At 33.2% G+C, this 72,089-nt stretch overlaps 3 protein-coding genes and 1 long non-coding RNA gene across 6 annotated transcripts in view; 2 read left to right on the top strand and 2 right to left on the bottom strand.

Annotated features, from left to right (window-relative positions):
• LOC114418835 (very-long-chain aldehyde decarbonylase CER1-like) overlaps positions 1-17,974 on the top strand; it is an 18,938-nt gene extending 964 nt beyond the window's left edge. Inside the window, exons 3-10 of one of the 2 annotated variants that reach the window (XM_028384357.1) lie at positions 102-334; positions 1,165-1,384; positions 12,264-12,639; positions 12,724-12,831; positions 14,964-15,164; positions 16,714-16,812; positions 17,249-17,422; positions 17,607-17,974. In XM_028384357.1, the coding sequence (XP_028240158.1) occupies positions 102-334; positions 1,165-1,384; positions 12,264-12,639; positions 12,724-12,831; positions 14,964-15,164; positions 16,714-16,812; positions 17,249-17,422; positions 17,607-17,786 (1,591 nt within the window). In that variant the 3' untranslated portion in view covers positions 17,787-17,974. The remainder of the gene's footprint in view (positions 1-101; positions 335-1,164; positions 1,385-12,263; positions 12,640-12,723; positions 12,832-14,963; positions 15,165-16,713; positions 16,813-17,248; positions 17,423-17,606) is intronic. The other variant, XM_028384358.1, reaches the window with a different exon arrangement.
• A 31,065-nt stretch (positions 17,975-49,039) lies between these two features.
• On the bottom strand, positions 49,040-51,683 carry LOC114420394. Its single transcript, XM_028386301.1, has 3 exons — positions 51,591-51,683; positions 51,131-51,508; positions 49,040-49,138 (listed from the first exon to the last, which is right to left on the bottom strand). The coding sequence occupies exons 1-3, from the start codon at positions 51,681-51,683 to the stop codon at positions 49,040-49,042; spliced, it is 570 nt and encodes a 189-aa protein (XP_028242102.1).
• Positions 51,684-52,649: 966 nt separating this feature from the next.
• Positions 52,650-67,283, bottom strand: LOC114418833. The gene is made up of 14 exons (XM_028384354.1): positions 67,184-67,283; positions 66,730-67,055; positions 65,928-66,005; positions 64,534-64,691; positions 62,359-62,422; positions 60,312-60,379; positions 56,234-56,492; positions 55,914-56,048; positions 55,677-55,783; positions 55,552-55,602; positions 55,359-55,442; positions 54,330-54,493; positions 53,639-53,788; positions 52,650-53,119 (listed from the first exon to the last, which is right to left on the bottom strand). The coding sequence occupies exons 2-13, from the start codon at positions 67,040-67,042 to the stop codon at positions 53,641-53,643; spliced, it is 1,629 nt and encodes a 542-aa protein (XP_028240155.1). The 5' UTR covers positions 67,043-67,055; positions 67,184-67,283; the 3' UTR covers positions 52,650-53,119; positions 53,639-53,640.
• A 3,747-nt stretch (positions 67,284-71,030) lies between these two features.
• The window catches only part of LOC114418832, a 2,069-nt gene continuing 1,010 nt past the window's right edge, over positions 71,031-72,089 (top strand). The window contains exon 1 of one of the 2 annotated variants that reach the window (XR_003668115.1): positions 71,031-72,089. This exon is cut by the window's right edge and continues 509 nt beyond it. This is a non-coding gene — a long non-coding RNA (uncharacterized LOC114418832). The other variant, XR_003668116.1, reaches the window with a different exon arrangement.

Below are 72,089 nucleotides of genomic sequence, written 5' to 3'. Positions count from 1 at the left end.
ATTTAAAGTCGAAACCTTCTATATATACGTAATGAAGCTATTATTTCTCTTAATTTTTAATTTCTCTCGATCTTCATTATTATTAAATGAAACTTTTGCAGGGATGACCAGATCTTGTTCAATGGGATCATATTTTATATAGGTTATATGTTAGTTCCAGAGAGTTCTCACATGCCCTTGTGGAGAACAGATGGTGTACTTATCACTGCTCTTTTACATGCTGGACCAGTGGAGTTTCTTTATTACTGGTTACATAGGGCACTTCATCACCACTTCCTCTACTCCCGCTATCATTCTCATCACCATTCTTCCATTGTCACAGAACCCATTACTTGTAGGTTTTCCACTGTCACAAAACTTACTTTTTGTCACGGGGAGAAACGAAATGTTGATTGTGCTTGATAAAAAATAAAGACTAAAAGTACGTTTTTTTTCTTAATTATTTTTTCTATCAAAATTAATGGTATATAACACTAATACTTGTGCAATAAGTGCTGGCAACCATAAAGCAGGTTGATATAATCCAAAAAAAAAAAACATAACATCAAGTCATGACCTATACCGTTAAGTCCTTAACATAGCAATAACAACAGAAACAGGTGTTGCAACAAGTAGAAATAATATAAACTTTTAGATCAGCTGGAATACAATAGAAACCAGCAGAATTATTTTTTTAACACAATGGTTATTAATTAAGTGAATTTTATCTATTTATCATTACGTAATTTCAGCCTACTTTTTGTTTAGTAGAACTTTACTACAAAACTTAATATATTAACGACAAAAGTTATTTTTTCATTATTAATTTTAGGATCATAAAAAAATTTGTGACGATTCTTTAAAAATTGTAGATATAAATTGGTCCATAGTTAATTTCAAAATTTCTTGTAGTGTTTACATAACATTTATTTAATACATATCTTTAAAAACATGATATTAATGGGCGAGTTATTGTCTTTGTCCTAACACATTGTCATGGGAAGCTTTAATTTTGTAACATGGACAATATAAATTTAAAAAATAATTATGTACTATTCAGCAAGGCAAGTGACTTTAATTACTAAAAAATAAATTGATTCTCGAGACAAAATTATACCACACCTCAAAACATTAAAAAAAATCAAATACATATGTACTAATTAATTGAGTTCTTCAATTTGGCAGCTGTGATCCATCCTTTTGCTGAGCACATAGCCTACTTTGTGTTATTTGCCATTCCATTATACACAACTGTGGTTGCCAGAACAGCTTCTATAGCATCATATGCTGGTTATCTCGCATACATTGACTTCATGAACAATTTGGGTCACTGCAATTTCGAGTGCATCCCAAAGGCCATTTTCACAGCATTTCCCTTCCTAAAATATCTCATGTATACACCATCGTAAGTTTCTACCTCTTAACCCTCTCCGTCATATTTTAATTGTGTTAATAAAAATATATATAGTATAAATATTCTTATTTATTTATGACAAAAAAAAAGTATATTTCCTTAATTCTATGCATCTCAATTTGCTTTCATATACATATTCCTAGAACTGCTAAGTAGACTCTCTCATATCATATGACATTTTACATATTCAAAGTTAATTAACTAGCAGTAAAGTCATTTATCAGTTATGAAAAAAAAAGTGAAAAAAATATACTTAATTTGCACCTATTATTATCAGTATAATATATATAATTTCCTCAATTTGTGTGTCTCATCATTGGGTGCTAGGTGACAAAAATTAATAAAATATCTTGGATTATTAAAAAAAGTTAATCATAACTAGTGTTCTAATGACATTGATTAAAAAACTTAAAATACTGGAAGAAAAAAATTACATTGTTGATGTTTCTTTTATATTTTCTTATGAATTATATAATAAATATTTTTCTTTAAATTTTTTAACCAGTATTTTAATCGTACTGGTTAACAAAACTTTTATAAAAGAATAGTATAAATTAATATAATCACTTGCAAAATTTATTAGTATATGAAACGTAGCTTTCATTACGTTTGATATAGATCTAGTAGGGGAGTTAGAGGACTTGTGTAGTGATCGTTATATACTGTACACAGTACACATTTACTCATTCAAAACCCGACAGCTCAATAAAAGGTGAGAAATGCAGGTGTGTGTTGCTTTCAAGTGTGATACATGGAATTGATTTCCGTCGATTTTAAAAAAAATAAAATCCATGAAACAATTAAATGAACTTTTTTTATTTAATTTAAAAACTTAGGTGTTCAAAAGTCAGTTAAATATTTAAAATTAATAAATATTGTTCAAACTAATTTGGAAGTTTTTTTTTTTTTTTTTACTGCATCCATTTGAAAGTTGAAACAGTATTATAAGGTCATAATTATTTGGTTACCAGTATAGAGAAGATAGGACAAGATAAGTTATTATTTCCTATTTCTCTCTATTATATGGCAAACTGATAAGATATGCTAAGCTCACTCTGTTAGTTCATTTCATTCAACAAATTATCATATAAAGGCGGAGCAAGGAGGATAGGAGAGAGAGAAACAAAAAATATCATTGACCTTCATCTAATACTTAGAATTAACATATTCTTCATTTTTTTAATTGTTGAATTCTTAGAAAAGAAAAACTATTTTTATTTATGTGTCATTTATAAAGTTTAAAATTACATAAATTATTCTTTTACCGATTATATCATTATTTTTCGCCTAATCTTTAATTGATTTATAAATACATTTATTGTGGAGTTGAAATGAAATAAAAAAAATCTCGATTATTTTATTAAAATCAAGAAAATTTATTCCATTTCTTAATTTTTATACCAACCTTAAAAAGACATAAAAAGATACCGAGGGAGTGTAAGTTACAAATTCTATACACCAATCAGTAAATGATTTTTTTTAATCTTTTTTATAAGATTCTTAAAAACCAACATTATCCTATTTTCGAGTCGTTCATAAAAGTATTAATTGGAGCTGTAGGTATCGTATAGTGAGTCAAGTTATAGTACTAACAATCCACAACAGGTGGCTTCAATGCATAGGTAACGCAGTAATGAATTAATTAAAATATATAATGCAATTCAATCATAGGTTGTACAAACCTAAGCATGTGAACAAACGATCGACATTAATTGGTTGAAATTAGCGACACTAATTTAATGCGATCGTTGTACAAAGCTAAACATATGTACTAGTACATGGACAAAACATTTCCAAACATTGACATCTGCATAACTAATGACCAAGGTGCTCATCAAACATTTATTTTCCCTATGAAAACAATAAACATTTCGCTACTATGACACGTTTGCTTCCCTATAACTGTATGATATGTTCCACGTATATCATTAGTTGGATAGATGTCAGAGTTTGGAAATGGTTAGTTCGTAGGTTTAGCTTTGTACAACGATTGCATTAAATTAGTTCTGTTAATTTCGATTAATTAATATCGTCTCTGTTCATATGCTTAACTTTGTAGCAAAGTCCAACGATTGAGTTGAATAACATCCCATGAATTAATTCCATTAATGTGTTTCCAATATATTGAAGCCACACCTGCGATTGATCCTGTTAGACTGAGACAACCCATTACGCCAAGTCATAGTTTCAGTCTTTCAGATAACAATATTTTAATATAGAACTTATGTACATTCAAAAAATAATAATGATTAATTATGCCTATATTTTAATTGTCCCTGTTTGTTGGCCTTTCTAATTAATTAGAAAATAATATCTCATGTTCATCTATTTATCGTAAAAATCTGGAAACATTTTTTTGTCACTAAATCGCATTAATTGAACACGAATAACAACTTGCCCCAAGACATTTTTTTTATAACTAATGTTAGTTATTAAGTGACAGTTTTTTTTTTTGGTTAGTAGGAAAAATTGAATTCACATCAAATTTGGAAGTGTCAATGGATCAATTTGGGTTGGATATGGTCAAACTCATTATTTAACCTAATCAAATTTACACATGTTGATTTGTGTTGATTTGCAAATGATTTGTATTAGGTTAGGTCAATGAGTCAAAAGATTTTAGTTGTCTGTTCTTTTCTAAAATGTAATATTTTTTATAAGTTAAAATTTGTATTAAATGAATCAGATACAATTGTTTTTTAATTATTAAATTTTTTATTAAAAAGAAAATTTTATGATATTACTACACCTCATTCTAGTGACTTGTCTATCTATATATCCATGAGAGATAGGAAATTAGGCATATCATATTTGAGATAAGAAATCTTAATAAGCATAATAAAAATATGTTTTAAACACATTTTTCTATCAAAATCAATGGAATATTACTAAGCCTACTCTTTGTAAATAGATTCGAAATATTTTTAAAAACTCATTTGAAGTGACTTCTATCACTAAAATTCTTGTTGCTTTGATCCTTAGAGTTAAGAATACATTAATGCTTATTCAACTTAGGTCAGTAAGTATATGTAATCAATAATAAATAATATATGATTTTCTTTAATTTAAAAATATATATTATATATCACATATATTAATGATATAATAATTTAATACAAATTAATGTGATAACAAGTCAGTGGATTCAGATATTGAAGCCTGTGACCCAATCAAAAACTCAATGAGTTTGATTGATTTGATCCGGATCTGACCTAAACAAAAAAATTATCCAACCCAAATTGTTTGAATTAGTTTAGGTCAATTCGAATTCACGAATAACATGCACTCGCTTACACCCTTAATTAAGTCAATTTTATAACTCATTTCATCCAAAAAAAAAAAGTGTCACATTTAAAAAACATTATCAAAAAATAAGTATCATATTAGTATTTCAATATAATATTAATTGTTTTTTTCAATAATACTCCTAATAATTTTTTTTAGTTTTTTGATATAATATTAAAATTATTCTCTTGCATCTATTTAATAAAATTAGTTTTGTATAAATATTATTTATTTATTTATTTATTAATTTTTCTTGGTATTTTTGAAATAACTTAAAACTGATACTTATTCACAAAAGAAGGAAGCATACGTTGTCAACATGTCATCCACTACTTAAAAGATCATTATTCTTATCACCATTAATTATTAGCTTACATGATATTGGTTGTTAAACATGATACATATTAGATCAGGGGTTAAATAAAGTAAAAAAAAAAATCATGATATGAGTAAAAAAAAAAATCATGATAGGAGTTGAACTCATGACTTTTATTTAAAGGCTAATAAACCTCTAAAAAATCATTTTGTTAAATTAACCCTATAAATACTATTTTACATGTATCATTAAAAATTAATTATTAATTTTTAGTGAATTACAAAAATTGGTAAATTAAAATAAAATATTTAACTAGAATTTAATATTTAATTTCACATGTATTTATTTTTATTATAAAATCTTATTTTAATATAAATTAACAAATTATTATATATATATATATATATATATATATATATATATATATATAAATTTGTTCTTATTAATTAAAATTTTAAAAATATGACATAAAATAATATATAGATTATTTTAAAAAAATAATTTTATGTAGTTTATAAAAATTTAAAATAATATTTAAATAATCTAAAAAAATAAAAAACTATTACTTTTTATAATTAAAATAAATTTTTTTATAATTTATATATAAATAAAATTTACATAACTTTTCTAAATTACATAAATAATTTAACTAATTTTCTTAATTTATATAATTGGTATTATAAATACTTATTTACTATATAGATTTTGATAGTTAAAACAAAAAATATTAACATATAAGTTTCCTTTTAAAAATTAAATATTAAAATTTTGTTAATTTTATAATTAGAACAAAAATAATTGACATATTGAAATAAATTTACGTAATTTGTGTAATTTACATATTAATTGATGTAATTATATTAATTTATATAATTAAAAGAAAAATAATTTGTATACTAAAATCAATTTAAAAAATGATTTATATGTTAATTTATAAAATTTAATTATAAATTGTTAAAATAAAAATAAAAATATATAAACTATTCAAAATGAATTTAAATAAAATTAAAAATATTTATATATTAAATATTTTTAATAATTAAAAAAATTAATAACTATTAACTAATGATACATAAAATATAATATTTATAAAATTAACTAAATATAGGAAGTGTCTTAATGGTTCATTACTTTATCTTTAAATAGAAGGTCATAAATTTACCTCCTACCATTTTTTTCACTTTATTTAATTCCTTGTGACATAAGTTCCATGTTAACAACCTACATAAATATCATGTCATTATTAATATGCTACATCAAAGTTAATATTTAACTTTAGATCTTCAAATAATCAAAATTGTTTATTCTTAAGAATAAGGAGATTAAATGTCATAATTAAGAAATAGAAGAACTAAAATTATAAATTTAAAATTATAAGAAGATCAAAATTATACTTGAACATTTTCTTTTTTAAATGATATTTTTATGTTTTTTAGAAAATAAAACTTGATTAATAGCGATTTACTATTTTTTATTTAATTCTTTTTTCAAGTTATAGTTTTTTTTCCCGCTCGCTACAATAAATGTTCCACACGTATCATTAGTTGGGTAGATGTCAATATTTTTTTGAGAAGGGTAGGTTCGTATGCTTGGCTTTGTACTACGATAACATTAAAACTTAGTCTTTGCGGTACGATTTAATTGTAAAGACAATCATCATACGAATCGGAGATCTCGATTGTCGTAGTTGTAGATAACGTTGCTTATTTTTTTATTTGTGCAGTTGTTGAACTTAGTTTTTAAATTCTGGTGGAAATTGTTGACGATATATATATATATATATATATATATATATATATATATATATATATATATATATATATATATATATATGTATATTTTAATATCAGAGATTTTCTACTCACAAAAAAAGAGAGAATTTCTCAATAAATGGATGAAAATGAAATACAATATATACTTCTTTTTTATTTACCAATATAAAACTAAAAGCAGTAACTTGAACATCAAAACTAAGGCATAAATACTAGATTCAAATAAGATTATGAATAAATTAATAGTGAGGTGGATATTATAAGTTATATGTGATAGATATTCGAACTTCATATATCTGTATCTGATGTTCAATACTACACTACAGAATACTAGTATGTGATTTACTGACAGGTGATACCTTAAAAAAAAAAAAAAACACTTAAAAATGATACTAATAATATACGGGAGACAACAGGACCCCATCAAATAGATACATATGTAATGGAATTTCTATGTATTAAAACCTGAAAATATAAGTTAGGTAGAGACCTTTAATGCAATATGATAGGATAATTAACAATATGTTGATTGATATAAGGTAAGGATAAGTTAATAATTTGTTAGGAACTAAAGCATCTTTCTCTCTCATCGTGAGAAGTTTCTCTCTGAGGAGTCATGCTTTTAGGGTTTTCAAAAGGGGGCTTGTAGAGGCATTGACAAGAGGAGGTTAGTTGAACAAAACGATAGTGGCAGAGATGGCATAACAGAGGAAAAGACATGGTGCTAACCTGACCAGAATAGAAGCTAACAGTGAGGATGGCATAATAGAGGATAGTCACAAGGTGGATTCGGAGGTGTATTTTTTATTAGTAAGCCTTGGCAATTACCAGGGCCTGCTAGGGATTATGAACATTATCAGCTGGAACTATCGGGGCTTGGGCCACCTAAGAGTAGTTCCAATCCTTCATGATCTCATCCAAACGCATCAATCGGATGTTTTGTTTCTCTCAGAAACCTTGGTGCTTGCTAATAAAATAGATGAGGTGAGATTGAAATTGGGTTTCCATGCAATTTTTGTAGTTGATAGGATTGGAAGAAGTTGTTGGGTGGCTTTGGTGTGGAGGCATCCTTTTTCTTGGAATGTGCTGAATTATTCATCAAACTTTATTAATATGGAAGTGGTGTAGGAGGGTAAGCCGGTGTGGAGGTTCACGAGGTTGTATGGATTCCAGGAATTGTAGGAAGGAGTCGTGGAATATGCTTAGGAACTTGGCTCGAGACAATTCTCTCTCATGGTGCACTATGGGAGACTATAATTATCTGTTGTCGCAAAAAGATAAGTGGGGTTGGCAGGCACAACCTGCTTGGATGCTGCAGAGGTTCCGGGAGGCTATCCAAAACAGTGGTCTTATTCATCTCCCTCTTGAGGGATGTCAATACACATGGATCCATAAGAGACACAATGAACACTATAGAAGAGAGACTAAATAGGGGTTTAGCTAACCAAATTTGGCTTGACATATTTCCACAATTCAGGTTAAGTCATATTGTTTCTAACAAGTTGGACCACTCACCCATCTTGCTTTGCTTGGAGGGACAAGCTAAAAGAGTCTCCACCAAAGTGTTCCGTTTTGAGAATAGCTTGTTGGGAGAGCAGGATTTGGATGTTGTGGTGACAAATTGGTGGGACAAGGAAGGGCCCTCAAATATGCTAGGCAAAATTAACTCGAGCATGGAGGATTTGAAAGTTAGGAGCAGAAGGTTACGACTGAAATTCAGGAAAGATATTGATATGTACAGAAAGGAGATGGATCAATTAAGAGGAAGAAGAGATAGTCAGGCGGTTGGGCGTATGGATGAGTTGCGTGAAAAGATGGCGGTGCTCTTAGCTGAGGAGGATTCCTTTTAGAGACAACATGCTAAGTTTCACTGGCTTCAAGGAGGTGATACTAATTCTAAGTTCTTCCACACATTTGCCTCAGCTAGGAAAAAGTAGAATAGGATTTGTAAGCTGATTAGTGAAAATAGTGAGAAAAAGGTGGATCAGAAGGGGATGTGTGCTATTGCGAAATCCTACTTCACTAATCTATTCAAAAAGTTTGGTTCGGAGGTTGAGGCTATCTTGGCGCATGTGCAGACCAAAATTTCTAATGGAGATAATGTGGGTATGGTGGCCCCATTTGATAAAGAGGAATTCATATTAACCCTTTTCCAAATACACGGATACGGTTCCCGGTACAGATGGGATGAGCCCCGCCTTCTACAAGAGATTTTGGGAGACTTGTGGGGATGATATATCTTAGGCTAGTGTGGCTTGGTTTGAAACCGATGTGCTGCCTCCTTAACTGAATGCAACTAACACTGTGCTTACTCTTAAAAAGGAGAACCCTTCGGCAATGAAGGATTTGCGGCCTATATCCCTTTGGAACGTCTTGTATAAAATATTATCAAAGGTGTTGGCTAACCAATTGAAACCTTTGCTTCCTAAATGTGTTTCTTTGGAGCAACTGGTGTTTGTGGAGCATAGGTCCATCCTGGACAATGCTTTGGAGGTTGTGGAACCATTCATCACAAGAAGTGCACGTATAAGGTCAAGAAACGGGAAGTTGCACTTATAGTAGATATGAGCATAGCTTATGACTGTGTAGAGTGGGACTACGTACTTACAAGATATTATGCTCAAGATGGGATTTTGTCAAAAAATGGGTGGAGTGGCTAAGTATGTGCTTGAGTTATGTCTATTTTTCAGAGCTTGTGAATGGTGAAGGATCTAGTCCAATTGTTCCTCAAAGGGGTCTCAGCCAAAGTGACCCTCTGTCAAGGTGAGCCTCTGTTGTGAAAGGTTGTCTACTTTTATTAAGCGTGCTAAAGCTAGAGGTGACTTGCATGGGATTCAAGTTTGCATAGGGTCTCCCACTCTTTCTCATATATTATTTGTCGATAATTGCTTCTTATTCTTTAGAGTAGAGGAGAAGGAGAGTAGATGTATTAAGGAAATCCTTAACACCTATGAGGAGGCTTCGGGTCAGTTCGTCAATATAGCAAGTCAGAAGTTTATTTTAGCAGGAATACAATTGTGGTCAATAGAGAAGAGGTGATCTCAGTTCTAGGTGTGGTAGAGTGTTTGGGATGGGAAAATACCTAGGTTTGCCCTCTATGATAAGTAGGAAGAAGAAGGCAGTCTTCAATTTTCTGAAGGACCGTATCTAGCAGAAATATCAAAACTGGACAGGTAAGCATTTATCTAAAGTGGGACATGATCGAAATGCTTGTGAAGCCAGTTGCTCAATCCATCCCAGCTTATTGTATGAGCATTTTTTTCATCCCAATGTCCCTGGGGAGGAGATGGAAAAAATTATCAACTCTTTTTGGTAGGGCTCGAATAAGGAATGGGCAGGGAATAAACTAGATGAGTTGGGACAAGCTAACTCTGAGGAAGGAGTTTAGAGGGATATGCTTCCTTCATTTCCATGGCTTTAATTTAGCCATGCTATGTAGGGGTGGAAGTTGACCACTGACCCAGATTAGTTTCAAAAGTCTTCAAAGCTAGATATTACCCACATGAGGGGGTTTTTGTAGGTCAATCCCGGGCATAATCCAAGTTATTCTTGGCGTAGCATCCATGCAATGCAACCCAGGTAGTGGTTAAAGGAGCATCAATATTTGGAAAGATCCTTGGTTGAAAGATGTCGATAATTCTTGTCTATAGTCTTCCACCTTTATGGTATGCATGACTTATGTGTTACTGGTTTGATCCACCACGATAGAGGAGGATGGAACTTTGATCTTGTTAATACTTACATGCAAGATAGAGATATATAGTAAATTATGAAAATTCCTATTTGCAAAGATATAGAAGATGATAGGATGATTTGGAAGTTGAGTAGGGATAAAGTGTTCTTTTGTTAAGTCCGCCTACTTCAATATTATGGAGCACTTGACAAATGTGGCCCAGTACTATATCCCTAGTAATTGGAAGGCTATTTGGAGGCTTAAGGTCGGTTCCAAATTGCTACAATATTGGACAACCATTTTCATTGGCTGAAGCTTGCACCGAGGGTGTTTAAATGCAACATTGACGCTGCAGTTTTCTCTTATCAGAAAAGGTATATGGTGTAAGGATGTGTGCCCGTGATGATAGAGGTCAGTTTGTCATTGCCAAAACTTTTTGGGCTCATGGGGATATCCATGCGGTTAAGGCTGAAGCTATTAGTTTACTGGATGCTATTCAGTGGTTGAGGGCTATAGGCTTTAATGCAGTCTCCATTGAGATGGATTGCAAGCCAGTAGTTGATAGTGTGATCAGTAACCCGGTCCCTCAAACTGAGTTAGGGGATATTCTTTTGGCTTGTAAGCAAAGACTTTTGGTTTTTTTTTTTTTTTTTCAAACTTTGGGTTAAGTTTTATTTCGAGACAAGCTAATCACGTTGTTCATTCTTTAAGAAGGGTATCTTATTTGTTTGCTAGTCATCACACTTTTGATTATATTCCACCCTGTATTGTGGTTTTATTACCGCTGAAATGAAATGAGGTTATTTCAATAAAAAAAAAAGAGGTAAGGACAAGTTCAAAACTAAGTCAATGTGACTCTTTACACATTGGTGATGTGTTTGAATGATAAAAAAATGAAGAGGAGAAAAAAATGTAAATTATATTTTTTTATGTGGATGATGAGAAAATATAAATAAAAAATAATATTTTATTTTATTTATTTTCTCTTCAATTTAAATTTTAATGTTTTCTATTTCTTCTTTTTCTTTATTTGCAATCAAACAAAATGTTCAAAATTAATGGGATTCATCACTTGTAAAAGCTTTTTTTTATATAAGAACTAATTTTAACCATTAAAAGTAATAGATAGGTAATTTGCGGGATTTATTTTAAAGAATTTTTTAAAAAATACGGGATAAGTATGTAGAACTCATTTTTAAACTCTTAGATAATTGTATCATTCGAGTAAAAAAATTCTAAAATCATAAAATTGATGTGATATAGTAGAATATATATATATATAAAAGTCTTAACTTAATGTATTGAATTTGAAAGTTATATATAGAGTGATACAGTATTTAATTTAAGGAAAGCATAACTTTTTATACTAATAGTATCTTCCTTAAAAATACATTTCTTCATTAATAACATGTTTATTTTATACATATTCCAATATACAAGAAAATATAAATTTTCGGTTACATATATTTTCAAATACTTAAAATTTTTCTTAATTAATTGGTGATTCAATTCTAAGTCAATTATCTACGTTAGAATAGTTTAATTCTTACATACTATTAATGAAAAATATTTTTTGTACTATTAGGCAATTAGATTTTATTTTAGATATTTTTAAAATTAATTATGTAATAAGTCAATATTTTTTTAGTTATATGATAATCCATGATTTGAATTATAAAGTATTTTGTTTATATTGTCGATATATTTCATTTAAATTCATGTTAGAAACAAAATAATGCATTTTTTATTTATTGAAACTCATGTTAACAAATGAAAAAATAAAAATAAAACAAGAGTGAATTAATTAAATTTGGTTTGTAACAGGTTCCATTCACTGCATCATACCCAGTTTCGGACAAATTACTCACTCTTCATGCCTATTTATGATTACATTTATGGTACCATGGACAAGACTACAGACACAACATATGAGATAGCATTAAAGAGAGAAGAAAGTTCACCCGATGTCGTACATCTAACACACCTTACAACCCCAGAGTCCATCTATCATCTAAGGTTGGGATTTGCTTCCTTAGCCTCTAGACCTCAATCTTCTACTTGGTACCTCTCCTTGATGTGGCCTTTAACACTTTGGTCTATTCTCGTGACTTGGTTTTATGGTCAAACATTTGTTATGGAGAGGAATGCTTTCAAAATGCTCAATTTACAATCATGGGTTATACCAAGATTCCATGTACAAGTAAGTTTTGGGTAACAATATTTTCCATTTCCAAGAAGGAAAAATATTTCCTATAAATAATATTTTTTTTTTACACTTTTACAGTACCTTTTCAAATGGCAAAGTGAGACATTGAACAAACTTATAGAAGAAGCAATACTTCAGGCTGAGTTAAGCAAAGTAAAGGTTTTAAGTCTAGGACTTTCAAATCAGGCAAGCCCCTTCATTTTTTTTAAAATAATTTTTATTTTATTTTTTTCACTAGTTGGATAAAAGTTTCCATTATATAGATAGTACTTGAAAACTTTTTTGTTTATCCAAAATTATTTTATATCGTCATGTAAATCAAAATGCTCAAACATATGTTTTTGTGTGTACACATGTTATTTAATAACTCACTCAATTCTATTAACAGTTAAATAATTGGTTAATTCAGTTTCTTTAGTTTGAACTTTATTATTCTATTAGGCTAATTTTGTTTGTTTGACATCCATGTATGTAAACCATATATATGTTCATTTAAAAATGATAACTCCATTTTGATCTATTCATATAATATGGCATATATCAATACATAATTCTTTCATTCCTTAACTCTTTTTTCTCAATCACCTTTTTCATGGTTGCTCCCACACCATTACCCCTAATTAAATTTAGGTCTTCCAATTGTCACTAGCTATCTACATTGAAATGAGGATTTATCTTTGGTTCTTGTATCCCCAATTCTTGATGTGCCAAGCTATCACAATTGGTCCCGCTTTAACGTCCATGCCATTGCACAGGAAGGACAGATTTAAGTTTTCTAAATAGAGTTATCAGATGGGTCAATTCTAATATTGTTAAGGGGTCTAACTTAGTTAATTAGTTGAATAAGAGTGTGACTTATTATAAATCTCCTGATGCTACCTTCAATTACTATGAACAAAAAAAATAAAAAAATGAGTCAGTCTTAATCCATTTAGTCCTGACACATGTAGGCTAGGGAAAAATGACCAATAAGGCCAAGTGAGCTAGGGTCAACCTTGAGTTAATTCACTTTTAAAATTTAAGACTTAGAAAGCTAAGACAAATGTTTCCTAACTCTTTGAAGATGTCTTAATTAGTTAAAGTTGAGTGAAAGATGCCTCAATCAAGGCCAAACAAAATATGTTTCAATCGAGATCAAGTGGAAGAGGCCCTAACTTAGGCCTAACTAGCCGAGACAAAAGTGAAGAGACTTTGGTTGAGGCTAAGTTGATAATAATCTAGCTGCGATCAAGCTTAAGATGTCCTTGTCAAGGTCAAGCTAAATATGCTCTAGATAAGGCTTAGGTGAATTTACTTTGGTTGGGATTGAGTCAAAAATATTGTGGCAAAGTCCAAGTTAAAAATATTTTGGTTAAGGTTAAGTTAAAGATATTCTAATTGAGGTCAACTTAAAAATATTATTTGTGTATAATTAAAAAAAAAACATTTTTGAAATGGTTATAATTTGTGCGTTGGCACCTTCCTTAAGTCATGGCTCCTTACTAAGTGAGACTGTGTGGGTTGGGGGCTTTTTTGCCTCCTCTTTGGTTGGGATAAAAAGCACTAAAAATTATTACAGTTGGTCAAGTGGCATGACCCCTAGCACTTGGGCTAAAATGACAACTTTAGTTCACAATCCAAAAACTAGCTTCTAGAGATCCTATATTTCCTTCTTGGAAAAGTTGTAATACACATTTTTTTTCCCTATTGGCAATTACCAACTATAAAAATTTGCTAACTATATTCTTTTTATCAATAATTTGCTAACTATATGAACATATAGAGTAAGGAGTAATGAATTAATTGAGAGCCAAAGTATAAAACTATCTCCTCCACCTCTATAACTAATACAAATTATTATAAGTCCACTCCCTTATTTTAGTCACACAAACATTCTTATTAAGTGTGACTTGATATAGACATGCTAGGAAAGAATTTGTCAGGCTCTTTGTCAATCAAATATCACGCAAAAAATAAACCTATTCCCCATTTAAATTATGACCTTTCGTGACCCACAGTCAGAGAACCGAACTCAATTAACATTCTGTATCGAGCATAGATCCCTCCATCACACTGACTTAGACAACATTGTCAACCTCTACAAGCAATTAAGCATTCAACATATATTACCACACTTATAGATTTAAAGAGATCACACAACATTGCAATCTACAAAGAAATTACTACCTCCATGAATTTAGATATAATCTATTTATTTAATTAGCATTTATCCATATAAACTGTATATTTATTTTAAAATAATATGTTCAATTTTGCTTTGTTCATAATGGTATGCTTAAATCAATGATTTAATGATAGCACGCGTTCAATGGTTGCAGGGAGATTCATTCAATAAATATGGTGAACTTTACATCAAAAGATATCCCGAGCTTAAGATAAAAATTGTGGATGGCAGTAGCTTAGTCGTAGCTATTGTTGTTAACAGTATTCCTAAAGAAGCAAGCCAAGTGCTTCTTTGTGGCAAACCTAATAAGGTTTCATATGCCATTGCGAGTGCTTTATGTGAAAGGGGTACTAAGGTATGTTTAATTTTATTTGCTGAATTTGTTGAAACAACAGGTACCTTATAATTAAGCATTATTTTCTTCACTAAAAATATTTTTTATTTCTTTAGTTCTTTATTGTATTATAAATAATTAGAGCTAGCTCGTCAATGAAGTGTTCATTTGTTATCATCCCAAACTTATTTGTTAATGCCAGCACCCCATAAAACAATCTTTTTATTCATTTATTAAATTATAGATTTTCAATTGACTTGTTGGAAGTTTTCGATTGTGTGAAAATCATTTAGAACAATCAAAATTAATTTTTTTTATATTTAACTCCAAAAACATCAATAGCTTGTAACACAAATATTGAAATTGCTACCATAAAATGTATAGTCACATTCAACAAGTTGAATTCTACTTGTGTAAGTAGAATTTGGGTACACTAGCATTTATGTTTATTCGAATGGCAAGAGATTTTTTTTCTGTCATCATGACTTTAGTATCATAACATTGGTGTGAAATATTTATTGATTTTATTAATAATTAATTTCTTTCAAAAAATTTGACTAACTACTTTTACTGAAGTTTCATTTCTCAAATAAGTTTTTCTCTTTAAATAGATCATACTTCAAATCTTACTTAAAATATTTGACCTCATTGTTACACAAACCAACATATATTGATGTGAGACCTTAATGATCTATTTGGTAGAAAAGATAAAAATAAAAAAAATATTTAAAATATTAGAGTGTAAGAGATATGAGACTCATATTATTTTTTCTCTATTTCTCTCTTTCTCTTGGCCCTTTATTTGCCGGCCCCTACCAAAGTGAGATTTCTATTTTACTTTCTTTATACTCAATACTCAAGAGTCAAGGCCTCAATGTAAAGAAAGGTACTTATTTTATGTTTTTAGAAGCTTCCAAATTACGTTCAAAATTTATGTTAAAATTCCATCTAGTTCTTTAAATAATCAGTAGTTGCTTATGTTCTAGAATTAATTATTTTAAAATCTTTCCTTTTTTAAATCTCCTCTCTTCTCTAAATATTAATGGTTTGAACTCTTATTTTAAATCTATTACCAACCATGTGAATCACCTGATACAAAATTATTCTAGCTTTGTTGTCCATAGTAATACAAAATTATACAACAAGATTGTTTCTTAAAGAAAGTCTCAAATTCACGTTTTATATAGTTTAATAAGAGTATGCTCTTTTCAATGACCTTACCTTTTTTAGTTTTTCTTTCCTAAAAATTACATAATGACATCCTATAATTCATCTTTCTAAATTCAAATTCTTATGATTTACTATGCATATCTTTTCATAGTCTTATTTTTCATTTTATTTAAGTTAATTATGAATATTTTATCTGTAAATTTAAATACCTTTTCATTTAGATTTCTAAACTTTTACTTTTTAAGTTGATTTAAATTTAAAATAAGCATGCGATATATGAAATTTCGATTCACTAGTAAAGCAATATGAGAATGCGGGATTGATGGGCAGAAATATTTACTACAATATATTCAAATATAATTCTGCTATATATGTCTTGATAAATGGAATCATTTTTCAGGTTACCACTATGTATAAGGACGAATATGACAAACTTCAATTAAGGATCTCCAATGAGTCCAAAAAGAACCTGGTTTTTCCAGGATCCTATACTGCTAAGGTAAATTCCTCTAACCTTTTTATTTTTCTTTTATTCTTACTAATTGAAAAATAGGCACTCTGGACCTAGTGCCTTACCTGTATTTTTTTTTTTTGAGTTAGATATGTAGTAATAACTATCATGTTAAAAAACTATTAGACGGTAATTATTGTGATTATGAGTGATTTTTAAAAGTAGTTGAAAGATAAATTAAAAATAATAAATGTATATACCAAATGAGATAATTATCTTTATCAATAATTATAAATATTAATATCAAATATCTATTAACTTTGTTTAAAACTTAATTAGTCATATTTAATAAAGTCTTTTTTCTCGAAATAAATTGTAAAGTCCAAAACCTTATTTAAAGGATACCAACCCAATTTGAATCAGACCACGTAGTGTTGGCTAATCATTTAATAATACACCTCTTTCTTTCTATTTGAATTTGTAGATATGGTTAGTAGGAGATCAGTGTGATGAGGTCGAACAAAAAAAGGCACCAAAAGGATCATTGTTCATACCTATTTCCCAATTCCCTCCGAAGAAACTTCGCAAAGACTGCTTCTACCATAGCACACCAGCCATGATAGCTCCCCCTTCTTTAGTGAATGTGGACTCTTGTGAGGTAAGCAACTACAAACTTTCTTAAATTTTCATCTCTCTCTCTCTCTCTCTCTCTCTCTCTCTCTCTCTCTATATATATATATATATATATATATATATATATATAAAATTCTTCAACATATATACTTTTATGCATTTTGGAGCCAAAATAAATTTCATAAGTAAGGAATTTCAATATGCAACAGAACTGGCTGCCAAGAAGAGTGATGAGTGCATGGCGTGTGGCTGGAATATTGCATGCCTTAGAATGTTGGAAGGTCAATGAGTGCGGAAATGTCATGTTTAGCGTTGAGAAAATATGGCAAGCAAGTCTTCAGCATGGGTTTAGGCCATTGAAGATTACCCTTTATTCATTTCTAAATTAATTAGCATGATATAAATCTAAATCAGCGTGTCTATAAATATATCAACAAATTAATCAACTAGCCAGCTTATGATATTTCCAATTACAATATGGATTTTTATCAAACTAGCTATATGAATTCTCGCAGCATATATATGTTGTGTAATAGAAAGTGTGTTTAAATAATGCAGTAGTGATCCTTTCGAAAAATGCATGTTTCTTAGTTCCTTATGGGAATGGAGGGGAGAGGGGGGATTTTTCTAATATATTTTCCCCTGTTTTTTTAATGCTTTAATTGTAAGGATATATTATAAAAACTTATAAATTTAGATTTGTTAAAAATGGTTGGTCCTAATAAATTAGTCTAAGTATTGAGTGATTTTAAATTAAAAAATAAAATAAGATTCGGGAGATTTTTTTTCTTCTTTTAAATGAGTTCACCCAACTCAATGTAAACTAGAGTATGCTTGGTTTTGCATGTTTTTTAGGTTACTTTTTCTTCAAAGGATAAACCTTTTGGGAAACTCTTAAAAAGCTAAGCAACTTATTTTTATAGAGCACTTTTCTTAAAAAAATAAATAAGAGAGTAGCTTTAATTAGTAAGTTAATAGGGATAGGGCTTTTACCTCTTCGATATAGCTTATACATGCGGTCACCTCTTTGAATTCTAACTCAACCTAAAATATCTTTATATATATATATATATATATATATATATATATATATATATATATATATATATATTTGCATTTGAGTGTTTAACTAGCTTCCGCATTAAATAATTCTTACACATTTTAATTCATTTTTTGTGAGATTTTAAAATGAAAAATTTAATATCTTATTATTTTTTAATTATTTGGAAGACTCATTTTTCATGTAATTTTCATCACATTATCATTATTTTTATTTTAAACATTATGTGATTCTCATAATTTTCTTGTAGATTTTTTTATGAAATGACTAATTATCATATATATATATAGAGAGAGAGAAAAAAAAATTAAATAAAAAGGAGAGGATATAAGGTACCTAACCCATATGATATCTATACGACTCATATCATCTCTGACGATCATGAAGTATACAATATCCCCAACTCATAAATGAGTTCTAAACTTTCCAACACAAAAAATAACCCCACCATACAAAGTTTCGTACATACCATAAGTTGTTACAAAAACATTCAAATGTATATGTTGAACCATAGCATTATTCAGGTCCAATAAGCATGTAGTCGGGTTAGCTATCCATAGAATATAAGAGGGAGAAAAAAAAAGGTGAATACCCCTTAGTCCAAGACCAAATAGCAAACAAAATATCATCCATCAATCTTCAATGGTCAAACTGTTCTCACTTGAAGATGCACTTGTTTCTACAATTCCGTAAGTTCCATACTAATTAAAGCACACAACAAATATTCGAAAACACCTCATTTAATTTTGGTGAGCAAGCTTCGACCCAAATAGAAATAGCTCTAACCTTGCAGCACCCGAAGAACAAATGCCCAATTGCTTCTTCATCCTCCTTGCAGAACTGACAGAAGGTCGCTTCAGCCATGTAGACATGCCTTCTTTGTAAATTAGGGATGGTTGGTAGTTGATCCATCATAGCCTCCAAACAAAATGCTGACTTTTTGGAGGCACTTTCAACTTCCATAGCACCTCAAAATTCAGCATTAGATGCCGAATCAAAGATGAACTTGTGCAGAGAATTATAAGCTGAATGTGCAGAATATATACTTGAATTTTCCACCTCCAAACACCACATGTCACTTATCCCCACTTTAGGATAGATTGCATTCAGCTTCTCTTGCAAGGTTTCAAGATCATCTTCCCACACAAAAAAAAAAAATGTCTTCTCCACCTAAAGTTCCGTCTCCATGCCCCTCCCAACTTCCGAAATGTCTTAACATCGCATCTTGTTGTTTAGAAAGGATAAAAAGCCTAGAAAAATTGTCCTTCAAAGGCTCTTCCCCTATCCAAATACCCCTAAAAAAACTAATATCACTACTATCACTATCACCCTAGAGATGCAAGCATTAAACCACTTTATATAAACGTTAGTCTATTAGGATTGCTATCCATCAAGTTTCTTCATTGCCTATATTTTGATTTGAACACTTCACACCAAATATTATCTCCCTCCTCACATAAACCTCGTCACCATTTCCCTAGCAACACTTTATTAAAAATTGTAATGTCCTTGATCCCCAACCCTCTATGGCTTCTAGGATGACATACCTTCCTCCAACTAACCCAAAGGAAATTCCTTTGAAGACAAATCAATTTAGAAATAACTCATTGCAGAACCTTAAAAAAGAATAAAGGGAGAGAAGAAAGGATGAAATTAATGAGACAAACTCTTCTAGCAACGAACAAGTGTCTATGCTTCCAAACCGCCAACCTCTTTTGGAAATTTTCAATGATTGGTCTCCACATTTCTTCCTTCCTTGGATTGACTTTGTTCAGAATATCCAAATATACAAAAGGTATGGTCATTGTGTGGTAATTTAACAAATCTTCAAATCTTTACACCACCCCTCTATCTTCTCCAATGACCCCAAAATTGCTCTTATGGAAGTTCACCTTCAACCTAGATACAAGTTCGAAGCTCCTCATTAAACTCTTCATAGTAAGAGCATACTTCAAAGAAGCTTCTCCGAAAAAGATGGTATCATCCGTGTATTACAAGAGATTGACCTGTTGGGATTCAATTCCAAATATTAGGATTCAATCAGTTAGCCTAATTTCATTCTAACAGACAATCATCAATCATAACCACATGTTTTCTATTCATGTAGAGAGAAGTTACTGTACAGAGATGAACAGAACCCCTTTGTGTTCCCATACTAAAAAATCATGATGAAAACTAGATGCGGAAGCATACCTGGATTTGACATAATGGAATGATGATGAAAGGTTGATCAGAATATTGGTTTTATGATCTTCCAATTGTAGAGAGCCCTTTTTTTTCTTCTCTAAATTTTTCTCTTCCGACAGAGATAAAGAGAAATTGCTCTCTACAAATGGGGACCATAACCCCTTATATTGGTAACTGTCATCAGTTACCCCAAATTTGATAATTATAATTTGGCCCCTCATCAAATTATAATATCATTGATGGTATCTATACAATTAGTCTTTCATGACATATAATCTGGTTCTACTTTACCTCAATGAGATCATTATCTTAATGTACAAAGTGTAATAACTGAATAATAAACCATATATATATAACCAAATATATCCAAAAGTCAATGTATGCATACATAAAATCTAACATAGAACATAAAATACATAAAAGTGACTAACTCCCACTAAACCAAAGATTCATCGAACTATAAAACACCCATGTGAGCAACATGCTCATGAAAAACCTTGGGTGAAAGTCCCTTAGTAAGAGAATATGCTATCATGGAGTTTGTCCCTAAGTGTTCTATGGAAATTTGTCCACTTTGTACCCTTTTTCTTAACAACTAGGAACTTGATGTCAATATGCTTCGACTTGGTTGAGCTCCTATTGTTGTTAGAATACAATACAACTGATTTGTTGTTACAATATAACTTAAGTGGTCTTTCAATTCCTTCCATAATTTGCAACCCTATGACAAAATTTCTCAGCCATATTCCATTATTTGATGCCTCATAGCATGCCACAAATTTTGCCGCCATGGTGGATGAAGTAGTAAGGGTTTGCTTGGCATTGCGCCAAGAAACCACACCACCGGCTAACATGAAAATGTAACCTAAAGTGGATCTCAAACTATCTAGGCATCCTGCAAAATCTAAGTTAGAATACCCAGTGATTTCCAACTGACCTGACCTCTTATATGTGAGCATATAAGACTTTATTCTCTTCAAATACCTCATAACTCTTTTGGCTGCTTTCCAATGATTCATTTATGGATTGCTTAAATATCTACCTAATACCTCCAACTATGTATGCTATATCCGGACGCATACATACTTGGGCATACATCAAACTCCCTACAGCTGATGCATAGGGAATCTATTGCATTTCCTGAATTTCCAAATTTCCTTTTAGGCACTATTTGAGACTGAACTTGTCTCCCTTAGAAACTAAAGTATCCCCGAATTTACATTCTTGCATGCCAAACCTTTTAAGTACCTTTTCGATATAGCTCCTTTGTGATAATCCTAGAATACCCCGAGATCAATCTTGGTGTATCTGAATTCCTAATACAAAGGAGGTGTCACCAAGATCTTTCATTTCGAAGTTTCTTGATAGAAATCTCTTAGTTTTGTGTAACATGCCTATATCATTAGTAGCAAGTAGTATGTCATCAACATATAAGACCAGGAAAATATGCTTACTCCCACTGAATTTGTGATACACACAATCATAAACAAGATTCATCTTGAAACCAAATGAGATAATTACTTGATGAAATTTGTGGTACCATTGACGAGATGTCTGTTTTAGCTCATGAATGGATTTTGTCAGTTTGCAAACCATATTCTTTGGGTCTCTTGACACAAAGTTTTCTGGTTACACCATATCAATTGTCTCATCTATGTTGCCATTGAGAAATGTCGTCTTGACATCCATTTGATGAAGCTCCAAATCATAATGTGCAACAAGAGCCATGATTGTCCTAAAAGAGTCTTTCGATGAAACTAGAGAGAAAGACTCTTTAAAGTCAATCCCTTCCTTTTGGGTATAGCCCTTTGCCACAAGACGAGCCTTATACCTCTCCATATTACCTTTGGAATCCAACTTGGTCTTAAATATCCATTTGCAACCAATGAGTTTCACACCTTCTAGTAATGGGACAAGTTCCCAAACCTTGTTATCTTGCATGGACTTATACTCCTCATTCATTGCTTTAATCCACTTTTTTGAGTTGGAATCTTGCATGGCTTGATGGAAGTTGACTGGGTCATCTTCCATCATACCATTATTTTCCTCATGTTCCTTGAGAAATACCATATAATCATTTGAAATAGCACTTCTCTTTTCTCTTGTAGATCTCCACAAAGGTACTGACTCATGAAGCATAGGTTCTTGAGGATCTTGAATTTGTTCTTCACGAATGAAAAATTTTCTTGAGTGGGGGATTCAATAACAATATCTTGTAGAGGTTCTGAATTTGCTTTATCAAAAGCAACTATATGAATCAGTTCTGAAATTGTTACTGATTCTTTCTCTAAGACATAGTCTCTAACCTTATTCTACCCCCAAACTCAATATCCTCAAAGAATGTGGCGGTTCCCATCTGAAAAATTGTCTTTATTTTGGGATCATAAAATTTATAGCCCCTATATCTTTTAGAATAACCAATAAAGTAGATGTTCACTGTTCGAGAGTCCAATTTCCTTTCATTTGACTTATAAGGCCTTGCCTTAGCTAGACATCCCTATACATGAAAATGTTTTAGACTAGGCTTTTTCCCAACCCAAAGCTCATAAGGTGTTTTGGCAGCTGCCTTGATTGAAACTCTATTTTAAATGTAAGCTGGACTCTTTAGTGCCTCTCCCCAGAGTGACTCTGGTAAGTTAGAATGACAAATCATGCTTCTTACCATATCCTTAAGAGTTTTGTTTTGTCTTTATGCCACACCATTCATGCTAGGTGACCCCAGCATGGTGTACCGTGGGATGATTCCACATTCCTCTAGGTACCTGGCAAAAGGCCCCAAAAGTTGTTCACCTGAACCGTCATATCTGTCATAGTATTCACCACCACGGTCAGATCTGACACACTTTATTCTTTTGTTGAGTTGATTTTCAACTTCAACTTTAAATGTTTTGAACACATCTAGAGATTGTGACTTTTCATGTATAAGAAACGTGTATGAAATGGCCCACAAATAATCAAGTACGAAAAACAAAGTTCCCGGAAACGGCGCCAAAAACTTGTTAACTCGTTGGCAAGTGTACCAAATGTCCAAGTAATAAAAGATGCAAATCCAATTTACAAGCAAGAGATAAGAAATTTAAAATAAAAGATGCATAAAGATAACAGATAAGATAAAGATTTAAAAGGAAAGATAAGAGATAAAAGATAGAGAAGATAAAATATTTAAATTAAAAGATGATAAAGATAAAAAAAATAGAAGATAAAAAAATAAGATAAGAAAAGTAAAAGATAAGAAAAATAAAAGATGAAGAAGAAGATAAAGAAAGATAAGAAAAAAAAATAAAAGATAACTTTTAAAGCAAGCGAGTAGTCTTTGCCAAAGTTAGGGGCTGTCAGGACTTCGATAGAAATTTCACAATGAGAGAAGTGTCAGAGTTCGAATAGAAGGTAATGGAGTGAGATGAATAAAAGATAAGTTATGAGAATGTGATAATGTTGGTACATAGTCTGCCTTATCTGCCTAGGATGTATGATTTTATGATTTTTCTTTACCAATTCAGGTGATTTTATCCTACCCACATCTATTCATTTACTTGCCCTTGATTCCTCATGATGACAAGCCTATTTTATTTATCTATCTCCCAAATTCCTTTGAAAAGATTCAACATATAAAATGCATGGGCATAAAATTATCATTTTGTGTCTAACAATGACTTTCTTTCTTTTTGTTCTGTTAGAAGTTACCCTTTTCCGAGCATCTAACCCCCAAAACTAATGCATGCATATTTTCTTTAAATCTTATTTAGAAGCTACCCTCTTCCGAGCACCTAACCCCTAAAAGAATGAAAAGATGAATAATGCATGAAAAGATAAACAGAAAAGATAATAGGGTAAGAAAAACCTAGTATTGCATTGATAAATAGTGAGTACATCATACATCACTTGGCTTTTAAGCCTGCCAGGCCCTAACTAGGGATTTAGTCGCTCATGACCATGAGGGCTTTACAATGAGAGGGGGAGAAAGAAAGAAAGGGAGGATTTCCCCTATTTGAGATACTCAAGCTTAAGATGTATTCATTAGAGAGCTCAAAGTCTTCGGGGTTATGGAGGTGTGTCGGGGTCGTCTTTTCTGCTTGGTTTGACTCCCTTTTTATAGTTGTTGCAGTGGACTTGAGCCTGATGCTAAAAATCTTCCTTTTTGATATTTTCTCGATCTTTTTCTCTTTTAATCTATCCTTTTCATATCTGCAAGCCATAAATAATAAAAATATCAATTCCTATCATTTAAGCTAAAAATAACTGCTAAATCAATATTTTTAAAGATATTTCAATATATTTTTATTATAAAAAATAGCTCATATTTAGCAGTTATCAAAATCCCTCAAATTAAAAACTTAGTTGGACCTTCTTACATTTGTCATGATCTTGCAATGGAAGCACAAACAAACATTGAGATAGAATTGGTTAGTAGTAAAAATCAATCAGGTCGGCTTGCCTCACTTTTCCTCACAAGGCTTTAGTGTTTCTCTCTGCACAGAAGTGTCTTGTGTGAGTGTTTAAAATTCTACGACCTGCAATTAATGTTCCCAATTTTGCACTTCATCTTAGTTAAAGCTATCCTACTTACACTTGGTGGATCACTAAGGACTTTTACTGGCTTGTAATGTGGTCTGGACTAATAAAAAATTATGGTTTTTCTAGGATTTCAATAATTAGGGTTATAAGATAGGATTAGTCCTAGAAAATCTTCCACTTATTCTGCCTAGGCTTATTTATTTTTTAGCCTCAATTTAGTGTTCTAACAACACTTATGGCTGTAAAAGCAAAGCTTCATGGTGAATCAAGAATGATTCAAAGATGTTTTGATGATAACAAAGATGATAACAAAAGATAATGACAAAGGTGATGACAAAAAGCTCAAAGGTCAATCAAAGGATGAGTTCAAGATGTTCAAGAAGGAATCAAGAACAATTCAAGACTCAAGAGAAAAAGTTGAAGAACACTTCAAGATTCAAGAAGAAGGATGAATTCAAGAATCAAGATTCAAGGATCAAGCTTCAAGATTCAAGGATCAAGCTTCAAGAATCAAGATCAAGATTCAATATTCAAGACTCAATAATCAAGAGAAGACTTAATCAAGATAAGTATGAAAAAGATTTTTAAAAAACTAAGTATCACATGAATTTTTCACAAAAACATGTTTACCAAACTCTCTGGTAATCGATTACCAGATTGCTGTAATCGATTACCAGTAGCAAAATTGTTTTAAAAAAGTTTTCAAATTGAATTTACAACATTCCAGTTAATTTCAAAAAGTTGTAATCAATTACAATGTTTTGGTAATCGATTACCAGTACCTTTGAACGTTGAAATTCAAATTCAAATGTGAAGAGTCACATCCTTTCACCTAAAAGCTTTGTGTAATCGATTACACTGATTTGGTAATCGATTACCAGTGATTGTTTCTGAATAAATCAAAAGATGTAACTCTTCAAAAGGTTTTTGACTTTTTCAAATTGGTTTTAAGTTTTTCTAAAAGTTATAACTCTTCTAAATGGTCCTCTTGGCCAGACATGAAGAGTCTATAAAAGCAAGGCTTTGATTTGCTTTTCAATACACTTATTCAATCAATCTTTTACAAGCCCAGAATCTCTTTGAACTTCTTCTTCTTCTTCTTCTTCTTTGTGCCAAAAGCTTTCCAAAGTTTTTCTGGTTTTCTAAACCTTGAAAACTTGTGCAATTCATCTTTTCATTGCCTTCTCCCTTTGCCAAAAAGAATTTGCCAAGGACTAACCGCCTGAATTCTTTTTGTGTCTCTTCTCCCTTTTCCAAAAGAACAAAGGACTAATCGCCTGAATTCTTTTGTGTCTCCCTTCTCCCTTGTCAAAGAATTCAAAACGACACAGCCTGAGAATTCTTTTGATTCTTCCCTTTCCCTAATACAAAAGTGTTCAAAGGACTAACCGCCTGAGAATTCTTTTGTATCCTTATTCACAAAGTATCAAAGGTTTAACCGCCTGAGATCTTTGTCTTAACACATTGGAGGGTACATCCTTTGTGGTACAAGTAGAGGGTACATCTACTTGGGTTTGACTGAGAACAAGAGAGGGTACATCTCTTGTGGATCAGTTCTAGTGGAGGGTACATCCACTAGGTTCAAAGAGAACAAGGGAGGGTGCATCCCTTAAGAAATCTCAAGGACCGCTGGTCGCTTGGGGACTGGATGTAGGCACGGGTTGTTGCCGAACCAGTATAAAAACTATTGTGTGTTTGTTTCCTTCTTCCCTACTCTTTTACTTTCCACTGTGCATTTAATTTCCGCTTTTACTTTCTGTTAAGTTTCTCTTCTACTCCTCATTCTCTTAACAATTTAGTAAAAGCCTTAGAAGAGTAATTTTTAACTAGTAAAGGTTTAGGAATAATTAATTCAACCCCTCTTCTTAATTATTCTGAGGCCACTCGATCCAACAATGGCACCAATTTATTTTCTGCCTTTATTATTCTTTCCTATCTCTTCTTTTTTATTTCTTCTTTCTTTTTTTTTGGATTTATCTCCTTTTTTTTAGGAAAGAAACTTTGGGCTTACAAGCTTTTTTAAGAGTGCTTTATTGTGTGCTGTTTTACCTTCCTGAGACAATTTTTACCTTAACCCTCCCCCAAATTAGGGGCATATCATGACTAAAATCTTTATGCTCTCTTAAACCCTAAAACAAGGTAAGAGATAATTGAAGTAGGCTTAGGGATTTTACAAAAAAGACATGATTTACATTTTTGGCTCACTTAAGGTGCAAGGGATAAATTATCATTAAAGGTTGGGTTTTTGGCTAAGTGGCTGAAAATAAGAAGAAACATGGTCTTGATCATTTCCACCTCATGTAATTAATCTAACAGTCTAAGAATGATGCAAAATCAAGAAATTAAAAATAGACGTTCTCTCACAAGTAGGTTTCACACAACTCACCGAGACAAGAGAAAGTTGTTGGCTTACCGCACCATGATTTCTTTCAACCAGGCTAACCTTTTCCCTCTTTGTTGTGATTCGTACTCCACTACTTGATTGGCGCTTGCATTCATGGAACTAACATTTTCTCAAAAATGGTATGCAACATTTCAAGTGTTTGAGTCCTTCAGAAAAAGCTTTGACAATGACTTCATAAATATCATGCAATTTTTATTAAATGACTGAATTTAAAGTACTAGAATTAAATTGCTGAAATTAAAATGCACAAAATCAAAAGTAAAGAAAAGAAATAACATAACTATCCTAAAAAAATCAAATTGCAACTAACTAAAAGAGAGATAGGGTAAGAAATCATGGGTTGCCTCCCAGTAAGCGCTTTTTTAATGTCATTAGCTTGATGAGTCAAATGCCTTCAAGGTGGCATAAAGGTCACAAAGAACACATCTTCCTTGCATTTTCGCCTCTTTGCTAGAGACTCCATGAAACTTATGTATTCTAGAAGCATCTTCCACATCATTGTAAGAGAAGTGCTGGTGATCAAGGAAAAAATGACACTTAAGGCTTTCTTATGTTCTCCGTGCCTTTCTTCCTTGACAATCAGTTGATGAGGAGGGGTATTGACTTAGAGAATACTTTCTTGTTGAATTTCTACTTGTGAGTACTTCTCCCATTGTTGTGCTTTCTCCTCACTTTTTTCTTCATCTTTTTCTCTTGAATCATGCTCTTTTACTGGGCTTTCCTCTTGAGCTTCAGCCTCTACAAATTTTTCTTCTCTTTTTGTCACAAATTTAGTCACTTCTTCTGCTAGCTTGCCAACTTGAATTTCTAGACTTTTAAATGCTTGTTGTGTAGATTCAGTGACTTCCTTGAGTCATGTCTCTTTGTATTTTCATGTTTTTTGTCATGGAGATGAGCTTAGCTATTATAGGGGATGTGTAGCTAAGCTCTAGCTTCACATCTCAAGGAGGTGAGCTTAGCTATTAGAGAGGTATGTGTAGCTAAGCTCTAGCTTCTTTAGGAATTTTCTTAAGGAAGCTTCTCAAGGAGGTGAGCTTAGTTATGAGAGGGGTGTGTGTAGCTAAGCTCTAGCTTCTCAAGGAAGTTTTCTCAAAGAAGCTTCTCAAGGAAGTTTTCTCAAGAAAACTTCTCAAGGAAGCTACCTAGTCTATAAATAGAAGCATGTGTAACACTTGTTGTAACTTTGATGAATGAGAGTCTTGTGAGACATAACTCAAAGTTCAACTTCTCTCCCTTTTTCTTCCTTCAATTTCGTGCTCCCCCCTCTCTCCTTCTCTCCCTCTTTCTTTTCCTCCATTGAAGCATCCTCTCCAAGCTTCTTATCCAAGGCTCATCTTGGTGGTGAAGCTCCTTCTTCCATGGCTTATTCCCTAGTGGATGGTGCCTCCCCTCTCCAATTCTCCATTGCCTTCTGCTGCATCTCCATGGTGAAAAATCACCATTGAAGAACCTCATTGAAGCTCAAAGATTCATCCTCCATAGAAGCTCCACAAGCAAGCTTCCATCAAGAAGATTCCTAAAGAAGCTAGAGCTTAGCTACACATACCTCTCTAATAGCTAAGCTCACCTCCTTGAGATGAGAAGCTAGAGCTTAGCTACACACCCCCTATAATAGCTAAGCTCACCTCCATGACAAAAAACATGAAAATACAAAAAAAAGTCCTTATTACAAAGACTACTCAAAATGCCCCGAAATACAAGGCTAAAACCCTATACTACTAGAATGGCCAAAATACAAGGCCCAGAAGAAGGAAAAACCTATTCTAATATTTACAAAGATAAGCAGGCTCATACTTAGCCCATGGGCTCGAAATCTACCCTAAGGCTCATGACAACCCTAGGGCCTTCCCTTGGATCTCTAGCCAAATCTACTTGGAGTCTTCTACCCAATGCCCTTGCGGGGTAGGATTGCATCAACAAGTATAGAAAAATATGGGACAAACGTTTTGTAAAAGTTTGTTAAGTCATGGAAGCCCCAAATTTTTCTTATACTTGGTGGAGTGGGCCATTCAGGAATGACCTTTATTCTTTTAGGGTTCATGGGAACCCCTTGATCACTATTTGAAAAATTAAGAAAAGTAACGCAATAAAACATACCTTTTTCTGTATTTTCATATTGATTATTCCTACCAAAAAGTATGACAAACCTAAGGTGTCCCATATGAGTACCTAAGTTTGTATTGAAACTAAAAATAAGAACAAACCTAACTAATGAGTCCCTATGTACACAAACCATGAAGATGTTAGGTGTACGAGTGATTTTACAAAAGAGGGTTGCACCACTCTAAACATTCATCATACCACCTATTTTAGGGACTTGGTGCCTAATAATACCTATTTTGGGCACCAACAAAGCACAAGGATTTAAGCTCTTGCGAACCAAACCCTCATCCAACAACTGCTTTACTTGAGGAATAAACTCAAGCCCAAGAGGTGTGGCAATGCTAGCAAGTGTCTTTTTACAAAAGAGAAAATGTGGAGGTTGTCTAAGAGGGAAAGTTTCTTTAATGTTTGTCTTTATTGTAAAATGAGTTTCCTTCTTAGCTAACCTCTTGGAGGAGACACTTACCTCATTACACTTTTCTTTAACCACTAATGGTTGTCCATCTTCTTGGGGGTAGATTTCTTCACTAGATTCTTCCCCTTTTGCTTCGTCACTTTCACTAGAGGAACGTGAAGTAGTAGCCTCATCTTGGCTACTATAAATGTCTTGGCCCCTCATAATCATGGTTTTTGTGGTGGGGCATTGAGAAGTAATGTGTCCTCTTCCAAGACATTTAAAGCACTTTATAGAGCTAGTTTTCTCTTGCATACTAGCCTTAGGGGCTTGCTTTTCTATTGCCTTCCCCTTATCATCTTTGGGCTTAGAAGGTGTCACCCCTAAGATGCCTTGACCTTGGTCTTTCATTGGATAAGAGTGAGAGCCATAAGATTTTGAAGTAGACTTCTTTTTAAGTTGTTGCTCTACCCTTATTTCCCAATCTAAGTTAGCCTCTACATTGTCCTTCCCATGGAAGTATGAGAGTTTAATGTTAGCCTCTTGAGGCTTACTTTCCTTTTCTCTTCTATGGGAGTGAGGTCTAAGATGTGACCTATGCCTTCCTTCGTAATAGTCACGAAGTTCTTCACTTAGGCTTTTGCAAGAGTTATGACTACTATAGGAGGCATGTTTTTCTCTTTTCATTTCTTTCATTATTTTTCTTCTTTCTTCCTCTCCTATTTTCTTTCTTTCATCTTGACTTATTTCTTCCACTCTTTTTTTTCCTTTTTCTTTTCTCTCTTGTTTTTCTTTCCATAACTTGAGGGAACTCAACTCATCTAAGATTCTAGATAAAGGGTCTTTATGACTAGTACCCTCGCCATTAACACTAGATGAATGATGACTCATGTTGGTTTCTAAGTTGTGGTTCTTTCTTGTTGGAGGTTTGAAAACAAAAGGTAAAAGAAAATATGGTTGAAACTAACCAAAATAAACACTAAAAGAGGTGTGAAATATAAGGTAAAAAACTAATTGGAAAAATGAAAGCTATCTAGGCGGTTTGACAATGGAAGGTAAAGGAAATAAGCTATGAAAGTAAGCAAGAAATGTAAACTAGGCGAATCCTAAGTGTGTTTGGATGACCACATTCAAGGTTCCGAACAAAACACTCACTATCCTAAGGAAAAATTGCCAAAAATTATTACACAAATGGAAGTTTGGTAACCTATTGGAGGCTCCCAACACACTTCCAATGAAAGGCCTTTTTGTTACAAAACTTGAAAGCAATGAAGGTAAGTAAATTGCCAATTACAAAATTACAAAACGGTCCTCAATTTTGGTGGTTGTTCTCTCTTTGGTGATTCACTCAATTTGGAGTGCTTCTTAGTCCAATAGCTCTTAAGGTGGTTGGCCCCTTTCTTTTTGACTCAAATTCTTCAAGGGATGACACCAATCCTCCTTCCAATTCCCTATATGGCAACCCACAAACAAGGAAGCAAAGAGACAAGCAATAACCAAAGACCCAAAAAAAAAAAATGAAATGAAAGCTAAACCAATGGAGTTTTAACAAGACAATTTTTCAAGGATTACTCAACAATTAAAGCAATGAAAAGGACATAGAAGCAAGCTAGGACTCAAAGAGAAACTTAGAATGGCTCTAGAGTAGAGTAAAAAAAACTATAAAAAAAAAGACTCAACAAACCTCTACCTTTGGCACTTGTTTTCACAGTAATTTTCAATTGAAATTTCGGAACTAAGATTGGTGTAACATAGGCACCAATTATAGAATAAATTTTGAGCCAAAACAATAAGTACACTTCCCTTGCACTTTTTTTTTCTGGATATTGATTTTTTTTCTGCCAACTCGTATGATTTTTATATTTTTTTCCTTTTCTCCAAATCACTTTGTTCTTTTTTTATAACTTTTTTCCAGATGTCTGTAAAATTCAGTAAAAATTTCAGCTCAAAATTTGGAGTAACCAATTCTCAGTAATTTTTACAAGTTTGTATGTCCAAGCTGCCAGCACCAGCGATTTTTTATTTATTTTTAAGCATGGTATATTGATTGCCTTGGGCTTACTTTCAACCTTCCTATGTATGTTGAACTCACTAGTATTGTTTACCACAGTTTTAGGAGTTCAATATTCACTTAGGATCAACATTTCAGCCATCAATTCAATCACCAAAACTCAAATTCACAATAGACACAATCATAAGGAAACCTAAAAGTTCAAGAAAAGGTTCACAATCAAAGACTCTCTAAGAATTTTGCATGAACATGTTAAGGACTAATTAACATGAAAGATTTGACTCAAATCAAATAAAAGGCTAAAAGAATTTCATACACTCATGAACAAATGAGTTAGACAAAGAAACAAGAAAATAAAATTCAGCACAACATAAGAAATCTTATGTGACAAGTTTCATGACTAGACATGACTTCTATGACAAAACTACAATAGGTGAACAAGTCACTCTAGGTTTTTGAGGTTTTCTTCTACTTTAATATTTTTGTAAGAATTTTATGGTTTGGGTTTCAGCCACAAAAAATAACAAGACAAAACTCAAAGGAACCTAAACTCAACACAATTCATGGTTCAAGAACAAGAACAAGAAATTTGAACCATAGAAAATCAAATCTAGCTTCTATAGCAAGTTTAATCGGTGGAAACTCTAAAGAATCATGTTAAAAACATTTAGCACAAGACATGTGAGGAGATACATGGAGAAAAAATGAAGAAACAACAATGGAAGAGAAGGTAAAGCAAAAAATTAATGGAGGTTTAAGGAGCACCTACTTGAAGCTCTTGTGCTATGATTACCACTTGATGGAAGCTTGCTTGTGGAGCTTCTATGGAGGATGGATCTTTGAGCTTCAATGAGGTCCTTCAATGGTGATTTTTCACCATGGAGATGCAGCGGAAGGAAAAGGGGAATAGGAGAGGGGAGGCACTATCCACTAGGGAATAAGCCATGGAAGAAGGAGCTTCACCACCAAGATGAGCCTTGGATAAGAAGCTTGGAGAGGATGCTTCAATGGAGGAAAAGAAAGAGGGAGAGAAGGAGAGAGGGGGGAGCACGAAATTGAAGGAAGAAAAAGGGAGAGAAGTTGAACTTTGAGTTATGTCTCACAAGACTCTCATTCATCAAAGTTACAACAAGTGTTACACATGCTTCTATTTATAGACTAGGTAGCTTCCTTGAGAAGCTTTCTTGAGAAAACTTCCTTGAGAAGCTTCTTTGAGAAAACTTCCTTGAGAAGTTAGAGCTTAGCTACACACACCCCTCTCATAACTAAGCTTACCTCCTTGAGAAGCTTCCTTAAAAAGATTCCTAAAGAAGCTAGAGCTTATTACAAAGTCCTTATTACAAAGACTACTCAAAATGCCCCGAAATACAAGGCTAAAACCCTATACTACTAGAATGGCCAAAATACAAGGCCCAAAAGAAGGAAAAACCTATTCTAATATTTACAAAGATAAGCAGGCTCATACTTAGCCCATGGGCTCGAAATCTACCCTAAGGCTCATGAGAACCCTAGGGCCTTCCCTTGGATCTCTAGCCAAATCTACTTGGAGTCTTCTACCCAATGCCCTTGCGGGGTAGGATTGTATCAGGAACTCTATTTTATTCTCTATTAAATGAATAAATCAAATATTTTTTTCTTCAAACCATTATTTCTCATAATTTATTTATTTATATAAACATGATCATTTTTTTAAAACTCTATTTATTTATAAATAACAATTCTTTTTAAATTAGTTTACGAAAAATGGGATGTTACAACCGTAGGCGCCAACTGTTAGGGTTGGGTGAGTTGGTTGAAACTGTGTGAATTGGTGAAATGATTTATTGTTTGTTTTTAGTTTTGAATCAATGTCTAAAAAAAGTTGAAGTTTTAATTGTGTGCTTCTTAGGAATACTTGAAATTTTATGGATTGGAGACTTGTGTATGGAGTTGCTTTTTATTTTTGTGGGTTTTAGTTTTCAAATTAGTACCATGGTAGTGATATTGTCACGGGAGATGTTGTTTTGTTTTGTTTGGAGGATTTTAGTTTTTGTGAGAGTTGAGCTTTTGGTGCATGTGGAATGTGTTGGTTTGCTATTAACAAAAGGCAATTTTGGCGATCATTTTTGTTCTATTTTACTTTTGCTCTTGATTCAAAAGTTTTCAATGGTTTGCTCTAACTGTAGTTTCTTCTTCCAGTGGCAATAAGATGACAGGAGGTCTAAATTGTTTTTAGTGACTTACATTAGTAAGTTAGGAACTTTATAATTGTAGGTGCATAATTTATGAAGTTGTTTATAGTAATTTCCGTTTGAGGTCGAGTTCTTTGCCGTGCAGATTCTCAAGTGCAAGGTTCTCTCCCTCTCCTTTTCTCTCTCTTTCTCTCCCTACAATCCTTTTGGTTATTCCTTAATCCTTTGTCATTGTGATTTTGGCTCCGATTTGATCTCATGTTCTTTTGTTCAGGATTTATTTTTTGATTTACCATTTTCTACCTATCACTACTACAAAAATTACTGTTTACAATACTAATTTATGTTAGTTGATCAAAAACCATCTTAGAAAGAAACACAATATCATTTTTTTAAAATAAATGCAATAGCTTTTTAGAAGTTGTTTATAGTATCATTTTTGTAAAAACCGTCTTAGAATATTTTTCACTTTTAAATATTTCATTTCTCCCCCACTCTCTCGCACTCTCACTCTTTGACTTGTCTCTCTTCGGCTCCCCCCTATAGGGTACATTGTGTCATTGTGGTGTCGCGAGAAGAACCAAGGCCACCTCTCCGTCAACATAAGAGGTTGCCATGAAGGTTGTCGACATTCTCACCGCCATGGTATTCCCCGTTGATTAAAAACACCCACCTCTTTCTTTTTCTCTCTCTGTCTGTCACCAGAATCGGTTCCATTCATCTTCTGTGGTTTTGATTCCAATTCTCTTGGGGATAAGAATTTGGTACAACATTTTTGTAGTCGTGTAGTGGAATTTCAAGGTATCTAGTCTCTTTCTCTCTCTTCCTTCTCTTTAATAAGCGCTTCTAATCTCAACGAGTTAGGGTTTAATGCATTTGGCCGATGAATTTAGTAGTGACACCTATCTCATTTGAACCAAAAATTGAAAATCTGGGTAATAGAGGCGATGGCTCTTAATCTTTTTTCTAGTAATACCTTTTTAACACTTCATGTTTTATTGTGCATGTAGATCTATGAGGATATTCCCCAATATCTTGACTCTGATGCACCAGGGTTAGTAGAACACCCTATTAACATATTTCTTCCCAGATTGTTTCGGGTAACATCAACATTTTCTTTTTATAATTGTTTTCGTTCATTTCATGTAACTGTATCCTCGACTGTTTATTTTATTTTTGTTTCAGTTTTTCCAATCTCTTCATGCTTCATTGAGAAAGCTATCACTGAGTTCTCTAAATCAATACATTATGTTAATGCCTTCTGTAAGTGTATCATGAGACTCTAATTCTATCATCTCAGATCTCTCTGGTTATTAAAGTATTATTGAAGTTTGGAATTGATAGTAATAGTCTCAATGGTTTTGTACAGGCCTTATACGTATCCATGGATCAATATCTTTAAGGTCTATTTATACTCGCTAATGACCCTGGTGCTGAAGTACGAAAGTTGGTGAGTTCTTAATGCATTATGTGCATGGATTTGATGTATAACTCAAAGTCTCAAATGAAATGTTTCCTAATATTGGTTTATTACTGAATTACTTAATGTTACTTTTCCAAACCAACCTTATTCTTGCTAGTTTGAATTGCTAGTAGTTGAAGGATTTGGTCTTTTGATCTTGTCCTCTGCTCGGTGTGTATTCTATCTTTTAATTTCTGATATTTCACAAGGAATTTGATTAAATGCCTGCTCAAATAAGTTATTACTATTTCTTATTAATGTTGGAATCAATTGAAACCATCCTAGTTTCTATTGATGACCAGGTTTGTGCATTATTTGTTTAGCTAATTGAAGTCTGCCCATCTTTCTTGGAGGTGTGCTTCTTGTGGTTCATTGGAGCTTTTAAAGTTAATTGAATACGCTTATTGTTTTGGGAATGTTGCACTTTGAGGTGGTTGATCTATTTTATTCTTTGTCACACTATATCTAGGTGTTTACTTATTTGAGTAAGTAAAATTCATTTGGAAACAGTAATATCAAAATATCTTGCATTTTATAATATCAATTTGCATTTCTAATTTTCGAACTACTTATACCAATAAGAACCAAATCTCTTGCTGATGAGCTTTCTTAAAAATTAATGTTATTTCTATATGCTCTTTCTTATCTATTGTAATGGTTAACTCACTACAGCCACATTTACGAAATGTGATTGAATACATGTAACAAGTCGACAAGGATACAAATGATGAAGTAGCCCTTGAAGCTTGTGAAATTCGGTACTATTTGTTTGGGATGTTATTTTCTTAATGTTACAACTAGTAGCCGGAGTTCATCATTTAGCTTCTAGATATTGATATGAACCACAAGGAAAATAATGAACTTAGTTATGTGTATTTTGTTTTATTGTGTTAACTTTTTGTTAAGGAGGGAGGGGGTTTCAGGTTGTTGTAATATATTCTCATTCAAGAAATATCTATTCCCAAGTTGTATATAGTTTTAGAATTTTATACCATTGTGTCAAGTTCATTTTGTTTTTAAACTTGATCAAGTACTTGATCCAAATCACTTTTGTCCCCAAATTTGCTCTGGTATAGCCAGCCTCATGAATTATTATACACCCAAGTTCCAAGCCATACTATTGTCCAACTATGTATATTCATTTTATACTGTTGTCTGAGATTGATAAATGGTGTTCATTTGGTTTGTCGTTCGTTACTAGGATGGTATATGCATAATGAATTTCCCATTTCTCGATTTCATGCACTCGGAGTCTGTTCCTCTCCTCGCGTCCATTCATCTCCTCATATTTTTCGTTTTCAATTTTTCATTCTCGCCCCTCGCGTCCTTTCCTCTCCTCTCATCCTTACATTCCTTAACCCAAACCCATTCCTCTCCCACCCCCTCTCCTCCCTCGACCCCCAACATCAATGTTCACTTTGCTTTTTCCACCACATTCCTTGTTCCCTTTTCTAATCTGATCCACCACTCCACGTAGAGTAACCAAACGGGGTCAAGCAGGAGAAAAAATGACCCAATTTGAACATATGAAGGTTAAAACTCTAGAATTGTTTATTTTCTATTTTTATACTAGATAATACTCTCATCTAGGAAAAAACTGAGACTTGTAGTTGTTCTGTAGAGGGCAAAGAAACCACCAATACCATTGAAAAACTTTGCTAGCATTGAGTCTATGAAAGAGGAAATCAATGAAGTTGTCAATTTTTACAAAATCCAATGGCATTTCAAGAAATGGGTGCACCGGCACCTCGGGTATGATATTGCATGAAGAATTTTCAACTTGACAAGGCATTGTTTTTATTTTTTTAGTTCTAATATATTCTTGCAAAATAGTGATGTAATTTTCCTTATCATTTTTTAGGTTCTTCCCGCTCCCTTGAAAATTGATGCATGAAGATTATTTTTTTCAATAGAAGAAACCTTGAAATTACCTTTTTGAAATTGATGCACGAAAATTAATTTTCCAATCCTCTCACTATTCTTAATGAAAACCTTTTTGAAATTACTCCCAAAAGCGGGACATGCTCAATCCTTAGTGCCTACCAAGAAACCCAAAAGTTTTTTCCAATAAGAAAGTTGTTGCCTTACATCATTTTCCCCAAGGTCTTCCAAAGCTTAACCATGTAAAGGTAATTATTTTCCACACATGTCACATGTTCATGGTATATTATAAACAAAGAGTTAGGTAAATAAAATTATTCAACATTAGACGTCAAAATTAGGGCTTGACTTCACTAGATTCTTTAGTGATTCACCTGCTAATAGATTCGTGCATTTTACATAAATTATAAGACCAAATCTTTTGTTAATTTATTGTTTGCCGACATTCTGTCTTTTCATTGCAAGTTTATTTTGTTAGGATATGGGACATGGTTATGCCTTTTTTCTATGGAAGGATATGGTAGAAATGTATGATAGAAATGATAGGAGTAGGAAGAAGATGAGTTTTCAGAAAATTGACACCTTAACTTGAATTGTGCTTATTAGCTTCTTTTCTTACATTACATGGCTTGCTACAACTTATGCCTTTATATATGTTACATAGGTAATTTCTACACACTTCTATACTACTTAGTCCTAGAGTCTTCTAGACTCATCTATCATCTACCATCCATCTCTATAATGTTCTAGGTGCTTCTATGACTTTAGATAATAAGATATTTTTCTACATCCATCAAGAAGTTTCTACACACTACAACATCTCCATAGGTGTAGAACTCTCTAGATAATGGACCACCAATTATACATCTACACTTTTCTAGATTAATCTTCAACACTCCCCCTTAATCTAGAAAAGTCTTGAACTTCAAACATGTCTCTGAATTTGATGAACTTCTCTGTTGCAATTGGCTTGGTGAAGATGTATGCTAATTGTTCTTCAGTCTTGCAGAACTCCATTTTGATTTCTCACGTTCCACGAGCTCTCTGATGAAGTGGTATCTAATCTCAATGTGCTTTGTACGACTGTGGAATCTTGGATTCTTAGTCATTGCAATAGCTGACACATTATCACAATGAATAACTATTGGAGTCTTGGAGTCTTGTTGTACATCTTGCAGAATTTTTCTGAGCCATGTCGCTTCACACGCAACGCTTGTTGCATCCATGTATTCTGCTTCTGCTTCTGCTGATGATAGAGCAATTGTCGTTTGCTTTTGTGACGCCCATGATATTGCTTTGTTGCCTAGAAGAAACACATATCCACTTGTGCTTTTTTATCATCTGTGCTTCCTGCCCAGTCGCTATCTGTATAACCTGCCAAGTTAAAGTCTCTATATGCCTCGTACAAAATGCCAAAATCCTTTGTGCCTTTGAAATATCTTAGGATTCTCTTGGCTGCTACAAAGTGTGCTTTGCTTGGGTTACTCATGAATCTAGATACGATGCTAACTGCATGTACGATGTCTGGCCTTGAGTTGGTTAAGTAGATTAGCGAACCGACTAGGCTTCTATAAACTGTTGCATCAACTATGTTTTGCCCATCATCTTTTGAAAGTTTCTCGTTCATCACCATAGGTGTGGCAAGTGGTTTATAATCTTGCATGTTGAACTTCTTTAGTAAGTCATCCGCATATTTTTCTTGCGAGATAAATATTTGTCCAGGTCTTTGCTTGACTTGCATGCCGAGAAAATATCTCATGAGCCCAAGATCGGTCATTTCATACTCTTGCATCGTAGCCTTTTTGAATTCTTCCATCATCTGTGAGTTGTTGTTGGTGTAGATTAAATCATCTACATATAGACACAAAATCAAGAAATGATTACCTTGCATCTTCACATATAGTGACGACTTACTTGGACTTTTGAGGAATTTATGCTCGACGAGGTATTTGTCTATTTTGCTGTTCCATGCTCGAGGAGCTTGTTTGAGACCATAAAGCGCCTTTTTCAAGCGATATACTTTGTCTTCTTCTCCTTGAAATTTGTATCCTTGTGGTTGCTCCACGTAGACTTCTTCTTCAATCTCTCCATTCAAGAAAGCTGATTTTACATCTAGCTGGTAGACTTGTAGCTTCAACTGTGCAGCTAAGGCTAGTACAGTTCTAATTGTTTCCATGCACACAACGGGAGCAAATGTCTCATTGAAATCAACTTCTGGCATTTGTGAATAGCCTTTAGCGACAAGTCGTGCTTTTTGTTTCTGGGTTGTTCCATCCTGATTATATTTAATTTTGTAAACCCATTTCAGGCCAATGATCTCCTTGTCTTCTGATTTTTGCATGAGCTCCCATGTATGATTTTTCTCTATCATTTTGATTTCCTCGTCCATGGATTTTCTCCAAACTTCCTCTTTCGATGCTTTCTCAAACTTTTGAGGTTCACAGGCAAAAAATCCAACATTTACGTACTTTGGATTCAGTTTGTGTGACCTTCCTGATCTTTAAAGTTGTTGTTGTGGGACTTCTTCTACTTCTTCTTGCTGGTGCTATTGGTCATGCTGTGTTGGTGATGGTGGCAGTATGCACGGGCTTGGATTGGTTACTTCTTGCATCTCATTGACTTCAGTACTCCATTGCCAGCTTGCTCCTTCGTCGAAGATGACATCTCTTGAAATGATCAGCTTCTTTGAATCTGGTTTGAATAATCGGTAACCTTTAGATTGGTCACTATAGCCGACAAAGATGCACTTTTCTCCTTTTTCATCGAGCTTTTCTCGGTTCTCCTTTGGAATGTGTAAATAAGCAACACATCAAAAAACTTTAAAATGATCAACTGTTGGTTTTCTGTTGAACCATGCTTCATATGGCGTCATATTTAAGACTGCTATAGTTGGAGAACGGTTGAGGATGTATACTACTGTGCTAACAGCTTCCGCCCATAGATTCTTTGGCAGGTTCTTGTGCTGTAGCATCGATCGAGCCATTTCCACAATGGTTCTGTTTTTCCTTTCAGCGACACCATTTTGTTGTGGAGTGTGACGAACAGTCAGCTCCTTCTTGATGGCATGATCATTGCAAAAATTGATGAATATGTGCCCATTGAATTCTCCCCCGCAATCTGTTCTCAAGACTTTGAGGGAATGCCCACTTTGCTTTTCCACTAGGGCCTTGAACTCCTTGAAGCAAGAGAATGCATCGGATTTTTGTTGGATGAAGTACACCCACATCATTCGAGTGTAGTCATCAACGAAGAGGAGAAAATATCTTCTTCCACCAAAGCTGGGGGTACTTGATGGTCCCCAGATATCAGCATGCACCAATTGAAGTGGAGCTTTAGCTCTCCAAGATGTTTTTGGAAATGGTAACCTATGCATCTTGTCATAAATGTTGCCTTCACAAACTTTAAGGTTAGATGAAATAAAAGGAAGCCCAAGCACCATATTTTTTTGTTTTAATAATTTGAGGCCATTAAAGTTTAGATGACCGTACCTCAAGTGCCACAGTATGGACTCATCCATATTCTCACATTTCAATGCATTGTTTTGCCCAAATGGCATAAATCGAGGAAATACTTTATTAGGAGCCATTTTGATAGAAATAATTTGGCCCTTTCTTTTATCAATGATATTACATTTATCATCATCAAAGATGACTTTATAATTTTTATGAATAAGTTGACCAACACTCAAAAGATTTTGAGTAAGACCTGACACATAAAAAAACATCATGGATATATTTTTGGCTACCATTTTGAGTTTTAACAACAATGGTGCCTTTTCCTTCAACTGTTTGAACATTTCCATCACCAAATATAACTTTGGATTTTATTGTCTCATCTAGTTTCACAAAGCAACTTTTGTTTTTTGTCATGTGGTTTGAACAACCACTATCAACATACCATACATCCCTTGATTCTTGAGAAGATAAAGCGGAGTACAAAGTATGATCAAGGGATTCTTTATTTTCTAGAAAATTTGCTTCTTCTTTTTGTCGGTAAAAACAATCTTTTTCGTAGTGTAGGTGCCTTTTGCACTTTATGCATTTGTACCGATAATCATTTGTATCATGATTATTTTTCTTGCATAATTTGCAACAGGAGCTTGAAGCATTATTACTCCATTTATTTCCGCTCCTTTTACCACGATTAGTAAATGCTCCTCCTCTTTTTTCAAGGAAATTTACCATGGTTATTTTTCTTATCTCCATCATTTTTAGAGATATTAATTTTAGATTGGAATGCTTGCTCTAGTGGCTGCTTAAATCTTTTCATTCTAGCTTCATGAGCTTCTAAAGAGCCCATTAATTCTACTAGAGTGAGTTTAGATAAATCTTTTGATTCTTCTATGGCAGCCACAATATGATCATATTTTACGGGAAGACTTCTTAATATTTTTAGTATTATTTTCTTGTCTTCAATCATGTCCCCGTAACTTCTAATTTGATTGAAGATATTAGAGACACGAGAGAAGAAATATTGTATAGATTCATCTTCCCCCATTATTAATGTATCAAAATCCTTCCACAAAGATTGAAGTTTAATAGAAATTACCTTGTCTGTGCCTTTAAATTCATTTTTCAGAGTCCCCACGCCTCATTTGCATTTTTTGCTTGCATGATTCTTGGAAAGATCTCTCTACTAACTCCTTGTTGGATGAATAGCAGAGCCTTAGCATCATGTTGCTTGTTTTGCTTGTACTCCTTTTGCTTTGCTGCTGTCCACGTAGCCAATTCTTCTTGGCTTTCTGGGACTGGATAGTCATTCTCTATAACATCCCACAAGTCTTGTGAGATGAATAGAGTTTGCATTTGGATGCTCCAATAATCATATGCTTCCCCATTAAATATGGGAACTAAGGTTTGGTTATTGTTGAAGGTTGGTGGGCTAGGTGATGTATCAAAGGCCATAGGATCAACATTGCTCTGATACCACTGTTAGGATATGGGACGTGGTTATGCCTTTTTTCTATGGAAGGATATGGTAGAAATGTATGATAGAAATGATGGGAGTAGGAAGATGATGAGTTTTCAGAAAATTGACACCTTAACTTGAATTGTACTTATTAGCTTCTTTTCTTACATTACATGGCTTGCTACAACTTATGCCTTTATATAGGTTACATAGGTGATTTCTACACACTTCTATACTACTTAGTCCTAGAGACTTCTAGACTCATCTATCATCTACCATCCATCTCTATAATATTCTAGGTGCTTCTATGACTTTAGATAATAAGATATTTTCTACATCCATCAAGAAGTTTCTACACACTACAACATCTCCATAGGTGTAGAACTCTCTAGATAATGGACCACCAATTATACATCTACACTTTTCTAGATTAATCTTCAACATATTTTTGTTGTATTTACATTTCATAACTGTGAATGACCTTTCTGTGTCATATTTTCTTCTTCATTGCATTTACATTGTAACTTCTTTATTTGACTCTTCTGTTTTTTAAAAGGTAGAATCTTTAACCACATTATTTCTGTTAGTTAAAATAAAATAAAATAAAAAACTCTTTCTTTTTGGTAACCTACTAACCGCTAGTCAGATTTTAATAGGCACACTATTTTTCGATTATTTTAGAGAACAAATCAGCATACTATTGAGCTTGAGTGATCCTTGACAGAATCAGAACACTATTTATGGTGTGTATTCTCTAAAATAATATTTACCCCAACATGGACGTACGAGACTCAGAAATAGTTGAACTATTGAATCAAGTTGAGGAACTTGAGAAAAAATTGTTTGCTCATCCTATGCATAAGGTTTGTTAAAATGAACTATATTGTCCCTATTCTTTATGTTATAAATGCAATGTTGCTTTCCCTTTGGTTTGAGTGTTACCTTAATATTTTGTTACAAGTTAGCATCAAGATATGGATCAAATTAAATGTGGGATTCCCAGGTATTCACTTTCTTTGCTAGATTCGATTATTAAGCCAAATCAAGTCTTGGAAGTTTGGAACTGAATATGAGTTTGGTCAGTGTCAGCTGTGCATTGTATTTTTGTGGAATGTCCATGTGACTCCATGTAATTCAACAACTTAACACTTAGTGGATTGTTAATTTAGTAATTTTATTCATGACAAATTCTGAGTGCGCTATTGTGGATAACTGTACCCAGTAGTCCTTTATTTAATTTATTGAAATCTTTTGTTGCATGATTTCTTTGTTATTTTGACGGGTTCAATGGTTATCAAATAAAATTGTTAAATTTTCAGCTACAAAAATTTCATGAAGAACTTAAGAATTGCTCATGAGTCTTAAAGAAGCTTGGTCATACTGATGCTGATGGTGTAGTTCAGTTGAGGGGACGAGCAGCCTGCTTGATTGACACAGGCGATGAACTCCTTGTCATCGAATTAATGTTTAATGGTGAATCAATATTTGTTTCCCTATTGTGCTTTCTATATAGTTTGCAGTTCATTATTTTTGAATACCTACCTAAGTTGCTGCCCTTGCAAGTTGTTTCATAGCAGGAGATAAGTCAACTGAGTAGATACAACTGAAAACAGAGCTTGCAAGGCCTCTGCAACAGATTCAAGATAGTGTAAGAAGGATAGCTGAGGTAGGTATTTTTCACATAACCTGAATTTATCTTCTAAATTAAAATATAAATGTTATCACTCTTTTGTCACAAATACAACATGGATGGATTAGGGTCAAAGGTTAGTTATGTCATATTTTTGGTTTGAATGCCTTGTAGATATTTAAGTCACTTACTTGGCCTCTTGCATTAAGGAGTATGTTAGAAATATATTATATAAAAACCATTCACGGGTCTTCACCCAATAGCTTGAGCTTTTGGATTGATGATTCATGATAGTTTGTACTTGCTAGATAAGTTTATTATTGTTATTATTTTGGTTAAATTAAATACTTTCCCAACTCTTGACACCATTTTTTGTTTCAGGCCTTGCACCATTTTTTTTAACAATATATCAAATTCCCCATAATTGGTTAGAGTGACAAGTTCCATGGTCTAGTGCTCTTTATTCTTTATCAAGTAACATACATAGTATCTTCAACATGGAATTATCTGCATACATTGTGACACTAAAATTCATTTTATATTGTAAATTTGAAACCCAAGACATGTATAGATAGCTTAGCTATAGTGATCAAATTTGAAAAGGAGCCCATAGTAGTAATCAAAGTGTTCTCTATTGATATTTGATGCTAGCCAACTAGCTTTTTCTAACCATTCTTATTCACCCCAATTTATATATGCATTATATAAAAAAATTATATTATAACTTTTAATATTTCTTTATTATATTAAGTATCATATTTTAATAAAATCAACTGCTTATATTAACTATAATATTTCCACTTCCCAATTTTTTTTATAATATTTCCAATGTTTGTATTTTGTCCTTTGATACGATTTCTTTTATAGAATCAATGATACCATGACCAACATTAAAAAGTAAATTGGATTTCTTTCCAGAGTCACGGTGATGTCCTTCGGGTATGGTACAAAAACTTCTTATTTTAAAAAAAACTTTTAAAATTTTTTAGTGTGTGTTTATTTTTTTAACAAAATATTAATAAAAAGTATTTTAATTATTTTGATAAGTTGTTTTAATTATGAATGAATTAGACATGTACTAATAGTATAGATATTTTTTACATTGTCATTCTATTAAAAACATTATATATGATAAATTTGTTAATTTATATAATAATTATATTAAAAATTACATAAAAAAATTACATACTCTTGGGGACTGAAGTTCCTTGCTTTTTTAATGCATGCGTCTGTAAAATTATGTTGCTACAAGGTGGTATAGAGCTCCAGAACTATGTGGATCATTTTACTCTTAAGGTATGGCTTTTCTAGTTTTATGGGGGCATCGTAAAAGTGAGACAAAATATATGTATAAAGTATTGACTTAACATACCATAATCAAACATTCAATCCTTTATCTCCTTTCCCATCATCTGTTAAATTGTTATTAATACATTCATTATTGATTGCAGTAGCATTATTTTTGTAAAGAAAATTTGTGATACGTTGATACTGTAGTGTTTGATGATAAATTATTAACTCTGTGAATTTTATGGTGTCTGTCTGCCCTGTTCTGGTAGTTTATATTGTCAAGAATCAAGATTATTGATAATAACAATACAAGGTTCATACATTTGAGCCCATATTTGTTCTAGGAACACATAATTTCTAGATGATACAAAATTCAATCCATATTTGTTTTGACTATGTCTATAACAGAAGATTAAGACATTATGAAGGCACTAATTGAAGTTAAAAATTGTATTAAAGATTAATATAGGTTATCGAGATAAGCTGTAATTCTAATTGGATAACAGTTTTAAAAGCACTCAAAGAATTGCATCAAAGTTTTCTTCTAATTAGAGTGTAAAATTTGAAGTTTCAAACATAGGTTATGCTTTAAGAAATGTGAGGTGGCCTTACTTTTTCTTTTTCTCCTTTCCTTTAAACTCTCTTTTGGTTGTTCTCAATTGCATGCACTGATTATTGTCTATTAGGTTCTAAAAGTCTATCCATTTCTAGCAACAATAACAACATTTCAATTTGGCTTTGCATCGTTGGTTATAACGGAACAAAGTTCGCAAGAGGTGAATGTTCAAAAAATGACGACGTCCATTCCGCCGTTGAGGGGTAACCTCTTTCTCTTCTTCGCTAAATTGCAAATTAAATGTGTGTTTTTTGTCTTTTTTTTTTTACAAATTGTGTTTTTTGCTATTCTCGATTTTTCAAGATGTTAGAAAAGAGGAGTTTGAGCTATAATGGTGGACCAATTTCGGTGTCTTACGCGTGTCGCAACCTACCCTTCGGTGGGAGGGCGACGCGGGACTCACAAGATGCGTCTTCCAAGGGAGGAAAACGCGCAGAGTCGCCACCAACATTTATTCGAGGAAAACATCGGAAAAACCAGAACGTGTGGTCTACGAACTTTAAGTGTGAAAGGTTCGAGAGTTGTTTTTACACACGGGGAAGATATTAGCACCCCACGCGTCCGTCACAAGGGATTGCAGCCTTTAATCGAGTGTGCAAGACATGACTTCAAAATTATGTATTTTCCCTTTTTATGTTTTTTTTTTAGCTTTTTATGGGCCTTTTTGTATTTTTTATCTTTTTGTGGTCGACAAGGGTGTTTCCCTCGCTCCTACATATTTCTCAATTGCGATGAGGAAATCAGACCTACGTAGTTCTTTCAGAACTAAACGCTGGTTAAGTTATTTTTATCTGTTTTTGCAAGATTGATTTTAACCGAACAAAAGTCATTTAAGGCGTTGGACCACTAAACGATCTTTTGATTCTTTTGAAAGAACAGAAACGTTAAGGCATTGGACCATTAACGATCTCTTGTTTTTTTTTAAAAGGGATGGTCGACAAAAGCGGGGCTTTTGCTTCCATGTATCCTCGATTTGTGATGAGGAACTCAGACCTACGTAATTCTTGCAAAAGCGGTAAAGTTATGTGTTGATTTTATGCTTTTGAACGGTCCATGTTAATCGATAAAAGCAAAGAAGACCGTTTTAAGGCGTTGGACCTTTTGATTCTAACTAACCAAATATTATTTTCATATATATATATCACACATATAATACCTAACAATACATACAATAACTAAATAAAATTTTCATTCTAACCTAATATTGGTATATCTATTAATACGTAAAAAATACCAATACAATACCTACTGATACTAACTAATTTAAACTTAGAATTTTTATTAATACTAACTAACCTACTATTTACATACTAACTAACTTAGAATATTTGATAATACTAACTAACTTAAACTTATAATATTTATTAACAGAATATATAAATTTTATTTACTTTCAAAACACTTACCAAGTAAGGGTAAGAGCACTTGAAGGAAGGAAGCCACGCACCAAATTTGAACCAAGGAGCACAAAGCAAGAAGCACACAGCAAAGCACAAGCTCACACTCAAGAAAAAACACAAAGAGAACTCAGTAAGGAGAAATGAAATGCAAGCGTAAACAATCAAGGTTCAAGCAATTTTTTTATAGCTGAAAACTTACCCAACGTTCAAATTTTTAACGTTCACATGCAAGCTTTTCAGAACTGCAAACCCTAAGCCTACCCATCTGCACACTGCAACCCCCTACTGCAAGCCTACCCATCTTTTTCAGACTGAAACAGTGCAAACCCACATGGGTACCACCCCTACGTGTTCCGCAGGCACCAATGGCGGGACTGCCCACGTTGGCATGTCCTGCCAGTCCTAATGGCGACATGCTTAGTCAGCATGTCTCGCCAGTTTGAATAGCGGCATGGGTGCAGTGACTCAGCTTTTGTTCTGCTGCTACCAATGACGATACAAGTGTATCGCTGATGCCAATGGCGATACTGCCTACGTCCCGCTGCTGCCAATAGCGATACAAGCTTGCCGCCAGTAGGAATGGCGGATTGCACGTAAATAACAGACCCCCACCAAAATTTGTTTTGAAACGGACCCTCTTTTGTAAATTGTTTTTAAAAGGAACCCCATACAGTAAATTTGCCTCATGGAGGATGTAGTTGCTGATTCACAAGGTTTTCCAAGCAGGTCCCAAGATACATTAGTGTTGACATCATATATTGATCATGTGGTAGCCAAAGTGTGAGAAGGAAAGGTAGTTATTTCTCTAATTGTAACATATTTAAATTTTATTTGTGATTTTAATTTATCTAATTAATTATAATTATTTGCAGGAACATACTGAGTTGAAGTTGGCATCTCATGGAAGGAAGGTCAAGAAATTAGGAAGACTTGCACCTAAAATTGAAGGTTTGGTGGCTGATACAAGCTTAAGTTCTCTTATTACATGTTCATTTGACACAAGACAGGGGACTTTTGTCTGCTTTTGCTTAAGTTCTCTTATTACAAGTTCTTTGAGCAAATGATTACGAACCAAAGACCATGAATCTTCATCCAAACCTAATATGACAGTAATTACACGATATCGACAATTACCATCAGCCTTGACATCAACAATGTCTTCAATGAAATCTTGAATGCATGGATGAAATTGATCCAACATTGACATGTTCCTCTTCAGTTTTGTTTGTTCATATGATGATCCAGACCGTTTTAGTGTGGAGGAGTTATCTTGCACCGAATGTAATGCATCCACAAACTCAAAGTAAGATGGATTAGGCTTCATTGATCTTTGTTGTTTGGTCATCCGTTTCTTTTGACCACCTTTTGTTTTCACCTTTTCAAGAGGAGCACACATCGAAGTTAGATCAGGGTATTCAAGTTCTCGAAGTTTACTCCTTAGAGTCACTTTGCCACATATATCGAGATCTTCAAACCGTTTGAATATGGCTTTCATCTCTTGGGTTATGCGAACTTTGAGCGCAGATAAACTTTGGTCTGAAAAACTTAACCTCCACCAAAACATATGGACTGTGTCAAGTGGTATGCTACCAACAACATATCTAGCTAGCTCACATGCACATGGGACAACCATGAGTAATTCTCATAATGCATCCACGATGAGAACTGTCAATGCTAGCATAATTCACTTGCTTTAACTCAGCAGCAATCTGGTTAAACACATATCTTAATACCATGTCAGCTTGTATAAGGTAACTTTAAAAACATGTCCAACCACATGTGTGCTTCTCTAAAAAGATGCATTTATTTCACTATGTTGCAAAGCGATCATGTTGTTCATGGCATCTCAAACACTACATAGGTCTCCAAGGCTATTCTAGAATAGTCTCTTTAAGGTCTAATGTGTAGACTTAACCTTGCATTTAAAAAGGAAAAGAATTATTTTCATCCATTAATGTGTTCTTATAAAAACCAATATAGATTAGCAATTTTCATACCTGTTAGTTATTGTGTTTCCTACATTCATCACCTTATTTGTCCATGCTTTTACAAATCTTTGTCTATGGGGAATCTGATGCAATCCTACCCCGCAAGGGCATTGGATAGAAGACTCCAAGTAGATTGGGCCAGAGATCCAAGGGAAGGCCTTAGGGTTCTCAAGAGTCTTAGGGTAGATTTTGAGCCCATGGACTAAGTATGAGCCCGCTTATCTTTGTAAATATTAGAATAGGTTTTTTCCTTCGTTTAGGCCTTGTATTTTGGCCATTCTAGTAGTATAGGGTTTTAGCCTTGTATTTTGAGTAGTCTTTGTAGTAGGAAGTTTTTTTGTATTTTCATGTATTTTGTCATGGGGGTGAGCTTAGCTATTATAGGGGGTGTGTAGCTAAGTTCTAGCTTCTCATCTCAAGGAGGTGAGCTCAGCTATTAGAGAGGTGTGTGTAGCTAAGCTCTAGCTTCTTTAGGAATCTTTTCAAGGAAGCTTCTCAAGGAGGTGAGCTTAGTTATTAGAAGGGTGTGTGTAGCTAAGCTCTAACTTCTCAAGGAAGTTTTCTCAAAGAAGCTTCTCAAGGAAGTTTTCTCAAGAAAGCTTCTCAAGGAAGCTACCTAGTCTATAAATAGAAACATGTGTAACACTTGTTGTAAATTTGATGAATGAGAGTCTTGTGAGACACAACTCAAAGTTCAACTTCTCTCCCTTTTTCTTCCTTCAATTTCGTGCTCCCCCCTCTCTCTTTCTCTCCCTCTTTCTTTTCCTCCATTGAAGCATCCTCTCCAAGCTTCTTATCCAAGGCTCATCTTGGTGGTGAAGCTCCTTCTTCCATGGCTTATTCCCTAGTGGATGGCGCCTCCTCTCACCTCTTCTCCTTTGTCTTCCGCTGCATCTCCATGGTGGAAAATCACCATTGAAGGACCTCATTGAAGCTCAAAGATCCAGCCTCCATAGAAGCTCCATAAGCAAGCTTCCATCAGAATCAACCATGTGTCATTCACATAGTCAACAAACATTGGTCATGGTGAGCAAGCAATTTCAAATTTCATAAGGTAGTCATCATACTCTATCTTAGTAGGACAATCCACAAGACTCTTTCATACTTCCATCACATAGTCTCATGCATTTTTTTTACCCACTTACATTTTACATTTTGTCTTAACATTCTTATCAATGTGAAACAGACACAACAAGTTAGTTTACTCAGCAAACATAGTTTTCACTGTATTCATCAATGTTGAATCTCTGTCAGTAACAATTACTTAAGGGGTTACATCACTTCTCATAAAAATACCTCTAAATCGTTCAAGAGCTCAAACAACATTTTATTTATATGTTTGCCCTCCAAATAGGCAAATGCAACTGAAAATGTCATCTCAGTAGGTATCACACCAGCAATGTCAAGTAAAGGCAGTCTGTATCTGTTTATTTTGTAAGTACTATCTATGAGGAATACCAAATGGCATGCATTGCTTAATTTTACTGCATCCGGATGTGTCCAAAATATATCACGTACAACATCTTCATCATTCAGTCTATGTCAATTAATATACATGTCGCGTTCAAGTAGCTTCATTAATTGTTGCATTTCAGTATTATTGCATTTTATAGAAGAACGATATGCATATCCTGCATTGTAGACTTGCTTTATTGTTGCACAATTGTTGGCATTGTACTCCTTCAAAGTGAGAAAAATATTTTTTGATTTTACCATTGGCTTTGTCATATCACCAAAAATAATCTTCTCATCCTCAGTTGGTGGACTAACATATGGATGTCCACTCAATAACTTAGCCAATGCATGATTATGAGTCTCACATATTAAGTTGACCATCCACTCTTCACCTCCTGGGATTGATTTCGCTCGCAGCTTAAAAGGACAACCACGTTTTTTAGTGCTAGTCACCGTCGGTACTAAATTTTTCTTGTATACCCTATACTTTTCACTCCTCTCACAACCAATTAAAACAAACGAGGTTCTTTCTCTCTTTCCGGTTGATATGTCAAACCTCATTATCACAGTCACAAAACCAATATCATACGCAACAGTACGAACCCATTGCAAGACATCCTCACGGGTAGGAAACACCTACAAAAAAAGACAATATGTGTTTAGTCTTGTTAGGACATTCATTTACTTACTTTAACCAAATAGAGAATCATATCAATACCTGAGAAGTATTGAAGACATTAGAACAATCAATATTTTCAACCACAGCAAGTTCCTCTCTCGTGTCTTCATTCATATTAACTTCTTCAGACATAATGCTCTTATATATCCACTCATCTTCGTCTATTTTAATAAAACATTAAAAAGAAAAAAAATTAATGGCAAACTAAGAAAAACTAATGAAATTAGATACATATAGGTTATACGAATTGAAAATCCGTGTGAGCTATACAGATTGACAATCCGTATAAGTTATACGGATTGGTATTTCACAAAAAAAAACTTACCTTTGGACCGTCATTGCCACCGCAACACCATGACAAAGGCAATGCATGTAACAAACCACTACGATAATGTATGTAACAAACTACCACAAGTCAAGGGAAGGAGGAGCTCAACGAAGTAAGAAGAAGAAATTAACTGGTGTAAGAAGAAAATGAAAACAGAAGACAAGAAGAAGTAAAAAAAAAACGACAATGTTGGAATAAATAAAAAATTGAATGGTACATATGAGATTTGAACGGTGTAAATAGAAAACATCTGAATTTGAAGATGAATTATCTGCAATTTCTTCACAAAAACTATTCATTCCAATCACTTAAACTTCACAACAACAAAAACTCATTTTGGTCCTACTTAATGATTTTCAATCATTATTCCCAAAACATTTTTTTTACCTGGTCTTTCATAATTCCCAAGATCACATTAAGTGATTTGTCATTTTTTTTAATTTCATCTGGTCATCTAGTCATACTTTTCCAAGTTTCCTAAAGGAAAATATTAAGACAAAAATCAAGGGAGCGAATCCCTATATATTATTATTTGTTTATTATACAAGTGCTTGTATTTTATAGGCGATTCTAATTCAATAATATCATTTATTTTCATCAGCAGTTTAAATTCTATATTTTAGTATGTAAAGTGCATCTCATTATGAAAAATTTGAATCCCTTTTTATCCGGTATAGGCTATAACCCTCTAAACATAATCTACTCGAGTAGTATTGACGGTTTCTAGAGGAGGATTATTGAGTAGTATTGATTACATTAACATCACAAAAGAATGCAAAAAAATGTAAAAGAAATTAATAAGTGTACAAAGTTAACATAGTTGATCCAAGACGTCCAAGAGACTGAAATCATCAAATCTAAGATACCAACTTATACAACTCTCTCTAATTAATGATTTAGTAGCCAAAACAGAACAGATTCATACAATCTACTAAAAACCCTTTTTGAGTAATAAAAAATAAAACAAAATCAATTAACTGGATGAACTATGAATCATAAATCACCCGGCACCAAGAAAACATGAAATGAGAAGAAATACTGTGTACTCAAAAGACCTCTGCCAAATTTCAGTTAACCGATTACGACAAATTGACCGAATTCTGATACGCCACAAATGATCATTCTGACATTTCAATGGCTGCTATTTTGTGAATATTTTGTACATTAAGGAACTGAAGCTTCGGGTTTTCAAAAGGCTACAATGGTCGGTTCCATACATTTCAGCTTCAGTTTAATTTAACTGCAGAAAACAAATCAAAATCAAAACCAGTTCGGATTAAATATCAATCACAATGGCAATCAAGTGATAACCAAATAAAAAACAAAAGAAAGTATATAGGATGATGTTTAATGGATTGGGGAATTGGAACTCAAGAATTGATCAACAATTGACATAATAACGGTGCTAATTATTGGAACTGTAGGGTTTTAGGAAGTGGGTGGAAAAGAAAAGAACAGAGACTAAATATTAAGAGATTTATGTTGACTTAATTCTATGTAATGTTTTAAAAAGTACTTATGTGTATAAGATGGAATATTAACCTTCATTTATACTAATCATGATCCTATTTAATTAAGGAAACTAATCAGGAGATTAGAAAAAATAGTAACCAATCCTGAGAGATAATGGAAAATAGTGAAACCAAAGGATAATCTAAGATACACTAAGTATCGATATGATGTTTTCATATATTCAACACTAATTAACATGTACAGTTAGTGGAGCTAATTCAATATGTAAATCAAAGATTCATAATACCTTCAATTGTGTACCCACATAGGATCCAAAGAGAAAAGTTTCTCACTTCTTGTGCCAGAAGCAGGAGCTCTTGGTGGTGGAGCATGTACAGTAATTGGAAGAACCCATTCCGTTTTTTCCCTTCCCTCAATTAGAAGAGGATGCTCATACCTGTGGTTCAAAAAATCGTACAAATTTAAATGACCAATGCCACTTAAGGATTCCATGAAACCTATTTTCTTCATTTGTAGTACAACAATAGCTTGTGCCACTAGGCAAGGTCCACTACATGGATCACATGACATCATTGGACTTGGTTAAAAACCAAATTCAAAGATATTATTCAATATAATATCACAAGAATTAGGGTGTGTTGTGTAGGATAAATGTCAATGAAAACTAAAGGCTGATCTTTGGCCATGCCTTCAATAGATATATGTGTGTGTGTGTGTGTGTGTGTGTGTGTATGAGGGGGGGGTTGGTCCCAGCAAAAGAAGGTGCATGTATGTCATGGATAAAGTCTAAGAATAAAAAATTGAAAAAAAAAACTTAAAAAGTAAACAATCGTTGGGTTATCAATTAGAAAATGGGTAGGGTGCAGCCAAAGATGGCATGTGTGGAGTGTAGAATGAGTTGCTCTCATGTAAGATCAACCAAAAAGCAGGCGGAGCTGAATAAGGGTAGAAGAGGTGGTCAAGGGTGGAACTCATACTTTTTCCAATCTACATGCTTTGGAGTTGTGAAAAATTCAAAGCGGAGAACCCACTGCACAGATACATGTTGAGTTGAGAAGGACATTGGACCATCCATGGGGATAGAAAAAAGAAAGCTTGTCTGCACCAAATCTGCAACAACCTCATGATGATCACTCTGAACCTAAAAGCACAGTTGAGACCACAATTGTCAGAATCAGAATTCAATATAATATATTGAAATACATATATGCTCATCAATTTTCTCTAGTTAGATAATGATCCCATTTCTTTTTCTCTCTAGAGTATTGCAGACAGACACTTTAAAAGCAATTCTTTAAAAAGGTAAATCAGAGATTGGCCCTTGAATAATCATGCATTTGGTTAATCAAAAGGCACCACTCACCAGTAAACCAAATCTACATCATTAATTCTAAATAACATTATAGATATTTGTGACAAGGGGTTTTTAAGGCTATATATCAATTGCTGCATAGCTTAGTGTGGCTATATTGAAACACTGCACTAGATATACAAACCAAGTATAGGATGAAACAGGGAAATGCTTCAAGTGTAATTTGTGGCCACAGTACCTATAAAACTTGAAGCAAAACTCTATCAAGTATCAACAGCCACAAGACTAGCAATGCTCTATGGTAGCAAAGGCTGGGAAGTAAAGCGCCAAAAGGAACAAAAACAAATAAGAGTAGCAGATAAGAATGTTGAGGTAGATCAATAGACATACAAGAACGATATCAGTAGGAACAAATGTACTTAGGAGAAAGTCGGAACAGCATCTATCAAAGAGAAGATGATACAAAATCACCAAGGTGGTCAGGAAAGGTTTAGACCAATGGAGGCTCTAGTGAGAAGTGAATAAAATCAAAGATAGTCTGATGAAAAGAGGTATATTAAGACCAAAGCAAACTTTAGGAGAACCAATAAAAAAGGCCTTAAACTAAATGGATTTAATGGGTGCTAGGTTTTTTATTCAACCAATCAGTAACAGTTTAAAAGGAGTAGCGAGAGCTAAAAGCAATAGAAAATACCTTTGTGATTGTAGGTGAATTCCTTCTAGAAGGGTGGACAAATCGCCGATTTATAGTTTCCGAAGTTTCCAATGTTATTGAGATCTGAAAAATTATAATAACTACCATAATAAATTCACTTCCAGAGTATCAACCGCAATAAATGATTTGTTAACTATTAGTTTAACTCTCAACAGATGACAAGGGCAATCACCTCAAGGCATCTCCTAGCTCCTTCATGAAAGAAAGTGAGAGTGCCACCTATCTGTAACAAGAAAATTGCTGGTGAATAGACCTCTAATGTACACCATGTATCAAACTCTTCTTGATTATCCTTACCATATCACTGAAGTAATAAGTTGAGTCGGAATTTCTAGGGGAAAATTTAAGCAAAACTTGATCATCAAGTCGGATATTATAAGACCTTCCTCTAATAAAGCCTTCTGCTGCAGAAAATGTCTGCATAAAATTAGCTTACATGGAATGTAAACTTTTTTTGAAATTTTGGAGTACAATATCCAATGCGTCTGAAGCACATAAAATCATTTTAGAAGAGAAGAAAATGCATCAATTTACATGATAAAGATTCTACAGCCCCAGCTTCAGGTGAAGAGGATACTCCCACATCATCTTCTGCAGAAAATGTCTTTCGCAGCTTCTGTTGCTCATTTGGGGAGACAATCGCAAATGACTTCTGGGTTGACAAGACATCTGTTTTCTAAATGAATTAGCATAGCAAATACTTGATTTCAAAGCAAAAAGTAAAAGATGACTCCTATCAATCAGACACTAATAAACCAACACAACTAGATACTGTTTCAGAAATATATTTCTACAAGAAAAAATGAGCAGTTTCACACATAAACTGACAACAAGGTATAGTTTAATATGCCCACCAGCACCAGAATCAGACAACACTTCAGCAACAGACAGCCTAGGAAGTGCCATATTTGAAGATAAACTTGTTCGGAAACCTTCTAAAGTAGAAGCATCCCTGGACAATGATCTTGCAGAAGAAGATCGCAATGACAGTGAACTTCCAAAGCCTCTGTGTAGACTCTCTCTCATGGGGTTATAAGAAGAAACTGATGAGATGTCATCTCTTGAGCTGTCATAGCCATCCTCAACTCCATCATACATATCATTTGCTCTAATCTGTAAAAAATTGATTTCATTTTATATCTAGAATACAAGAAAAAGAACAGCATGGAATAAGTGAAATGCCAAAATCTTTGTACTGTTTAACCAGCATTGAATTCATTGGACAATGGAATGGGGAGAATAAGAAATAGATTTAGATTCCCAAGAGGGGGGTTGAATAGAGTATAACTAAGGATGATATCAAATCAAATACAACAGGGAAAAGAAGAATACCAAAACAAAAGCGGGTAAAGACACCCTGCCCCTACAAACAATTTTCCTTCCGAAAACTATTAAAGTAGTCAACAGCTTCTCCAAGTGTTATGAACATGCCTACTGCCTACTCTTACACAAAAATGCAAACAAACCACATTCCAAATGCAAAGCAGCAAAATGAAAGAATAAAATAACATTAGCCCTTAAACACATAAAATACAAAAATACAATTTCAAGATAAATAAAAACACCTACAGCAAGTGTTCTTAAGATCAAAACTAACCAGGAAGTTCTGCATCACCAAAATCTTCTAAAACCAAATTTTTCTTAAATGGATCAATATCTTTATGAAATCAACAGGTTAACTGAATATCAGAACCAAGCTAATTAAAGACCTTGAACAAGGTTAGGAGTTTCAAGGAAAGGCACACCTCACTTTAAACTCTCCTCACATTAAAAGTGTCTTTAACATGTACAAATGGAAATAACAATGCCCCCAAGCCGGCAAGCCCTTAGAAGTTATGTGGCAGGTTATTATATTTGTATAGGGTTTAAAAATATCTCAGGTTTCTATCCGTATTTTATACTTTGCACTTGGTCAATTGTAATTATGTAACTATGTTGATTATCTGGTGATAAGGCTACAAGTTAGCTATTCATCATTACTCAGTAAGTTAGCTTCTAATTAGCCCCTTGTGAAGCCAGGTCACATCATTTTGGTGCTATGTCTGTGTATCAGAGGCATGTCCACCACAAAAGTGTCCAACACAGATCCAAACATGTCTGACATGTAGATGCAAATGCCTTTGGTGTTTTGATGATGATCATGATGATATGATGCAATTAATGCAAATGGGTTTTTCAAGTTTAAATTCAAGACAATACTTCAAGAATACAAGTCACAACATCAAGAAGATCACTAGTATATTAGGAAGGGAATTCCTAATTGAATTAGCAAAAGGTTTGGCCAAGTAATTTAAATTAAAAAGTGTTTTTCAAAGGATTTACTCTCTGGTAATCGATTACCAGAGGATGTAATCGATTACCAATGGCCAAATATGCTTTATAATAGCTACTAAAAATTTGAATTCAAATTTTAGACTGTGTAATCGATTACACAATTTTGGTAATCGATTACCAACAGTTAATAAACGTTTGAATTCAAATTTTAAAAGCTGTAATCGATTACACAAATCCTGTAATCGATTACCAGACAAGATTTTCAGAAAAAATCTTTCTAAGAGTCACAACTTCTCAAAGGTTTTTTTCATGACCACCAATGGTCTATATATATGTGACTTATAACACGAATTTGCTCAGAATTTTTCAGAACAACAAGTGTTTATCCTCTCAAAGAGCAAAATCATTTTATCCTCTTAAGAATTCCTTGGCCAATTCAATTGCAATTCATTAAGGAATTATTTGAGTGCTCAATCTGTAAAATCTATCTCTTTCTAGAGAGATTCATTCTTCTTCTTCTTCTAAATCTCTAAGGGATTAAGAGACCGAGGGTCTCTTGTTGTAAAAGAATTCTAAACACAAAGGAAGGATTGTCCTTGTGTGTTTAGAACTTGTAAAAGGAATTTACAAGATAGTGGAACTCTCAAGCGGGTTGCTTGGGGACTGGACGTAGGCACAAGAGTGTGGCCGAACCAGTATAAATCTGAGTTTGCACTTTCTTTTCCCTTAAACTCCTTTGTTTATTATTGCTTTATATTCATATTCAAATTGTTTTATTTGAATCAATATTTAAGAAGTTCATTGTTAAGGGAATTTATAACTTGAATAGAAAGTGAAATAGATTTTTAATTAGGGAAGTAGTTTGGAATATCTTAATTCAACCCCCCCCCCTTCTTAAGATATCTGAGGCCACTTGTCTAACATGACATCTCCTATAAAAATTAATTTTTCAACGGTGGTAAGATATGGAGCAGATATGGAGAGGACACAATCATTTAAAATTTCCAAATAAAAAAAAAATCACAGGTTGGGTCTGTTCAAACTTTAAGCAGCTTTTAATGATACAACAACAATAAAAGCCATAAACTTAACAAGTGAGGTCAGCAACATGAATTCCACGATTCCATTGGGCTCAGTTAGAGACCAAATTCTCAGGAATATTATTTACCACAAGATTCCTCTTCACAATTTCCTCCAATGTCCTTCTCGGTTTCCCTCTACTTCTTTTCACTGGGCTAAAAACATGCAATCTACTCTCCTCACCAGAAGTACCTCCAATGCTCTTTGCACATATCCAAACCACTTCAACTGATTTTCTATCATCTTTTCCTCCATTGGTGCAGGCAGTTCTTAATGATGATAAAATAAAATAAGGTAGGGGTGCTTTTGTCATGTAACAATTTCATTTCCACCAAGTTTTTCATTTTGTTGTGCTGCATATGATGTATGTCATGATATTCTGAATCTTGAATCTTATTTATATGGTATGTATAAAAGGAGACGATACTATTGCAATTACTTAGGAATAGTTGTTATTTTAGGATAATTCTGTTTTTAGTCTATTTCCTAATAAACAGTAACAGATTTTCCTTATTTACTAGAAGCAGACATCCCTGATTTTATGGGATATCTGCCTATGATCATGGCTGGAAATCCAGCTATATTTAGTTTAATTCCCTGATTTATAAGAAGCACAAATCCCTAATTTTATGGGATTTCTTCCAAGGATCATGGCTGGAAATCCATCTATATTCAGTTTAAATAAGAGTGAAATTCATCTTATTTTTGCAATGAGAGCGAATACCATTATTTTACATGATATTATGTAGATAAGTCATTAGTTAGTTGAGTTCTGTTAGATAACCCATTTACAGCTCCTTCTTAGCCCTTCGACTTATATTCCACCATAGAAGTAGGTGACTAATCCAAATGGTGAAGAAGCAAGTTCTTGAAGAATTCAAGAATGAATGCACGGAGATACCAACAATTTGAAGGAGAAGCATATTGGTGGCTGATCAGCCTGGTGCAGCATTTTGAGGCTATTTAAGGGCTGCTGTGGTAGGGTTGACTTGATCATCATGCTTCAATCAGTAGGACCCCCAATGGAACTTTGTTTGCAGCTATCATATTGTATAGAGGGGGAGTATTATTAGTTAACCCATTATTTAGTTGAGTATTTTTTTTATCTGTGAGAATCGAAGATAGTGTCAAGGGGTTTACAATAACTCACGCACCCTGCTCAATCAACAGAGCTAGATCCCCTTGACAGTTGAATATTGTTAGAAAACCCATTAGCTAGTTTAGTTAGTTATAAATTATAATCAACAGTTTGTTAGCTACAATAATGAAGGGTATATAACATGTATAAATAGAAGATGGGAAACTGGGAAAGGACAGCATCTAAACTTCTAAAAATTAGCAGATTTCATATTACTTTAGAATGAAAGATCATTGTGAGATTTCAACCAAAATCCCATCTACAATTCTAAATCCATTTTAAAATGTAATTTTCAAGCGATTTCACATTTTGCAAAGAAAGAAGATTTTAAAATTAAAAACAAATAAAGGCATTCTTAAAACAATAGATAGCAATCGAATATAGGCTAAAACACAGATAAGTTTAGTTTACCCAATTACAAAATATCACCAATAGCATACCCAATCAGCATCTCCATCCATCTCTTTCCAAAATATATCCAATTGTACAGTAGTTAAGGGAACAATATCTGAAAACATATAAACACATGGATATATTACTTATAATGTTCAACAAAAATTAAGATGACTAAAACTTTTTGATGCTATATGAAATAAAAATGTATAGGTGCAAAAGAATAAGAAACTTAATGGTGATATATGCAATCAATTTTAATAAACAAGTAAATTCCCCAATGATATCAGGTTCTATCAAAGTTTGCTTACCAGACTGATCATTCTTTTTGTGTTGCAAATTGTCAGGTTGAATTTGAATAAATGACAATGTCATGGACTCAGACCAAAGAGAAGGACAACTTGATACAACATATATTTATAATTTCATTGGTTTCACATAATAACTTCTTAGGTCATCATGTAAACATAAGCAACAAATTTCAGAATCTAAGGCTAAAAAGCAGCAAAAAAGAGCTGCAAAGCCTATAAGAAAAACTAAAGCCCCGTTTGGGGTGGCTAGAAGTTTCTAATTTTCAGTTTTCAAGTGCAATTTTCAAAACAAAATATGTTTGGCAAAAATAGAGCTAAATGGGTTTTTAACTCAATTTCAAAACAATTTTATATTCATTATCAAAATAAATAAATAAAAAGATTTTGTGAATTTGGTTTTTAGTTTTAAAAAATACATTCTAACCACCATCACTGTACCACCACCTCCGCTGTCCCCGCCACCGCCACCGCCACCACCACTGCCGCCAATGCCGCCTCTACTGCCACCATTCCACCACAACCAGCCACTGCCACCACCCCCATCACACCCTGCCGTTGCTGCCTCCACCGCCACCGCCACCACCATTCCATCACCGCCACCTCCACCACTATTGCCTCCATTCCACCACCACCGCACCTTGCCTTTGCCGCCTCCGCCACCACCACCATTGTCGCCACAACCATTTTGCCGCCTCCATCGTCGTTATTGCGCGCCCGCCACTACCACTATTCCATCCCTCCACCGTTGTCGCCACCACCACCACCATTCCACCATTGCTATCGTACCACCGCCAGCACAACTGCCACCACCACCATTCCACCTCTACTACCGTCACCATTCTACTGCCTCCATCATCATTGTCGCTGCCGTTACCACTATTCCACCTCACCACCACCCATAATTTTAAAAAATCGAAACAATGATTGACACAGTCAAGGTATTTGGTCACTAGATCAACGGTCGAACCAGTGGGTCACTAATTGACCCACATGACCTAGTCTTTATTAAAACACATTAAAAATTTTATACCCAACTTTAATTGACCCGCGTGACCCAACGTGTTTCCTCCTTTGGGCATGACTCAGCCTGGGATAGTGGGTCACCAGTTTAACCGCACACCCAGCCAGATCGTACCAGGTTGCAACGGGTTCAATGCATGATTGATCTGATAGGCAACTTGACCGGACCTGACCTTCAAGTCATGGTCGAATGGTCTAACCGACCGAATCAGTCTGGGTTTTAAAGCATATTCGTCACCATTCCCCTGCTACTACCCTCACCGCCACTGCCACCATCGTCGCTGCCATTATTCCACCCCACCACCATCGTCACTAACGCCACTACCACGCCACTACCTATGCCACAGCCATTATTTCATAATAGAGCGAGATAAGATAGTTGACTCATTTTATTTAGTAACATCTTTTTAAAAACTAAAAACAAAGAATAAACTGAAACTCAAAACTAAAACTGATTTTGATTTTTAAAAATTTCAAAACTAAAAATGAGAAACCATTCCGAACAGGACCTAAATCTTCCATATATCCATCTATAGCATAAGCTATATTTGTTCCACATCAGCATTCAAAATTTTAAAAGAATAAGTATTTTTTTTCTTTTAAACGGAAAGCATTTTACTTTGTACAAAAGAACATCTTCACATACTCCTTTAGTCCTTTATAACCAAAAAATCTATGTAGGCCTCTATGGAAGAAGCCAGAAACCATTACAACAGGTTTACAACAGACATAAAATAGAAAGAAAGTTAACAACCAAACTAACCATCATCCATTGGAAAGCCACTACTTTTCTGGTTTATCCATAATTGTAATGGAATACGAACTTCCTGCAGAAATGGAAGTTAACAAACTTAAAATTCTATAAATAGGCAAACCAGTACATGTTAAAAGGTTGAAATAAAAATCTCCAATAATGAAAGTACACATCATTGTTATCCAACCCAGATAATGACACAGATAAGCCAACCCCAAAAACATTAAAGCAGGATAAAAGAAAGTGAGAGCCACTATACCAAAGGTTATACGTATAAGACAAATAATTTATAATACACACACATAAGAGCTCAAAACTAAAGAATTATCTAAAATTAAAGACAGTCATAATTACTAATCAAAAGTAATAACTAAACACAATCATCATCAAAAAGGAAGATGGTGTAAAAAAGGACAAAACAGTGTGTGTGTGTGTGTGTGTGTGTGTGTGTTTGTGTGTAACTGTGAAGAACACAACACAAGCAAAAATTGAACAAAGAGGGTCTGTGAGTCTGACGAACACAACACAGAAACTAAAAAAATTGAACAGAATCTTGCATAAACAGAGACTCATGGATGAGCCGTGGTAAGCAGTTGGAACAAAGAGGGCAGGAAAGGAGACGTTGGTGAACAGAGACCCATGGATCAGCAATGGGTGTAAAGGAAAAACACCAAGCTTGGTTTGAAACAAAGGTCATCTTGTAAGTGCTCTCTGCTGAAAATGCAGGGTTTCAAACCCCATAAATGTTTTCCAATGCCAAAAGTAGAGGGAAAATCATGAAAAAGTAAAATGAACGATAGGAAAGCACAGAACATGGGGGGTACTATGGATTTTTTTTCCTGTTTCAATATAATACCTTCAATGGCCATGACATTTCCAACATAGCAGCAACAATCACAGGCACAACAAAACACAATGGGCACCCTGAAACAGACTCAGGCCTCTCCTCTACAGTGCACTATTGTGCATGATTGAATTCTTATTCTATCCTCAATGATAATAAATAAGTATGTGCCCTGTGCCGATATGGCCTTTTAAATAGAGAAAGATAAGAATGAATGACTATAACATTCATAAGGATGAATAAGGACATTTAGTATTCAGCTCACTTGAAAATATAGACATCCGTAGTAAACCAAGTATACCAGACAAATAAGGAACAGCCCTAGAAATTACTATAAGTCGATAATACAAAAGTAGGACCCCACAAAACTCTATGAAAGTGCTCTTAAAACTACTTATTCATCACCTAAGAGAATTTTTCCTGCTTTTCTACCACTTACCAGCCTTCTTATTACCAGTAAAACAGAAATAAGCAATTAGCATGATCACCTTCTCTAGACAACTGTTTCACTCAGCTTAGATGCATGTGCCTTAAGATGCCACAATACTGCCACAGAATTCCTTAAAAAGATTGCAAACCAAGCATTTCAAACAAGAAGATTTAGCTACCCTTTCTTCAATTATTAGCTCCCTAATATAAGTTAAAAGATTACTTAAATAAAAATAAAAAGCATAGCACATTTTGAGAACAAGACAAACAAAAACAAAGATATATCACCATTATAGCTTGTCATAATACAACTCTCCTAAAAGTTTACAGTGTTAGATGAAGGCACAAGAATGGTTTTTTACATTACATATCTAACAAGTGCCCTCATGGCTCATGCAACAGCCCTTTGGAGTTGAAGCTCAGATACTGCACAGTTCTACCAACCTCATGCAATAATTCTACATTTGTTAAAACAGGAGCAACAATGATTGAACTCTATACCACTTAGTTTAAAAAATAAAAGGGGAAAAAATGATTACATGTTATAGCTATTTTTAGGACCTTTTGTTAAGAAGCTAACTTCTTTTAGCTTTTGAGAAAAGTACTAAAACGGCTTTTATTGACTTCTTTTTTCCAAAAAAAAAAAAACCTTGCATAATTATTACAAGTTCTTTAAACATTTTTTTAATTCAAAAAGGACTTCAAAAAATAAACAGGGAAAGTTCAAACAAATGGGCCTTAAGTCACAGGGGCTCTAATACCATGTCATGAACCAACTCTCCCAAGAGCTCAAGTTGCTAGGTAAAGGTTCATGACTGTCTTTTGTATTACATCTCCAAAAACATAGCATGAAAATAACATGAAGCAAATACTTTTCAGCATAAATCAGAGCAAGTCACTGCACAACCAACCAAATCTGTGACATCATTTTTGATCTCCGCACGAGATTGCCCATTTTCATATATTATCCACTCTCCGGTTAATGCACTTTTAATATAGTACAGATAGCGAATGCTTGAACCCTTGTAAGATGGTGGAATAATGCTAGGCAGCTGCGTTCGCACCACATCTGCAATTAACTCTCAACATAATCAGCCTTCTTAAATCAAAATAAAATATAGAGATCACTTCTAAAGCATTCAAATTAGCAATCACCAAGCAAGTATACTGGCAAACTGGAAAAAATTATTTTACTTTTTTGTTGTCTTAGAGAATAAAATTAGAATGAACATTTTAAAAACCCCCCACAAAAAATAGAGAATTGATTATTTAACTCTAATCAATAGTTCTGGATCAAATTGCTCACTTGTCCAATTTCAACACATCTATCCATCAGTTTCTGTGTCACATCAATGGTTAACATCTTTTCATATCAATTACCCCAGCTAAGTCTTAATAACGTGAGAAAGACCTCTCCCAGATAAGATTAACATGATTTCATTAATGAAATTAGTCCCAAAATAGCCCAAGATCAAAAAGTCCCACCTATTGTCTGCTAATTTACCAGGCCACAAAATCATGTTCGCATATTTCAGTTCATATCTCCCAAGTCCTGACTCCAACAAATCTACCACGTACTTCATTTTGGTAAAATTCAAACTTCAAAATCTCTATTTATAATTGTGAAACAAACCAAGTATAAACATTTAACTCATAGTTACATCAGCAACTCAAAACCAAAGATCATAACTCCTGCCAGTTGCAGCCGCACTTTGAAAAAATTACATGTAAATAAAAAATTTATATTCCACCCCCCACCCTCTCATATTTTGTATATTTGGGCCCACCATCCCCAATTCCTCACTCATTTTTATATGTATGATAATAATATTATTAACTAGCTGCAATCAGCACTTTTAAAGGCATGGAAGTTTTGTGGGGGAATAGCATCAGATGTTGTCCTGTCTTATAACCCATTAAAACCAACTTCACAATTGAAGAAAGGAAGAGAAGAGTAACTTTGAACACACAAATATGTCATCACAATATCTTAAGTTTTGGTCTAATTATAATAAAAATTATAGGGTGAAACCAAACTACAGGCTATCTCTAACCAAAAGCAAAGCAAAATAACTTCAGTGTTGTATTGCACTCCCCAAGAAAAGGTAGATGGAACAGTTTTTACAACCCCTAAAAATGCCTAATGGGGAATATCCATTTATGTACAGCCACTAACATAAACATAATAATTTGAATTTCAAAATTCCACAAGCATACTCAGTATACTAAGAGAAAATATATGAGCTAACCAACAGGAAGAAGGTTAACCAAAAAATCAGAATCCTTTAATTAGAACTTAGCATACATGATTTGCTGGCTCCAGCATTAACAATCTGGTTTGCAACTAGGACCGGTGTTGAGCACTCCAGAAAAGCATGCTCACCTGAAATAATAAATAACAATATTATAGTAGTAGTAGTAGTAGTAATAGCATAAAATATGTCTTTGGTCACCCAAAATATCTTGAAATTCGGTTTTACTCCCTGTAAAAATTTAATACAATTTTTAGTCTCTACATTTTAATAAAAGCACGTGGTTTTAATCCCTGAAGAAGGACTAAAAGAAAACCACATCACTTTTGGCAAGTACTAAAACGTATAAAAATTTTGCAGGTACTAAAACTAAATTTTAAGATATTTTGAGAAACCAAAAATGTATTTTACCTTGATAATAATAATAAGAGTAAATAGTGCATGCACGACGATATATAAGGTTTATACACAGTCATCCAATCATAAATCACCATGAATAGTAAATTTTATCGACTTTTACAATAACTACTTCAAAGGTTATACAGACTATGAAAGGTTTCCACACTGCCATCCAATCATAAACCACTATGAATGATAAATTTATCGACTTTTACAATAACTACTTCAAAGGTCATACAAACTATGAAAGGTTTCCACACTAGCATCCAATCATAAATCGTCATGTATGATAAATTTATCGACTTTTACAATAATTACTTCAAAAAGGTCATATAACTATGATTTCTAATTAGTTGATGGTGTAAATTAGGCTGAAAGTTCACAAAATTTAAACTCTTGGAAGTAATACAGTGAAAACTATAAAATTCCAATACGATAGTTGTTGCAGCGACGAACCTCTCTTTTGTTTCGAGCCGGGCATCGGCTTCTGCGTGGCGAACCACTGAGTGTCCAATTTCTCGATGCCCCTGATCTCAAAACCGAGTCTTTCCATCAGAAACGAGTACCCCTTTGCGGGATTTGAGATCTGGATGGTCACAATCACAGGATCGCCGGGCCTGTAAACCTGCCTATCGGTCTCGAGCTTCAGTGTGGGTTGAACAACAGCGAGTTGTTCTTCGCCACACTTTGATGGTGACGAATTGGTGTTATCCACCACCGCGCCGGAATCCCCGCCGCCTCCGAAAAACGAGAATCTCCCAGATAGCATTGCGCTTTTGGTTCTAAGTTTTTGAGAGGAAAAAGGAGTAATAATGGGTTTTCAACAACAAGGGGAGAGGGAATTGCGATGGAAAATTAAAATTAGGGTTTTGTGGGAAGGAATTGGAGGAACAGAGAAGAAGGATCTCACCAGCAATGATCAGAGTTCTTCTCAGACGGGATCTGATCTGAGTCACGGAGAATCCACTGTCGACTAGTAGCTACATACAATATTAAATGTTTTAATAAATTCAAAATTAAAAAGGAAAATGAAGGATACTTTTGTATTTTTAGTTATTCAGACTCTAATTTTTTTTAAGTGGACTCTACAATTATTTTTAAAGTTTAATTTATAGAGTATAAAATATTTTTATGCTAAAATTCAGTGGAAATTTAACTTGTTGTTAAATCATATGAATATTATAAAATTGTCAACGGAAAATATGAATAAATAGAATGATGTTTATTAGGTGTTTGTGAAAAAATATTTTTCAGTAACAATATATATAAATTAATTAAAGAATTTAATTTAAATTTACTAACAATGCAATTATTCATCTAATCAGAAATTGTTATATATAATACAATTATTGATTTTTATAATGACTATTTTAAAAATTATACCTAAAGAAATTTTTAATTAGTTGAAAATATAAAAAAAAAATTATATTGATCGCAGATGAAAATTAAAGTCTAAATTTAATTGTTATTTTTGTGATATATCTCGGTATATTTTGTTACCAGATGGCGAATTAACATATATGATCATTTGAGATTTTTTTAAAGTGTAATGCAAGTGTTGAATGATCTTATATATTGTTACATAATTCAAGTAAAGTTGTAAAACATCTTAAAGAAAATAATCTAATATGTGACTCCGGCCTTAATTTACTATTTGTGTTTCACAATCATTTTTCAACCTCTACAACAATTTCGAGACACTTATTTTCTACCATGTCTATCAAGCACTACATTACTCCAAAAGATAGCTTAATTGAAATAATCTCTAAATGTATGACTTGAACAATTTTAAGTAGCTATGGTAACTAATATTGTCTGCTAGTTGGAAAGTTTTCCTAAAACATTCTCAGGTATAAAGCAAAAAAAAAAAAAAATTGAAAAGTTTGATTACTCAATTGTATATTGAGAAGGAATTCCAAAGATATGATTTAAAAAAGAAAATTCTTGCTAATGTCAAATCCACTTTTGTTGTCTTGAATCCAAAAGATAAAAATATTAGTAATTAGAATGGGCAAAAATAAACACCTCATGGTAAGTTTAATTGTTATAGTTGTTGTAAGTCTGGACATTTGGCTAAAAACTATTGCCTTAGGAATCGTTATGCCCCAACAACCGAATCTTACTAAGGACCAACTTATTGCTATGATTTCTAAAATCAATATAGTTGGTGGATCAAAGAGTGTGCGTATATATCTCTAAGATTTAGATTATATTTTAATTAATTTTTTCTTATTTACTAGCTTGTTATTCTGTATTATACGCATAATCTTTGAGTCAATGGATAAAAAAAATACACAATTTTTTAATTATTTTATTTAATATCAACATGGTATCAAAGTCTATCCAAGACCTATTGATGGACCTTCTATTGTCACGCTACAAGCGGATAGTCTTGAGCACAAGGAAAGATGTTGAAAAAGACACCTAAATTATGGTTATTCCCAGATAAGGAAATATGTTAAAAGACTCACAAGACGGATAATCATGAAAAAGATAAGACATATGTTAAAGTCTCAACTTGATTAAAGATAATACCGAAATAAACTATATAAATAGCGAACAATCTTAATCTTACAAATCGATCAATTTTATAGGTAGATCTATAACCCACTTTTTAACAACTAAATATATGAGTAATCTAGAACTAATTCCAAAATTATCTACAAATGGATTAGAAATATGTGAATTTTCTTGTTAAGCTAAAATTATTATGGCTCCTACTAAGTCCGTAAGTAGAGAAACTAAAACTCTTGATTCAATATATATAATGATATATGTGAATTTGATGGAGTGTTAATTATAAATGGAAAGTGATTCTTTATCACTTTTATTGATGATTGATCTAATTTTACATTTGTATATTTTGTGAAAAATAAGAGTGGTGCTTTTGATATGTTTAAATTATTTGTTTTTAAAGTAGAAAATCAAGTAAATAAGAAAATAATTAAAGAGATTTTCAATTGATAGAGGAACAAAATATGATTCTGAATTTTTTAATGAGTTTTTATAATTATCAAGTAACAACTCATGTGAAAATCAATCACATTCTCCTTAAATGAATGGTAAAGTTGAAGAAAAAACAATACTTTTGTTAAATCTGTCGTTTCTTTTCTTCATTCTGGTGCTATATCATTTTTTTGGAGTGAAATTTTGCTAAATGTATGTTACATGATCAATAGAGTGCCTAAATAAAATAGTAAAATTTCTCCTTATGAATTGTTAAAAAACAAGAAACCAAATTTATTCTATCTTCAAACTCGAGTTAATTTTGCTTGTATTAGGATTCCAGATCCTAAATGAAAAAAATTAATAAGTACAGCGTATGAATTTGTTTTCATTGGCTATGCAGTTAATAGTAAAGCTTATAGATTTTTTTTTATTTAAATTAGAAAATTGTTATTGAATTGAATGACCTTGTTTTTAATGAAGAATGTTTTCCGTTTAAATTGAAAAATAGTGGGGGTTCTACTTATAATACACCTGTTTATACACATGATTCTACTAATGTTTTTTTTTTTAATGAACCTTAAAGAAGTAAAAAAGTAATGTTTTTTTTAATGAACCTTAAAGAAGTAAAAAAGTACATGTACCTAAGGATTTTAGTCCTAATTTTATACTTATAACGTTGAGGAGGATCCTCCTTTATTTAGGAGGCTTTGACATCTATTGGTGTCAAAATGGACTAATAAAACATGGGAATTAGTAGCGTTACCTTCGGGATACAAAATAATAGGATGTAAATGGATTCTTAAAATAAACTAAAACCAAATAGAACAAACGACAAGTTTAAGGAAGATTAATAGCTAAAGGATATAGGCAAAGAAAATACATAGATATATGTATCCACTTATATCTAGACTTACATCTATTCACGTGTTGTTCTCTATTACTTTTGTGCATGATATGGTTATACATCAAATGCATGTAAAAATTACTTTTTTAAATGGTGAATCAAAAGAATAAATTTATATATGGATCAACATAATGGTTTGTTGTTTCTGATCATTGAAATAAAGTATGCAAATTAAATAAATCCTTGTAAGGCTTGAAACAAGCACCTCAACAATGACATGAGAAATTTGATAATTTAGTTACCTCGCATGATTTTAAAATTAATGAAAGTGATAATTGCATATATATTATAAATTAGATAATAATGTTTGCACTATTATTTGTTTATATGTGGATGACTTGTTTTTAATTCTAAATTTATGTTGTGAAAAAATGTCAAAAATAAGCTTTTGAGAATTTTGACATGATAAGTATATATATATATATATATATATATATATATATATATATATATATATATATTATAAATTAGATAGTAATGTTTTCTCTATTATTTGTCTATACTTGGATGAATTTTTTTTATCTATAATTTATGTTATGAAAAATGTTAAAACTATGCTTTTGAAAATTTTGACATGAAAGACCTTAGTGAAGTAAATTTAATTCTTGAAATTAAAATTACTAGAGTTGAAAAGGGAATTTCTTTGGATTGGTCTCATTATATTGAGAAAATCTCAAAGAAAATATAGTTACTTTGATTATAAGTAAAAAATGATGGCACTGGCAATTGCTTGTGAAGAAGCAACGTCTTTTAAGAAACCTATTATCCAATATTCCTATGTGTGAAAAATTGATTATACCATCACTACAAAAAAATTTACCTATACCCACACACACTTAGAGTGACATATACAATTTAGTGTAGGCGAAACTTCTACCTACAAACAGTATATGTAGGTAAAACCTTTTATTCTAATTTAAATCCTCCATATTGCACACACTCTCTCAATCTCTCTCACTCATGCTTGTCTTTCTTTTTCAGAACCTTCCACAACCTAAGCCACTACTCCTCCTCCCTCCGCCAAACACCACCGCTTCCACTGCAACTTACGCCATCTCCCTCCACCGCAACTTGCCAGGCAGGACTCCATCACCACTCTCATCGACATCACTACCACACCAAAACCCTATCCTCCAACCTCACCTCCGTTCTCAAACAACTCCAAAGGCGACTCTGCGCTAGTTTTCTCCCCCAATGTTCTCCATGTTTGGATCCTCTGTTTCGTTGCTCCACCTTTCTTCGTTCCACTCTCGCGCGTTTGATCTTCTTCTACTCTAAGGAGAGGGAACTGATTTCGGAGATAGATTAATAATTTCATTAGGTTTCAGAGATTACATTTTGCATTTTACTTGTTAACCTTTCAGCCACTCGATTTGGTCTTTCTCTTTTGCTAATCGAAGTGGAATGAATTGATTTCACAAATTAACTGTTTCATTTGATTTTGGAGATTACTTGTTGCAATTTACTTGTTGATCTTCATTCCTTTTACTTTTTTATGCAGAAAAGCTTGTGTGAATTTGACGCTTGTTGTCAAGACTTATTAGCTATTACTTTGAATTTCATATTAGGTATCAATTTGCTCTTTAACTTCACTTATTCGAAGGTGAACAAATTGATTTCAAAGATTAAATAATCCAATTTGAGATGTTTTCTCTTTTCTCTGCTTCTTCAATAATTCAATTGGCTGCTTAATTAATTAATTGATTGATTAATGAATTGTTATTGGTAATTGGTAGCTCTCAAGTTTATGCTTATGCTTGTGCATTACATTAGACTTCTATGATTCTAGTTATTTTAGATTTCATGTTTCATTGAATGTGAAGTGACTTATTTGTGTAATGTTGTTTGGGTACGGGATCATGAATGAATCATTTCTTGCAATTATGCATGCATTTTATTTTTTTTTCATTCGGGAATCACTAATATAATATGCATATGATGTTAAAAGCTATTATGTTTGTTA

This window comes from Glycine soja, chromosome 7 (assembly GCF_004193775.1).
Source record: "Glycine soja cultivar W05 chromosome 7, ASM419377v2, whole genome shotgun sequence".
NCBI lineage: Eukaryota > Viridiplantae > Streptophyta > Magnoliopsida > Fabales > Fabaceae > Glycine > Glycine soja.
Note: the sequence above shows the minus strand (reverse complement) of the source record. Positions and strands in the feature narration are given on the sequence as shown.

Bases quoted from the DNA above. Each gene is read 5' to 3' on its own strand.
- LOC114420394 (XM_028386301.1), bottom strand. From the start codon at position 51,683: ATGTCTGAAGAAGTTAATATGAATGAAGACACGAGAGAGGAACTTGCT. The intron at 51,509-51,590 runs GTATTGATATGA...CTTTTTTTGTAG, and splicing joins ATGTCTTCAATACTTCTCAG to GTGTTTCCTACCCGTGAGGA. The intron at 49,139-51,130 runs GTAAAATCAAAA...GTGTTTAACCAG, and splicing joins GTGATATGACAAAGCCAATG to ATTGCTGCTGAGTTAAAGCA.
- LOC114418833 (XM_028384354.1), bottom strand. From the start codon at position 67,042: ATGCTATCTGGGAGATTCTCGTTTTTCGGAGGCGGCGGGGATTCCGGC. The intron at 56,493-60,311 runs GTATGCTATTGG...AATTTTTTACAG, and splicing joins TGGATGGAGATGCTGATTGG to ATTAGAGCAAATGATATGTA. The intron at 54,494-55,358 runs GTATTTTCTATT...CTGTGCTTTTAG, and splicing joins ATTCACCTACAATCACAAAG to GTTCAGAGTGATCATCATGA.